This window comes from Macrobrachium rosenbergii, chromosome 42, assembly GCF_040412425.1.
Source record: "Macrobrachium rosenbergii isolate ZJJX-2024 chromosome 42, ASM4041242v1, whole genome shotgun sequence".
Classification (NCBI taxonomy): Eukaryota; Metazoa; Arthropoda; class Malacostraca; order Decapoda; family Palaemonidae; genus Macrobrachium; species Macrobrachium rosenbergii.
The window spans coordinates 55,910,009-55,982,097 of NC_089782.1; the positions used below are offsets into that span (position 1 = coordinate 55,910,009).

General features: G+C 41.4%; 1 protein-coding gene across 1 annotated transcript; it reads right to left on the reverse strand.

Moving 5' to 3' along the window:
• Nucleotides 1-13,144: 13,144 nt before the first annotated feature.
• Nucleotides 13,145-54,050, reverse strand: LOC136827841 (transforming growth factor-beta-induced protein ig-h3-like). Its single transcript, XM_067085301.1, has 13 exons — nt 53,307-54,050; nt 52,979-53,068; nt 52,412-52,476; nt 50,957-51,140; nt 50,082-50,269; nt 45,357-45,616; nt 43,898-44,062; nt 42,792-42,927; nt 37,015-37,227; nt 36,155-36,292; nt 16,572-16,729; nt 14,999-15,304; nt 13,145-13,884 (listed from the first exon to the last, which is right to left on the reverse strand). The coding sequence occupies exons 1-13, from the start codon at nt 53,444-53,446 to the stop codon at nt 13,657-13,659; spliced, it is 2,271 nt and encodes a 756-aa protein (XP_066941402.1). The 5' UTR covers nt 53,447-54,050; the 3' UTR covers nt 13,145-13,656.
• Nucleotides 54,051-72,089: the final 18,039 nt, after the last annotated feature.

Here is a 72,089-nt window from a genome sequence, read left to right on the forward strand (position 1 = left end):
TCTGAGTCCCAAGCTCCATTTCTTTGTTTAATCAAAGCTGATTCTACCATCTGGCTTTTGAACGGACAATTGCTGTTATGAATCATATGTGACAAATTCCAGTTTATTCTGTGATTATGGTTATTTATGTGGTTAAAAATAGCTGAGCTCTGTTGCCCATACCTAACTGAACATTTATGTTGTATTAATCTCTAGGGGAGGGATTTACCTGTAAAACCGATATGAGATTGGTCACAGTCAAGGCAAGGGATTTCGTACGCTCCTGTGTCTTTGGGGACTGGCTTTTTTTGGACGTTAATCAGGGATTTGGCTAAGGTATTTAAGTAAGTAAAAGCGAAAGGGTTAGAGTTTCCAAGTATCTGTGTCAACATCTTAATCCTGTCCAGGTGTGGGATTTTTATTTTATTGTTTGGCATCTCTCTAGTCTTGTTTTGAGGGTGACAGTAGAAGATTGTGTTAGCTTTTTGGATCGCTTTCTCAATTATATGGTCAGGGTACTTTAAAGATGACAGCTGCTTACGGAATAGTTCAATTTCCTATTCCAGGAAATCTGGGGAGCAAATCCATAAGGCTCTTAGGAATAAATTTCTGGCTACGCCAATCTTGATAGAAATGTCATGATAACTAAAATAGTGAATGTATGAAAATGAAAATGTTGGTTTTCTGTATATGGTAAATTTGTATTCTGTCGTGTCTCTAATTATGAAAACATCAAGAAAAGGAATTTTGTTGTTTGTTTCCCATTCAACTTTAAATTTGATGCTAGGCACTAATGCATTTAATTTTGAAAGAAATTTGATGAAATTGCACGTCTATTCCCCCAAAATGTTAGGATATCATCTACATATCTCATCCACAGCATGTCTTTAGGGTTTTATTGCATTTGTTACTATAGTTCCAAAATATTCCATGTACAGATTGGCTAAAACAGGACTTAAAGGGCTGCCCATGCTGCACCCAAATTCTTGTTTACAGAATGACTCCCCGAATGAAAAGACGTTATTTGATACACATAATTCAACTAACTTTATTATTTTATCTAGGGCTAGAGGGAAATGATCTGAATAAGGGGTTAATTTTTCTCTCAAAAACTGTAGAACATCCTGTACTGGTACTTTTGTGAATAGGGAATCTAAATCTAAGCTTAAAAGTTTTATTTTGTGAAGTGGTATATGTGTTTCTTTGAATTTATGACAGAAATCCTCAGAATGTTTAATGTGACTGGGAGAAAATGTGCCTAAGAATGGGGATAGGAGGCTGGCTAACCACTTAGAAATTTTATAATTGAAAGCTCCGGCACATGAGATGATAGGTCTGGATGGAAGATTATCTTTATGAGTTTTGGGAAGGCCACAAAAGTAAGGTAGTTTTGGGTTAATGACTTTATATTTCTCCAGTAGTTCAATGCTATTTTTGTCTTTGCTAATTAATCTTACTTTTCTCAAAAATTCTGCGGGGACGTTTTGGAGGGGATTTTTCGTTAATTTTCCTTAAGTGTTTGTGTCACTAAGGAGTTGGTTGATTCTGCCGAGGTAAAAGTCTTTGTCCATGATAACGATTTTGCCGTCTATGTCGGATCTACTTATTACATCTAATTATTGTAGCGAGCGGGTGGCTCTTATAAATCTACGGGGGACAGGATATTTCTTATTAGGGTCAGCTATTGCATTTAGTAAGATGCCTTTTAAACATATCTCCTCTCGGAGGTAATTTTTATCAGATATGAATTTGTCAAAAGCAACATTGAAATCTAGGTTACTTTTCCGGTCTGGCATGAGGGCAAAGGATAAACCAAGGTTTAAAACTCAGTGTTAGTTTATGATAAGGGAGGTGTTGGATAAATCTAAAATTTTATCTTGTTGCTCAAGATTGTTCCAAGTGCTATTATTTATTAAGATATTTAACTTATGGGAAAGTCTATTGGAATGAGTTGCGCTATTATAGGCAGCAATGCCAGAACAAAATGAAACTAGATACTGTACATTTGGTCCGTTGTGAGGAGATGAAGGTTAGACTGGGTTCCATGTATCTATCAATCTGCATAAAGATCTCGCACTTCGCATTTTCAATTCTTTCCTCCAGGAATATCTTGTGTGCGAGAGGGAAGGGGTCCCATTGCAGAGTCCATCTCGTGAATCCGTACATTTTCGGAAGGACTTGTTCCTTGAGACATTCTTCTAAGAAGTATTTTTGATCTTTCAGCCAGTGTAGTCTGATCAGTTCTTATTCACACTTGCAAAAAACGGGCTTGACTTCTGGATGTGAGCAAAAAAACGTAGAAAGACGTTTGAATTCCATAATGGGTCAAAATAACTGTTAAATATTTTCTGTTAAAACAGAATTCCATCTAATAAAACGAGCCCATAAAAATGCCAAAATGTAGAAAGTTAATGCTACATTTCAGAGACCAGCTGTCTCTCTCTTCTGTAACTCTTCTCATTCATTACCTGCCTGAAGAGAGAGACAATTGGTCTCTGAAATATGGTATTAACTTTCTACATTTTGGCATTTTTATGGGCTTCTTGTATTAGGTGGAATTCTGTATTAACAGAAAATATTTTACAGTTATATATATATATATATATATATATATATATATATATATATATATATATATATATATATATATATACATATACATATATATATAATATATATATATATATATATATATATATATATATATATATATATATATATATATATATATATATATATATATATCACTAAGTCACACATCAGAGGTTGAGTGAAAACCGGGACCATGAACAAGTACTTTCGTAGTTTATTCTACATTTTCAAGTTCGCACTTGAAAATGGAGAATAAACTTTTACAATAATGTTCAAAGTCCCAGTTTTCCACTCACCTTCCAATGGGACTTTGATATTCTCAAGCACATTCCTTCGTGCTGCATTGAGATATATATATATATATATATATATATATATATATATATATATATATATACATATATATATATATATATATACATACAGTATGTATGTATATATATATATATATATATATATATATATAATATATATATATATATATATATATATATATAATATATATATATATGTATATATATATATATATATATATATATATATATATATATATATATACATACAGTATGTATGTATGTATATATATATATATATAATATATATATATATGTATATATATATATATATATATATATATATATATATATATGTATATATATATATATATATATATATAATATATATATATATATATATATATATATATATATATATATATATATAATATATATATATATATATGTATATATATATATATATATATATATATATATATATATATATATATATATATATAATGTGTGTGTGCGTGTATTGTAGGGAATTTTACCACCTCATTTAGTTGTTTTATTTGCTGGGACGATTGGAACGGTTGTTTTCCGGTTGTTTCCCAGTGAAGGTCGTTCCACCTCTTGTTTTTGTTTTAAGTTGTGCAGGCGAGGTGACGAATGACGGCCCGAGTCTGATTTCAGCAGTAGCAGTCAGTATTGGTATGGAGACCTGATAAGTCCTTAGCAGTATTGGGGACTTGCCTGAGTCAGTCAGTAAAGGTATGGCTTACTGACAAGTCACAAATCAGTATTGGGATGGAGACCTGAGTAGTCCTAAGCAGCATGGGGGAACATCTCGAGTCGAGTCACTATTGGGGTGGAGACACGAGAGTCCTAAGCAGCAAGGGGAACTTTAATCAAGTCAGCGAGAGAGTGGAGACCTGGTCGGTATTTGGTGGCGTGGAGGACGTTTGTACCTGACTCGGGATTCCATAATGGCATTGTGTCTTGGGACTCAGGACCTGCAGGGTGGAGTACGAGCTTGAGGGAAGCAGCTTCGTCTGCTTCAAGAGAATCACGGCTCCTGATTGGCAGCTTTGGCTGTGTTGCAGCTTCGTCTGCGGTGGCGTATACTGTATAACTCCGGCTAGGTATGTATTTGCAGGAGGTGATCTCATTTGTATTTCTGGTGTGTGACACGTTGTCACCGAGTACCTGGAGTGTCCTGCACTTTTTGTTGCAGTGGGTTTTTGAACCTAAGGTTTTCTTTCAGTTATTTTTGTGTTAATGTTTATTATACTGGGGAGAATTATGACTGTGTCTTTGTGGCATTTTGGTTGTTGTTAACCATGTTTTGATTATGGGTATTGTAGTATATGGTCCTGTTATGTCCATGTGTCATGTTTTTTTGACAGGTTTCTTGTAGTTGTAAACTGTTTATCGTATTGCCTGCTGTTATTATTATTGTTATTTTGTATAATATTTACTTTGTTTTGAGGTCTCTGTAATATGCAAACAATTTACGTTAACTGTTAATTTTTGTGATTATCTTTCGATTTACTGACTGAATACTAATTCTTGTTTTTTTTTTGCTGCTGCCTCAGGGAATCTATTCTACCTTGATTAATGTACCGACTTTGAAATGCTGCTTCTTCTGAAACCACCGGTATCTTGTAAGCTCACTTTGGTTTTATCAGATGATTCACATGATATCCACGACTTGAATAATCTTGTTTAAGGTACGGACTCATTTGTAAAGATGTATATAAACACTGTGAATTTTGTGAATAAATTAGTATTAAGGTCTCAGCTTTTATATTGTTTAGTCCCTTCCTCCTTCCTCTGCCTCAGTTGCTACCAAATTTTCTGTCCTGATTTTTTAATTTTTGTTTTTATATAAAGAGCCTGTCCCAGACTCAATAGCAATATATATATATATATATATATATATATATATATATATATATATATATATATATATATATATATATATATATATATATTCGTTAAAAGCAACTGCCTTAGTGGCATCAGTAAGTTTCTTGCAGGTATCTTCATGCCGTCTGAGTTTTTTTTCGATTCTCGTTCGTCAATTTCTGGTGAAAAATACGCAGGCTTACAGTGCGGCCTTTCGACCTTTTATATCATCGTGTGGGGAGAATGACCTTGAGGTCTGGGTACTGGTGGTCAAGGGATTAACAGCTTAACCATTTCAGGGCGTTGTTTTGGGTACAAAGAACATGTACGACAACAAAAGTGAAAGCTTAAACGTGTGGTTAAATAAATATTCAAAATATAATACCATGTGTGCTTAAAACTTAATAGTCTTAAATGTTTGTTTACAGATACAGAAAATAAGGTACAAAAATAAATAAAATTTTCTATAACATATGTAAACAGTACAAATAAACAAAACTCTGTTTGTACATAAATGTGTAAAAAATTCAATTTGCGTGCATGTGTGCATTCTGCATTGATTAACGGCTGGAAGTTCGTGATGGGCGGGCCTCAGCGACTTGAGCAAGCATGTTACTTGGCTTTCGCTGGACACTCTTGTGTCCCCCAAGGGGTGCAATGTGTCCGGTGGTTGGGGGCTTGCTGTTTGGTCACTGCTGGCTCGCTCATTCCTTCTCCTGCTGGAGGGGAGTATATGATCTGACTCTTGTTGAACATTCAGGGTCGGTTTCTGGACAGCGATGCTTACTGCTTTGGCTATTAAGAGGCGACCATAGTTATCCTGTCTGTGTACAACCCGGGTGCCTTCTATCAGCTCTTGCAGAGATGGCTTCCTGTCGTGAACATCTATGCAACGTTGATGAATGGCCCCTTGATTTCTATGAGACAGCATACGCCTCCGAATGGCTGTTGTAGTGTTCCCGATGTAGTTTTGGTTGTGAGATTTACACATCTCCTCTGGACAAATAAATTTGTGAACTATGTTCGTGCACATCTCCTTCGGTCCCCCTGGAGTGGTGCTGTTCTTCATTATTAGGGCTGCTACAAGGTTAGGCTTACTGTATATTCTGAGGCTTATTTTGTGGTCAGAGGCTTTTGGAGCTACGCCTCTGTTTACTATCCCATGTAGTGCGAGGGATTCTTCCTTGTATGCAGACCCATAATGTAGACTATGATATATAACCAGACTCTCCTCCTTTTTCGTTGTCGTGTTGGGTTGGTGAAATTCATCCATTTGCTTTTTTATTGCAGTTTCAATGATTTGATCTGCATATCCATTGTTTGTTAACAATTGGCGAATTCTGTCAAGTTCGTTGTGTGTCTCTTCACGATGTGCTGTGTGTGAAGCATCTAATGACTTAAGCACTCACGACAGACTTTTTATATGCGTCCGGGTATTCTCCTCGTGCGTTCAAGCAACAGCCAGCATTCGATGCTTTTGTATACACAGTCGTTTTAAACTGTCCTTCTTGTTGTTTCACCAGGACGTCAAGAAACGGTAAAGTCTTCTGCTGGCTGTACTCTGTGGTGAAGTTGAGCACCGAGTTTCTTTTAGGAGCATCTGCTAATTTTCTGGCATCGCCGGTTTCTTTTATTGTGACGAATAAGTCGTCGATGTACCGCCCATAAATCTTAGGTTTTTGATGCTCTCGGAAGGTCCTTTCTTTGACGGTGGCCATGTACATATTTGTAAAAAGGACCCCTAGTGGGGATCCCACGGCAACTCCGTCTACTTGCCGAAATAATTCCCCATTGAGAGAGGAAAGGGGCCTCCGTAGTGCTGGCCTTCATCATATCTCAGAGGACATCTTCAGAAATAGGCAGCGGGCTCTTGACGAAACTGTATACATGATCAAGGATGATGCTGATCGTTTCTTCGACGGGAACATTCGTTAATAAACTTTCAACGTCAAGTGAAGCGATGTCGTCTTCTGGTCCTTTTCATGCAGGAGGTCAATGAACTCCACCATTGATTTCAGGGAATATGCACCCGGTATGTAAGGTACCAGAAAATCATTCAGGGCCTTTGCTATCCTACAGTTTGGGGATGTCACCTGAGAGATGATGGGCCTTAGGCAGTTGCCTGTCTTAAGGGTTTTCACTGTCCCGTAGCAGTAACCGGGCGCATAATCTCCTTTCACTTTAGCGAATTTTACGATGTCTTGTTGATTGTTGGCCACAGTCACAAGCCTTGACATTTTCTTTCTGAGGTCCTCGGTGGGGTCCTTTGCTAAATGTTGGAATTTGGAAGTGTCCAGGAGGACCCTGCCCATCTTTTCAAAATAATCACTTTTCTTCATCAGTGTAGACAGATGATTTGTCACCTTTCTGTATGATGATGTCTGGGTCGACGCGTAGTTCTTTAGCAGCTTCTCTCATCTCCTTAGTGATTAACTGGCTTCGGAAATGTCCTCTCTTCCGTCCTGCTTCTCCAACAAGTTCATCAATGACAGTTGTAAAAGTCGATCTACAAGGACCTCTGTTTCCTTTCTCTTGGCTTCAGAGTGTGGTTTCCTGGCACTGTAGAGCCAGGTTCAGGAGGGACCTTTGAGGGGGGATAAGGTCAATTCCAGCCAGGATGATGAAGCCATCTTTATGTTGCTCGCTTCTCACAGGGCCTCCATAAAGAATGAATAGCTTCTTGTTGTGCCTCGTTGTTCCCACCTGAATGTATTTCCTCTCCTCTAGCTCAAGGAGGTCACATGCCTTTGTTGGACATTTAATGGGCTATTAGTGCAGAAATCTTCCCAACGTCTTCTCTTCTCAATTTCAAGTTGCTGTATTCTTCCTGCAGAATCTGCATACAAGGAGGAATGCCATGCACTACATGGGATAGTAAACTGAGGTGTAACCCCAAAAGCCCCTTACCAAAAAAAAAGCCTCAGAATATGTAGTAAGCCTAACTTTGTAGCAGCCCTAATAATGAAGAACAGCACCACTCCAGGGGGAACAAAGGAGATGTGCACGAACATAGTTCACAAATTTATTTGCCCAGAGGAGATGTGTAAATCTCACAACCAAAACTACATCGGGAACACTACAACAGCCATTCGGAGACGTATGCTGTCTCATAGAAATCAAGGGGCCATTCATCAACACTGTATAGACAGGAAGCCATCTCTACAAGAGCTGATAGAAGGCATCCGGGTCGTACACAGAGAGGATAACTATGGTCGCCTCTTAACAGCCAAAGCCGTAAGCATCGCTGTCCAGAAACCGACCCTGAATGTTCAACAAGAGTCAGATCATATACTCCCCTCCAGCAGGAGAAGGAATGCGCGAGCCAGCAGTGACCAGACAGCAAGCCCCCAACCACCGGACACATTGCACACCTTAGGGGACACAAGAGTGTCCAGCGAAAGCCAAGTAACATGCTTGCTCAAGTCGCTGAGGCCTGCCCATCACGAACTTCCAGCCGTTAATCAATGCAGAATGCACACATGCATGCAAATTGAATTTTTTACACATTTATGTACAAACAGAGTTTTGTTTATTTGTACTGTTTACATATGTTATAGAAAATTTTATTTATTTTTGTACCTTATTTTCTGTATCTGTAAACAAACATTTAAGACTATTAAGTTTTAAGCACACATGGTATTATATTTTGAATATTTATTAACCACACGTTTAAACTTTCACTTTTGTTGTCGTACATGTTCTTTGTACCCAAAACAACGCCCTGAAATGGTTAAGCTGTTAATCCCTTGACCACCAGTACCCAGACCTCAAGGTCATTCTCCCCACACGATGATATAAAAGGTCGAAAGGCCGCACTGTAAGTCAGTAGTTGCCTGATAATGCCATAAAGGCGAAACAGCTGTCGCGACAAAAATCAATAAATGGAAGAAGGAAGCTGTGTATTTTTCACCAGAAATTTACGAACGGGAATCGGAAAAAACTCAGACAGCATGAAGATAACTGCAAGAAACTTATTGATGCCACTACGGCAATTGCTTTTAATGAAAATTGTATAAGATAAAAACTATGCCCTATATATATATATATATATATATATATATATATATATATATATATATATATATATATATATATATATATATATATATATCTATATATATATATATATATATATAAATATATATATATATATATATATATATATATATATATATCTATATATATATATATATATATATATATATATATATATATATATATATATATATATATATCTATATATATATATGTATATATATATCTATATATATATATATATATATATATATATCTATATATATATATCTATATATATATATCTATATATATATATCTATATATATATATCTATATATATATATATATATATATATATATATATATATATATATATATATATATATATATATATATATATATATATATATATGTACACAATCATGAAGTTACAAATATCGTTTAACATCAAATTCACGCCACTTCATAATAATAACCCCCGATGGGGAATTATCGCCGAAGGGGAATTTAGTACTGATCCATTTATCACTTATAAATTCCCCTTCGGTGATAATTCCCCATCGAGGGATATTCCGGAAGTACCGTGAATTTGATATTAAACGACATTTGTATCTTCATGATTGTATATAAATCACGGTGTGATAAAAATTTCATATATATATATATATATTTATATATATATATATATATATATATATATATATATATATATATATATATATATATATATATATATCACACATTACCACAGGTGAAAAATAAGAAACAGGGTGTAGGTCTGACCGGTTTCGACTTTATTTCAAGCCATTGACGAAGGACTGATACAGAGTATGAGAAGTCACAAATATATACTACAAGAACAGTACTGATGAACATACACAACCGTTAGAGACTACATATCCCCACTCAGGCCGGTGTCGAGGTAGGGTGGCCCTTAAAACTCATTTGGCTAAAATCACAATAGACTCTCAGGGGACATTGCTGATAAACAAACCATACGCCACCTCAGATCCACACCTGACAGGTGTCACAGAGGCGGAGTTTGGAAACTCATTAACATTACTACCATCGTACTGTGTTTACAAATATGATAATCCTATTTTCATACATCTCTACTGCCTACCTTAAAGTTTAAACAATTTACAAATTTCTTTTGATATTAAAGGATCAAGTTTATACATCCCTTGACTGATATTCATATTATGGTTGTAACTTTCTTTTATAAAGCTAGATTCAATGATATTCCTTTCCAGTGCATTATTAGAATATACAATCCTTTTTGCCCCTTCCCAGTTGATAGCATGATTGTTCTCACCAGCATGTACAAATATACCACTGTTCCCCTGTGCATATCTCACATTTCTTATGCTGTTCAATTCTTTTATCCAGTGCTTTCCCTGTTTGGCCAATATAAAAGTTGTCACAAGACTTACACGGAATTTTATATACACACCCTTTAGTATTGTCAGGAGTTCTTGATAAGTACATTTTCATTGTTTTATTGTTCTTAAATGCGACATTAACACAAAACTCTTAAGAAGATGAGGAGATATCTTTCATATTATTATTATAAGGCAAAACAAGCAAATTTTTGTGTTGTAAGGTTCTTTTGGTTTTGATACATAGTCTTTTTGCCGCTTCAAATGCACTGTTTAATACACTATCAGGATATTTCAATTTCTTGCCTGCATTCCTAATCTTATCTATTTCATCATCAATATATTCAGGGCTACATACCCGTAATGCTCTTAAAAACATAGATGAAAACACTGACTTTTAACCTTATTGCTTTGTCAGAATAGAAATGCACATAGGAAGAAATATTAGTGGATTTTCTATACACACTATATTTAAACCCACTACTATTTCTTCGTATGAGGACATCCAAAACAGTAGCACCAATCATTTTCCATTTCCATCGTGAATTTAATTGATGGTACTATTTGATTTAACTTGGCAAAAAAGTTATTTACATCTTGGTTCCCTGGCCATACACAAATTATGTCGTGAACATACCTAAACCATGTTACATTACGTGGGATTATGTTGTTTAATATCTTCTTTTCAAAAAATTCCAAATATAAGTTACTTAACACTGGGGATAGAGGTTTCCCATTGCCATACCAAAATTTTGTGAGTAAAATTTACCATTAAATTCAAATTTACAATCTTTTACATAATTTAATCAGTTCAATTAAAGTGCTTTTAGAAAATGGGATATCCAGCTGTGTGTTCTCTAACAATTCAGATAAAAACGTCATCAGATCATCTATTGGTACCTTTGTGAATAGTGATACTACATCAAAACTTACAAGCCTGGATTCACTATTAATCTCTACACTATTTAGTTTATTTATCAGGTCCACATCATTCGTGATATTTGCATTTGAGATGGTATCTACTAATGGGTTGAGGATATCTACTAAATACTTCGCTAGCGTGTATGATGCGGAACCAACTGAACTGATAATTGGCCTGGCAGGAAAGTTTGTTTTTATTGTACCATACAAACTTTCCTGCCAGGCCAATTATCAGTTCAGTTGGTTCCGCATCATACAAGCTAGCAAAGTACTTAGTAGATATCCTCAACCCATTAGTAGGTACCATCTCAAATGCAAATATCATGAATAATGTGGACCTGATAAATAAACTAAATAGTGTAGAGATTAATAGTGAATCCAGGCTTGTAAGTTTTGATGTAGTATCATTATTCACAAAGGTACCAATAGATGATCTGATGGCGTTTTTATCTGAATTGTTAGAGAACACACAGCTGGATATCCCATTTTCTAAAAGTACTTTAATTGAACTGATTAAATTATGTGTAAAAAAGATTGTAAATTTGAATTTAATGGTAAATTGTACTCACAAAATTTTGGTATGGCAATGGGAAACCCTCTATCCCCAGTGTTAAGTAACTTATATATGGAATTTTTTGAAAAGAAGATATTAAACAACATAATCCCACGTAATGTAACATGGTTTAGGTATGTTCACGACATAATTTGTGTATGGCCAAGGAACCAAGATGTAAATAACTTTTTTGCCAAGTTAAATCAAATAGTACCATCAATTAAATTCACGATGGAAATGGAAAATGATTGGTGCTTACCGTTTTTGGATGTCCTCATACGAAGAAATAGTAGTGGGTTTAAATATAGTGTGTATAGAAAACCCACTAATATTTCTTCCTATGTGCATTTCTATTCTGGACAAAGCAATAAGGTTAAAAAGTCAGTGTTTTCATCTATGTTTTTAAGAGCATTACGGGTATGTAGCCCTGAATATATTGATGATGAAATAGATAAGATTAGGAATGCAGGCAAGAAATTGAAATATCCTGATAGTGTATTAAACAGTGCATTTGAAGCGGCAAAAAGACTATGTATCAAAACCAAAAGAACCTTACAACACAAAAATTTGCTTGTTTTGCCTTATAATAATAATATGAAAGATATCCTCATCTTCTTAAGAGTTTTGGTGTTAATGTCGCATTTAAGAACAATAAAACAATGAAAAATGTACTTATCAAGAACTCCCTGACAATACTAAAGGGTGTGTATATAAAATTCCGTGTAAGTCTTGTGACAACTTTTATATTGGCCAAACCGGGAAAGCACTAGAAAAAGAATTGAACAGCATAAGAAATGTGTGAGATATGCACAGGGGAACAGTGGTATATTTGTACATGTTAGTGAGAACAATCATGCTATCAACTGGGAAGGGGCAAAAGGATTGTATATTCTAATAATGCACTGAAAAGGAATATCATTGAATCTAGCTTTATAAAAGAAAGTTACAACCATAATATGAATATCAGTCAAGGGATGTATAAACTTGATCCTTTAATATCAAAAGAAATTTGTAAATTGTTTAAACTTTAAGGTAGGCAGTAGAGATGTATGAAAATAGGATTATCATATTTGTAAACACAGTACGAGGGTAGTAATGTTAATGAGTTTCCAAACTCCGCCTCTGTGACACCTGTCAGGTGTGGATCTGAGGTGGCGTATGGTTTGTTTATCAGCAATGTCCCCTGAGAGTCTATTGTGATTTTTAGCCAAATGAGTTTTAAGGGCCACTCCTACCTCGACACCGGTCTGAGTGGGGATATGTAGTCTCTAACGGTTGTGTATGTTCGTCAGTACTGTTCTTGTAGTATATATATTTGTGACTTCTCATACTCTGTATCAGTCCTTCGTCAATGGCTTGGAAATAAAGTCGAAACCGGTCAGGACTTACACTCCGTTTCTTATTTTTCACCTGTGGTAATGTGTGATAAATGAATCACGTACAAAAGTGATAATCATATATATATATATATATATATATATACATACATACATACATACATACATACATACTATATATATATATCCTCAATTTCAATCTTAGGAAACATCGGTTACTTTGGATTAGAGATTCAATATCTTCCACGAATTTCTAAGAATTTCCACTGAGAAAGTGGAAGAATACTGATGACAGTGTAAAGGTGTGACACTGAGGATAGGATGAAATCTAAGCATTTGAGTAGATCACAGGCTTGATAGCTAGCAACACATGTTTGTTTGCGTCGAAATGAAATTCTGTTCCCTTACGATGCTGAACTTCTTGAACAACAGACGATAGAGGAAGACCGAAAAGGACCCAAATAACCAATTCCAATCTTTTTCATATGACTGTTCGACTACAAAGGATCCTCTTGACTGAGACCTCAAGTCCCCAAAAGGGCGTTTTCCTGCGCCTTATCATTCTTCCGTCAAACCTTCCATCAAAACACAATCACTGCAACTTAGGGAAAAATATTTTATACTGGCAACAGATTGTTAAAAGGCGGCACAAGACGCGCTCGTACGAAAATTCGGTCTAAAACAAAAGACGATCAAGGAAGGAGCAGCGTGTCGATGAAGAGGATGATGCCGTTGGTGCACAAGACGAAGTTCTTGCTGATGGAAGCGTGCCGGAGAGACAGACGCCCTTCAGAGACTGTAAGGCGCAGCGGATAGCCATGACGACCCGGTCGCTTTAACCGAGGGCGCAGGACGGAGTGGGAACCTTCCTCCAAAGCCCGCGGCATCACGAAGTCGTCCAGGATATGGGCGCTCAGGCTCTGCAAAGCATAGAGACCAGGGTAAGTTCCAACAAAGCTAAGAGTTCTGTGCCGGCTTATGTCTTCCCTCGCTCTCGTAAACTTCCTACATTAAAGAGAGAGGAGAGAAGGCAAAAGCTTTCCTTTCCCCACCCACTCTCCCAAACCCTTAGACTATATAATATCTTTATTGGCTCCTCTTCATTTCTATTATCCTTTTGAGAGATTTGTCACAGTATGGAAGGCCACTGCCTTACTGAAAACCATCTTCTATTTTATACAAATACACTGATTCTCTTCTCTTCAAAAATATAGCACGTAATGTTATCTCGCAAAACCAAGCACTGCAAACTTAGCATGCACGTGCAGTGACTATTTTGACAATTATTAACTTGGCTAAAAGTGCTGTAATCTTGGATAACCCAGTTACCTAACTCATTGAACGAATTAAGACGAAATAACAACCCGAACAGAAAATAAATCATATGCAAATGGTTATAAATATAACTGAAGAACGTCATTTCAAAAAGAGAATCAGGTTTGGGAAAGCCTACAGGGTTCATTTGTCAGGTTTAAATTAACATTTGTTTTGCTTTTGTTTTTTTTTCAGTGAAAACTTTGGCACGAATTTGAACCCGAATGAGTAAATGGAAAGTAAGAAACTGGGCGGTAACATTTTGCGCGAGAAAAATCTAGGGATAAAAGGTGACATTTTTAACTTATAAGAGACGATAAGCAGCATAAAGAGATATTCATGAACTGAAAATGCTGACAGGCCTTTTGATAGTGAAATCTTCAATATCTCCATTAACCTGATACGCAATATAAACTCATTCATAATAAAATGGCTTTGTGATTTTAACAAATGACTTAAAATAGTTATTAGGCAATTATGTGCGCTAGTCAATCATTGCCATGACAACTTATAAAATGACACACGAAGTTATTTGATGAAGAAGTAACCCCCGGAAACCCCCTATGAACCTTCCGAAGAGGTTTGTGCACTTCGCCCTGACAACTTCTGGGCTAGAGAGAGAGAGAGAGAGGCCACAGCCCTATTCCTGCACACCCTACAAGCTCTATCCCTTAAAATAACGTTCCAATACCCAGACCCAAACGTCTCTAAACCACATACCCTATTGAGAAGCCTCTCGTCATTGATTAGCCTGTAGTACGTGAAGAGATCCGACGCCCAGCGGTCCATGTCGTCGTCTGGGACAGCGAAGAGCGTGTAAGGTCCCTTCTCGAGGCTCAGCTCCCGCCACAGTGCTATGCCGGACTGCGTTACGAGAGACGTGAATCGCCGCAGATTCGGGTTTCTCGCCAGAACCCTGGCGATGGAGTACACGGGCGGGTGGAGTACTCTGTCGACCACGTGGACATAACCGTTGAAGGCTACGTGGTCACCGCTGGTTACGATTCCGTCCTCTGCGCTCATCACCTGTGGGAAGCACTTCTTAATTAATGAAGTCTGGAGAAGGTGATCGACATTTGAGCAACACTCACTTCCAAAAAGGATTTCTGGCAATATGTCATCCTCAAGTGACAAGGATAAGTGATGTATATATATATATATATATATATATATATATATATATATATATATATATATATATATATATATATATATATCTATATATATATCTATATACACACATATATATATATATATATATATATATCTATATACATATATATATATATATATATATATATATATATATATATATATATATATATATATATATATATATATATACTAGCTGAGCAACCCGGAACTGCCCAGGAAAACTCTGAATAACAACCAATAAACTCTCTCTCTCACACTCTTTCCCTCTTTCTCCTCCTAACACCTCTCTCTCTCTCTCTCTCTCTCTCTCTCTCTCTCTCTCTCTCTCTCTCTCTCTCTCTCTCTCTCTCTCATCCCTAACACCCCCTTCTACTCTCTCTCTCTTTCACTTCCTCTTCCTCTCACTCTCTCTTTCTTTCTCTCTCTCACTCTTTCCCTTTCCTGTTAAGAAAGTTGTTTCAGTTACAATGCACAACATTTTTGACATTTTATATTTGACCTTTTCTCAACCCCCATTCCTATCAGGGCTGAACTTGGACTTATAGGGCATAGGGAGTGTCACTATTTATCTCATCAACCTCAAAAACTATGGATTAGACACTAATATCCGTCATCTTTGGTTAGTTTTACATGTCATCCCCCTTCCCATCCCCGCCCCCTTTGGTGCCAGTGATGTCCTACCTACACAGAATTTTTTTCCAGATAGTAAGTCATGTATATACTGAAATGAGGTATGATAAACCTGTAGTGTTTATTTAGTTACTGAGTCTATGGGCAGAACCAGCCCCGTTTCAGGGAAGCCTTTCCCACCCCAAACCCCATTTGGTGCCCTTTGGTGCTAGTGATGTCTTACCACCCACAGTATTCTTTTCAAGATAGTAAATCATATGCATAACAAGCTTGGTTGAAATTGCTCAGTGCGTTTCAGTTATGCTGGAACATACACACACACATATTTGAGCCTTCTCTTGAGTGTATGGAAGCTCTATTATTGTGGCAGTTTAAGACACTGGGGATGTTCACCCACGATTCACGAGTTAGATAATGATGAAAGTGACAGAAACGGAGAAGTTAAAAGAAAAAGATGCAATCTTAAACAAAATAAGGTATGAAGAAAAGGAGAAGAAAGAATTCTAACCCTAGCATGGACCTTCAGTCTGAGGAAGGTGTCTTGGAGGAGGGTGGGGAGCACTTGGTTATCGAGTAGAGTGAAACTGGCGTGAGATCCCGCCACTAAGTGGTACATGACGAGGCTCCTCAGGGCATCCTTGTTGTTGAACAAGGAATCGTTGAGTTCTGAAAAAAGAACAAAAATGGAATTAAATTTACAATGAAGACATTTCTTTAAAAACGAGACAATTATATATATATATATATATATATATATATATATATATATATATATATATATATATATCTATATATATATATATATATATATACATTATATATATATATATATATATATATATATATATATATATATATATATATATATATATATATATATATATATATATATACATTATATATATATATATATATATATATATATATATATATATATATATATATCTATATATATATATATATATATATATATATATATATATATATATATATATATATATATATATATATATATATATATATATATATATATATATATATATATATACATTACTGTTAATCTTCTAGACACGAAGATATGTTTTTCAGTAACTTGTATTCCACATCCGAAAATGAAAGGTGTTTGTATGAGAAGACGCCCAACAGTTTCGTCCCACAATGGACCTCTTCTTGGAGCATTCATTCATTAAGGAGAGAGAAAAAGTTTCCAATGTATGTTGCCAAGAAAGGCCTAAAATCTTAAGCATATGAAAGACCGTTACCAGAAAGTAGCAGTCTGAACTAAAAGCATTCGGCAGTAAAATAATACAATAAAAGAAGAACAGTAGTTGAGCAAATGAAAAATAGCAAAATACAAAGAGGTAACACGTCCATTTGAAACAGCATATCACTAAGTACATAGTAACAAACGTGTTTTATATGATAGTTAATGGATAACATTGTCCAGTTTGTACTGACATCTCATGACATGTAAAATAAAAGGATCTAATTTATATAAACCAGGCGATAAATTAAAGTTTTTTCCCTTGCTGTGAACAATGCAAGCTGTCTATCAAATTTCTTTTAATTAAACCTGTGCTCTTAAATAAAATCTTTGACCTGAGCCAGTCAATTGGTAAATTACACATACTTCTGTGAACACAAAACGCATTACTTATATTATTTGTTCTTATGTTATATTTATGATTTGAAATGCGTTTTTCGAGTGTCTTCCCAGATTGTCCTATACAAAAACTACCGCACTTGCATGGTACGTAATAAATAACCCCTTCAGTGCTTTCCGGACTATTACGAATTACATTTTTACCAATGGTGCTAGGAAATGAAATAGGTGCCCGAAAACCAAGTAACCTTTTGGGGGTGGACTATAGACTCTAATGTGGGATGGTATGGGAAAGATATAAAATTCAGTTTTCTGTTGTCCTCATGTGAGTAAAATGTTGTTCTTGCTAACGTTAGATTGTAGTCAGTATCTTCTAATTTAAAGTTACTTTGAATACCAACTTGGTATATATAAATTCTAATTCCTCACTGATAAATTCTGGACTGCAAATATTAAGTGCTCTAAGATGCACTGATCTTAATGCTGAGTGCAGTACGTCTGTTTTGTGGGAGTAATTGTTAATTATAAGATTGTTATGTGTAGTTTTTTTTTGTATTTTATTATAGCTAGAACTTACAACTGACCTAACAACTGTAACATCCAAAACTGAAATAACACCATTGTCTTCTTGGTCAACCGTAAAAGTTATGGCGGGAACTAAATTATTGAGATCTCTCGAGATTTCCTGAACGTCAATTTAAGTTTTCAGTACAGTAAATACATCGTCAACATATCTCACCCAGAAAATAATATCTGCCATAATAGAATTAGCTATTCTACACTCACACAATTCCACGTAAATCTTTGATAATACTGGGGATAAGCAATGACCCATCTGCATTCCAAATTTTTGTCGGTAAAATTTTCCATGAAAAATAAAACAAGTGTCAACCACACACAGTCTGATTAATTCTAAAATGACATGGTTAGCAGAGATATGACATGCTTATTTAGGTCACTGTTTAAAAAATCTAAGAAGTCGTTGACAGGTACACCAAGTGAACAGGCTTTTAACATCAAAGCTTACCATTATCTCATCATTTTTGGGGGTTTTCATGATCAGTCTCTTTGCAAAATCTAGATTATTTTCAACATGAGAATCAGATATTGTACTTACACGTGGCTGCAATAATGTGACTAGGAACTTACAGTTTATAAGACACTGAACCAATAGTACTAATTATAGGACGTACCGGCTGTCCTTCCCTATGGGTTTTAGCAGTACCATACAAATAGGGAAGTCTAGCATTTACAGTAGTAAGCATGTTTACCATGTCCTGATTATTCTCAAATATCTCTCTCAGTCGTTTAGAAAATTGTGCATTTACACGCTCACGTGGATTAGAAATCAATTATTCATATGTATCTTGGTCATTTAACAGAACGTTCATTTTATCAACATAGTCTACTCGATCCAAAATAACAATAACATTAGCTTTAGCTGCCATGGTTATGTAAATATCTTCGTCTTTTCTGAGTGAGTCCAAAGCCTTATTCAGACTTTTGGAAAGAAATTAAAGGTACAATGTACTGAATGCATTAACTCTGGCAAAAGGTGTGGTGTATGGGGCTTACTCAGGAGCCTACATTGTAGCCTACCTTTGGTATTTTTCATTTGCTCAACTACTCTTCGTATTTTATTGTATTATTTTACTGTTGAATGCTATTTGTTTAAACTGCTAGTTTCCGGTCAATGGTATTTCATTTGTTTCAGATTTTAGGCATTTCTTGGCTACATGCAGTACATTGTAAACTTTTTCTCTTTCCTTAATACACGCTCCAAGAAGAGGTCCACTGGAGGACGAAACTGTTGGGCATATTCTGAATATATATATATATATATATATATATATATATATATATATATATATATATATATATATATATATATATATATATATATATATATATATATTATAAAACTTAAATCTGTAAAGGCTGATGATTTTATGATGAGAAGAGGTGAGTCACAGACTAAGCAAAACAAGGAAGGCTGGAAGGTGAGAATATATGAAGGAATTGTTAAGTCAGCTCCCCTTTATGGAAGCGAAGCGCCAATGAAAGGATGAAAGCTGGAGCTGGTGAAAGGAACGTTTTTTGTACAATATTCACAGCTTATTAGGAAGTGAGGAGATTAGCATAGGGTTAGCATAGGGAAAAGGCTGGGTCAGGTGTCTTAAGATTTTTCAATCAGCTAAATTGATAAAAAGTCTGACTTGGAAATGTTCGGAGGAATGAGGAAAGGAAGGCCTACAGCGCCTGATAGATGGTGGAAATTTTGTGTAGGTGTATAAAACTGTCAGTCTTTTGGACATTTTCTGCTCAAGGAAATTACTCTTGATTCAGTAATTGAAGCATGGTTGTGTCAGGGGCTATTGGATGATGTTTCCTCTGGAGTCATCCTCTATTGTGGATGATGATATAGGCTACCGTTAAAACATGATTGGAGATACAGTTAAGTACGAATATACATTATGAATTATATGCGTATTCGAATCAGTGTGAATCCCAGAGCACTGAATTTCTTACAAAGTACTTAATTTTTCGAAAGCAATTTTATGAACAGTCTTTCTTCAACCAATTCGCGTTTCCTTTCTTTCCATCTCATTATCCTTAGAAACTGGTCTCTTTACATAGCTGGAAACGAAACAGTATTCTCATTCCAATATTTGGAATGCGGGGAATGAAATATCAGTCGTTCTTTCTACGAAATAAGGCAACGTTTTAAAATAGAGTTGAGTATAGTTCCTGTGGAATAACCTCATATCATAGGCGATGCATTAAATCATTATCTTTTTTTAAAGATCAAGAATTCCTCTTTTAAGTAATATGTTGTGTTCAACTGCATGCGGGGTATTTTTCTCTTGCCTTAGGTCGTCTGGTGCACATTTAAACAATGATACCAGGCCTTCCTTGGCTTGATAGCATTGTTTATGCTTGCTTGCAGAAAATCTCAAGCACACATTTATCCATTCTTTAGTCTCGGTTTTTATCTGTTTTATTTACTTATTTGCCATAGATATATATGCATAAATATATATACATATATATATATATATATATATATATATATATATATACAATATATATATATATATATATATATATATATATATATATATATATATATATATATATATATATATATATATATATACACAATATATATATATATATATATATATATATATATATATATATATATATATATATATATATATATATATACATACAGTATATACATATATATATGTATATATACATATACATACATATGTATATGTATATATATAAATATATATATATATATATATATATATATATTATATATATATATATATATATATATATATATATATATATATATATATATATATATATATATATATATATATATATATATATATATATATACTCATATATATATATATATATATATATATATATATATATATATATATATATATATATATATATGTATAACACACACATATATATACTGTATATATATATATATATATATATATATATATATATATATATATATATATATATATATATATATATATAAGATTTTTACCTGGGGAAAAATCTTATATATATATATGGAACTTACCATGGGGTTTCAAATTCTGACTGCAGGCGTAGATTCAGGTAAACATCATAAGAGAAAATTAAAATGAAGACTTTACTTCAACAGGGAAAGTTCAGATAAACACTTGGGTTCACTTAAAATCACTTATCGTAACATTTAACAAACTAAGAAGAATGGGGAAATTTGCAAAAACAGAAAGGTGAAACAGATTCCTGTTGAATAACTAAATTTACAGTAATTTACACAGTGACGGGAAAGAGAGGAAAATCCACTTCATAGAACACCGTTGGGTGAGGGTCAGTGGTTATAACCACAGCACAAGCACAGGGGTGAACAGATGATTCCACAGCTAGCAACTTCGTCTGCAAACGAGAATGCATCGGTTGCTTAAACAGACAATAGGTAGCGGAATTAAGGAATCGAGGGGGTTGCACATAAGGTGCCAAAGCAACTTTATTCTAGGCATTAGTATACACGTGAACTTTGAATATTTACTAAATGCACTAAACAGAAAGGGAAACAGATTCAGTAGAAGAATAATTTATTCGCGACTCGTTAAAACCTTGCTTCAGGTACTTTCCTTCCCGTCAAAGACAGGAGACCTTGTGAGAGGTGCGAAATAATGAGCAGGAAGACAAGTACTGCTGGTTTATTGATGAAGCGACCCGATTATAAAGCGGCGTGCGAACGTCGACGTATACGCAGAGACCGTGGGTACAAAAATTTACAAGTGGCCTGAGTTCAAACTATTTCTTTACACAAAACAGAACAGGTACATACGGAAAACATGATGATTAACAATAGCTGGTTGGACATAAAGTACTCTGACACATATATGCGGTACAAGGGCAAATGAACAGGTAATAAATATACAATTCACAATAATGATAATAAGATTGTGTTCGTCTGACCTTAGGTCGCATGTGAAGGCACCGCAGAAAACGGGATGTTCATCATAGAGCACCCATTGAGCGGGAACTTTACAATACCTCCCCCCTAAGACGTAGGTAACGTCTGATCAAAGCAGGTATCTGCTGGGCGGCAGAGGGGGCCCTGCCTTCTCGATGCCAGCTGGGGGTGGTGTTCGTCTTCTTCGGTGCCCTGTGGATGGGTGTGTTGGGTTGCCCTCCTGCCTGGTCCTGGGGCCTTCTGGGGGCGCCCACGAGGTTTTCTTGCGGAGGGGGAGGGCTGTGGGAGCGTCACCTCCTGCAGGGGGCTTTGGGAAGTGCCCCCGACGTCTTCCTCAAGAAATACGGGCTTGTGGTGGTCTATAGATACCAAGTCTTCCTTCCTGTGGATGGCCACCCGGAATGCCTTCTTGTTCCTCTCAAGTACGAGGAAAGGCCCCTGTAGGGCGTGGTTAAGGGTGGACGTACGGCATTGTCCCTGACGAAGGCGTGGGTGGTGGAGGACAGGCCAGGAGGCATGAAGGGGGACGTCCTGTCGGTATATGTCCACCGGCAGGGGGCGAACTTCCCAACCCTGTCGTGGAGCCTCTGCGTTGTGAAGTCGTCCTGGTCCTCTGTGATGAGTTCCCCCGGGACTACCAGGGTCTCCCCGAAGACCTTTTCTGCTGCAGACGGGTCGCCGTTGGCTCTGGGGGCGGTCCTCAGCCCGAGGAGGACCCAGGGCAGCTGGTACTTCCAATTCTCGGAGGTGCAACGAGCCATGAGGGACGCCTTCAGGGACCTGTGGAACCTTTCCACCATTCCATTGGATGCAGGGTTGTAGGCGGTGGTGCTGTGGTGAGTGGTCCCCAGCAGGCATGCCAGGGCGGTCCACAGCTCGGACAAGAAGCCTGTCCGTAGTTACATGGTCTGGGATATCAAACCGGCTGATCCAGCTGGAGAGGAGGGCCTCTGCGCATGCACTGGAGGTGGCTTCTTCCATGGGCATAGCTTCGGGCCACCTGGTGGAGCGATCAACGACTGTTAGAAGGTATCTTGCTCCTCCTGATGGGGGAAGAGGACCCACTACGTCGTCGTGGATGTGCCTGAAACGTCTCCCCGGCTGGGGAAAGTCGCCCACCCCTGATTCAGTGTGCCGCCCTACTTTGCTGGCCTTGCACTGTATGCACTGCCTTGTCCAGGCTGTCGCATCCTTCCATATGCCATGCCAGACGAACTTCTCTGCCAGCAGCCTGGCCGTCGTTCTGCCGGAGGGGTGGGACAGTCCGTGGATGACGTCGAAGACCAGCCGACGATGGGAGGCGGGCACCAGTGGGCGGGGGTGGCCAGTGCTTACATCGCTCAGCAGTGTTGGCCCTCCAGGGCCGAGGGGCACGTCCTTCCACTTCAGCGATGTGATGGCGGTGCGGTAAGCTGGAGTCTCTGGGTCGGCAGTTGTTCACGGGTGAAGTCCTTGTAGTCGATCCCAAGCTGCACTTTGTCGATTTTGATCCTTGACAGGGTGTCGGCTACTGGGTTCTTCTTGCCGGGGAGGTACTTGATGGTGCAGGTGAACTCCGCGATGGCCGCGAGGTGCCGCTGCTGCCTGGAGGATCATGCATCCCCCAGCTTCGTGAAGGCGTGGACCAGCGGCTGGTGGTCCGTCCAAACTGTGAAGGGGTGTACCCTACAGGAGGAATTTGAAGTGGCGTACTGCCTGGTACACTGCGAAGAGTTCCCTGCCGAAGGTGCTGTAGCAGGACTCAGTGGGGCTGAGTTTTATGCTGAAGAAGGCAATGGGCTGAGGGGCTCCATTGACGACTTGCTCCAGGACGACCCCACAGGCGTCGTTGCTGGTGTCCGTTGTCAGCTGGAGGGGAGTGCTGGGGTCCTGGTGGGCCAAAGCCGTTGCCTTGGCGAGGGCAGCCTTCGTCAGGGAGAAGGCCCTTTGCTGGTTGGGGCCCAACCCTAAGGTCTTCAGAATGCCCTTGAGGATCTCCGTCAAGGGGGCCATGGTGTGCGAGATCCCTGGGATGAATCTCCTGTAGTAGTTGACCATTCCGAGGAATTCTTGTATGGCCCTGACGGAGGTAGGGGTGGGGAACCTGACAACGGCCTCGACCTTTGATGAAACTGGGCGGACGCCTCCTGGGGATATCTCATGGCCTAGGAATTCCACCTTATCGACACCGAAGGTGCACTTGTTGAACCTGACGACGAGGCCACTCTCCTGCAGGTGCTGGAGGACCTTCCAGATGTGCCGTAGGTTTTCCCTGTGGGATCTGGAAAAAATTAGGATATCATTGACGTAGCAGACGCAGAAGTTTCAGGTCCGCCAGGATGCTGTCTATCAGTCTCTAAAAGGTCGCCCCTGCGTTCTTCAGGCCGAAGGTGGAGAAGGCAAAGACGCAGTAGGACCCGAAAGGCGTGACGATGGCAGTTTTGGGGATGTCCTCTGGAGCTACTGGTAGTCTCGGTATTATGCTGTATGCGCCGCGGCCCATGAAACTTTAACCACGGCCCGTTGGTGGCATGTCCAATATCGTTCTCAGATGCACGAGTAGTAAGCTTGACTCGTCGTCAAAGCGTCGAAAAGCTTCGGGGAGCCGCAAAAGTGAATCTTGCAAGGCCCTGGAGGGTCGTGGGCGCTCAAGTTCGTGTAGTGTCCTGAAAATATGATTTCAAGAGATCTAACTTTGAGAATATTTTGGCCCCGTGGAAGGAGGCCGTTAGGTCCTGCATGTTTGGCAGAGGGTAGTGGTCGGGTTCTGTAGTGAGGTTGAGGCCCCTGTAGTCGCCGCAGGGTCTCCAGGTGCCGTCCGCTTTCTGTACCATGTGAAGGGGGGAGGCCCATGGGCTGGGAGCCTTCTTGCATTATGCCCATCCGTTCCATCTCGGCAAAGGCCTTCTTGGCTTCCTGAAGGTGCTGTTGGGAAAACCTCTGGAACTTTATGTGCGTCGTGGTCCCCTTGTCTTGATGTGATGATTATCCCGTGTTTGGCAGGAGCCACGGGCACCTGACAAAGCTCGGGTTTGAACACCTCTGGGAATTCCTCCAGGAGGGAGCCGTACTGGTGGGGAGCGACAGAACAGACTGTGGGCTCCCTGGGGTCCGGCGACAAGGGCAGGGACTGGCAGTACTCGGTGTCCAGCAGGTGCTTGCGGCTGACGTCGACTGCCAGTCCGAAGTGGGCGAGGAAGTCCGTGCCCAGGAGCAGGGTCCTAATGTCTGCGACGATGAAGTTCCACTTGTACCTCCGGCCAAGGATGGAGAACGACAGGAGCCTGGTGCTGTAGGAGAGGATGGGGGACCTGTTGGCAGCCATCAGGGAGGCAGCCAGATCCGGCGGACGTCTGCAGTCCTCTCTGGAAGGCAGGAACACTGACCGCATAGCTCCAGTGTCGATCACCATCATCCTGCTGGAGATAGTGTCGCGGACGTAGAAGCCTACTGGGTGTTTTGGACGCTGCTGCCATGGCGGCCTGTGAGGGTGGGTGCCGCTTCCCTGTTTTTTGGAGGGGAGAAAAGGCAGGGCTTCACAATTTTGGGCAGCTTTGCCGAACCTCTAGTGGTAATAGCAAAGCCCCAGCCTTTCCTTCTTCTGCTGGAGGGGTGGCCTCCTGTCGACGGCATTGATGCCCTCTGTGATGGGGTCCTTCGGCTGGAGGCAGTTGATGGGGTGTGCAGGCATGGACGCCTGCTTCGCTGCCCTCGTGGAGCCCGTCAGCTGCTGCGCCACTTTGATCAGGTCATTGGCCGGCAGGGTGTATGGTTCTGTGATATGTCCACGGACCTCTGGGAGTAGCTGCCGCAGGAGGATCTCCCTCGACAGGCAAGTCTCTTTGCACCTGCTGCTGCTGTCAGTCTCGTGGAGGAGGAGGAGGTCCTGGAGGGCATGCCTCGTCTCCAAGAGGGTTGATGGCGAGGTCGTGGGCGCGGGCGGTTCTCTCAGAGACCAGCAGGGAGCAGGTTTCGATGAGAGTGGTCTTTAACCTCCTAGAAGGTGGCAGGGCTTGTCGTTGTCATCACCCACGGGCAACCTTCTTGTATATCTCCTCCAGTAGGGCGTTAATGGAGATGTCCGCCTTCAACACCTCGTCGGTCAGGCCTGCCACCCTGCATTGCCCCTCGACCCTGTAGAGCCAGGACGCTGGGTTCTGATGGGTGAATGGCAGCAGCTTTATGCTGATGGCTGCCCTTGGTTGGTAGGGCGTTAGGGGCGTGGGTTGGTTCATCGGGCCAAGACTAAGTCGCCGTTTTGGTCTGTTAATGGCTCCGGGAACCGCTCCGGGAACCACTCCGGGGGTCACACTGTGAGAGGTGCGAAATAATGAGCAGGAAGACAAGTACTGCTGGTTTATTGATGAAGCAACCCACTTATAAACCAGTGTGTGGATGTCGGCGTATATGCAGAGACCGCGGGTACAAAAATTTACAAGTGACCTGAGGTTAAACTATTTCTCTACACAAAACAGGACAGGTACATACGGAAAACATGATGATTAACAATAGCTGGCTGGACATAAAATACTCTGACACATAAACGTGGTACAAGGGCAAATGAACAGGTAATAAATATACAATTCACAATAGTGATAATAAGATTGTGTTCATCCGACCTTAGGTCGCATGTGAAGGCACCACAGAAAATGGGATGTTCATCATAGAGAACTCATTGAGTGGGGATTTTACAACCTTGTCTTCAGCGTCAGTAGGGAGGGCTTGAATTAGGGCTTTCACCACAAAGAAAGACTCAGGCTCAAAGCAGCCACATGGGAAGAATCAGGGCTCTGATGAAGCAGATGAGACAAGGGACAACTGTCTGGATGCTGGGGCCAGGTATTTTGGATGAGCGCCGCTCGGCCGTCGTCTTTTAAGACCTTGGCAGATTACGATTCCTCTCCTCCCAGATGGCAGTGCCTGCTCGCCTCGTGGTCTGTTTTCTATGCTTTCCATGCTTTCACCATGCGGTATGCCCTGGCCATGTGGTGATTTTGTTGTTAAAGCCCGGGCACTTCCTATTTTGGAATTAATCCCCTTCGCCGGCTTGTCTGTGCCTCCAGTGGAGATTTGGCTTTCCAGATGGTAGTACTGGAAGAGAGGCTCGAGCAGTCACTAGGTCAAGGAGGAGGATTAAGAAATTATTTTCAACTGATTAGGAATGAGAGATTCTTCCAGGAAGGGGCAATGTTTTCCCATAACTTGTCTTTGTTAGTCAGAGGTGTTATTAACACGACTAGCTTTATTTTAATAGAAAACATGAATTATGTTAACCTTGTGCATCATTGCACTCTTCCTTTTCCTCTCTCTCCTTTTTTGCAGCATTAGCCCTCTCTAGGACCCAATTCTGCAGATCTTTCCCAATCGGTCCCAACCTCTTGCTAATGCTTGAGAACTGTTTGAAGCCCTCAGCTTGCATGGTGCCGAAATCCTGGGGCTCCGTTTAGAAAAGGGCTTGGCTTGGATGTGGCCCTTTGCTTCAAGGGTGGTTCCATAGAACTCAGGCTTGCTCATGATGAGTGTGTCAGGGTTTATTCTGTAGAACTAAGGGTTTGTGCATAATGCACTACTTTTATTCTGTTCTGAAGAACTAGAGGTTTGGATGTAATAAACACTTTTAATTTTTTTCCAAAGAACTCAAAGTTGATTTTATTTTGTTCCAGAGAATGTAAGGCTGTGCGTGTTGAATGCTGTTACTTTGTTCCGAAGAACTTAAGGCTGTGTGTGTTGAATGCTGTTATATTGTTCCAAAGAACTTAAGACTGTGTGTGTTGAACACTGTTATATTGTCCCAAAGAACTTAAGGGTGTGCATGTTATTTTGGGTTCCAAAGAACTTGGGATTTGTGCTTGTTGAACACAGTTATATTGGTTCTGAAGAACTTAAGGTTGTGCATGTTGAATGCAGTTATTTGGGTTCTGAAGAACTTAGGGTTTGTGTGTGTTGAGCACAGTTATTTGGGTTCCAAAGGACGTAAGGTTTGTGCGTGTTGAACGCAGTTGTTTGGGTTCTGAAGAACTTAGGGTTGTGCGTGTTGAACACAGTTATTTGAGTTCCGAAGAACTTATGATTTGTGCATGTTGAACGCTTTTATTTGGGTTCCAAAGAAGTTAGGGTTTGTGCATGCTGAATGTGGTTATTTGGGTTCCAAAGAACTTAGGGTTGTGCATGTTGAACGCTTTTATTTGGGTTCTGAGGAACTTAGGGTTTGTGCGTTGAGCGCGGTTACTTGGGTTCCAAAGAACTTAGGTTTGTGCGTGTGGAAAGCTTTTATTTGGGTTCTGAAGAACTTAGGGTTTGTGTTTGTTGAACGCGGTTATTTGGGTTCCGAAGAACTTAAGGTTGTGCGTGTTGAATGCTTTTATTTGGGTTCCGAAGAATTTAGTGTTTGTGCGTGTTGAACACTTTTATTTGGGTTCCGAAGAAATTATGGTTTGTGCATGTTGAACGTGGTTATTTGGGTTCCGAAGAACTTAGGGTTGTGCGACATGCATGATGTAGTAAAATATAAAAGAAATGTTTAGCTTACGCCTTAGGAGAGGGTTTGGTTTGATGAGAAATGTTTGGCCCCTGGTGCAGGGAATAGATGGCTTATGCTGAACTTTATTACATGAGTTTGCCCTTTAGGTAAATGGGAAGCACATAGCTTCAGAATTTACACAATTAGATGCGTGATGAAATAAATTTAGCTGGCTTCTTCAGCAAAGGATAATTGTGTAGAATGTGACAAGGAAAATGTGCTTAATTCGAAGTATGTGGGATTAAATGCGGCAGAATATGATAAGTACAAAATCTTAAATCTACCATGCATGGGCAAAGTCTATTTGCCTAGATCACCTGCGCAAAAGAATCTACCATTACTCTACAGGGACCTGACTAACGTGATCACGAGGGTCGTGTTTACTCTACTTGTAGTCTCGTGACTACGACCATTGTTTTGATTGGCTTGCCACGTGCGAAATCACGTGACCATCTCAACAAAAAGGATGTGCAGGATCTTATGAGACGGCTGAACAATTTTGGGAATTTGTTCTCCCTGTGCCTTGATAAGTGAAGGACTTCGCTTGGTCTCATAAACTTTTAGGACATGTGCTAAAGGGAATGAATTTGACACGTGTGCTTCGCTTGCGCTTTGCTTGCGCTTGTGGTAGTAACAATTTAAGAAAGTAATTCTTTTATGTACAAGATTTCTGGGCTCAGCTGGTCCTGGATAAAATGAGGTATGGGAATGTCAAAATTTTTCTCAAAAAATGATTTCAGGAATCATGGAATCTTATTTTAAATTCTTGCACGATCGCTAAGGCTATCAGGAGAGAGAGAGAGAGAGAGAGAGAGAGAGAGAGAGAGAGAGAGAGAGAGAGAGAGAGAGAGAGAGAGAGAGAGGTCAGCGAGCAAAATTTGCTGGTTGGGCATGAATTCACGGCCCAGCTAGCCATGTTTCCTAGCTAAAATGACAGACTGCAAGTTGTCAGGAACATGTGGGAGAGGAAATAATGCGCTATTTCCTTAGATATCGCTTGATATATCACTTCACTGCCTAACTATCCTAGCATTGAAAACATGCAGGCTAACACACAATAGCAACAAAAGCTTCTGTTGGATGGCTAACACTCTCTCTTCTCTGCGAGCTATTCATGGAGCATGCATGTGGCCTAACTGATCTCTAACAGCTTCTACAGTCACGATTTTGGTTTGTGCCTAACACATAAAATAAAATAACTTTGTACTTAAGCTGTGGAAACCTGTTCACTTGTGCTTGTAATGGTGGATTTACGATAAAAAGGTTCGTTTCTACGTCTTGTATCCAGCTTTAGCAAAGCTAGTAGCTGATAGCTGTGAAAGGTTGCAGGCATGCAATAATCCTGTGCCTTGCAAGGCTACAAGATCCTGGCAAGGTCACCAATATTAGATTTTTACCTGGGGAATAATATGGAACTTACCAAGGGGTTTCAAATTCTGACTACAGGTTTGGATTCAGGTAAACATCATAAGAGAAAATCAAGCTGAAGGCTTTACTTTAACAGAGAAAGTTCAGATAAATACTTGGGTTCACTTAAAATTAGAAGAATGGGGAAATTTGCAAAACCAGGAAGGAGAAACAAATTCCTATTGAATAACTAAATTTACAGTAATTTACACAATGACAGAAAAGGGGGAAAATCCATTTCATAGAACACTGTTGGGTGAGGGACAGTGGTTATAACCACAGCACAAGCACAGGGGTGAACAGATGATTCCACAGCTAGCAACTCCGTCTGCAAATGAGAATGCATCGGTTACTTACACAGACAATAGGTAGAGTATTTAGGGAATTGAGGGGGTTGCTCATAAGGTGCCAAATCAACTTGATTCTAGGCGCTAGTATACACGTGAACTTTGAATATTTACTCACTTTTTTCGTGAAAAGAGTGCACTTCAGAAGGGAAAATAAATTCAATAGAAGAATAATAGATTCGTGACTGGTTAAAACCTTGAGGGTGAGACAAGGGACAAGTGTCTGGATTCTGGGGCCAGGCGTTTCTGACAAGCACCACCCCCGCCCGTCGTCTTTTAAGACCTTGGCAGATTACGATTCCTCTCCTTCCAGATGGCAGAGCCTGCTCGCCTCGCAGTCCATTTTCTATGCTTTCCATGCTTTCACCATGCAGTATGCCCTGGCCACATGGTGATTCTGTTGTTAAGGCCTGGCCGATTTCTATTTTGGAATTAATCCCTTTCGCCGGCTTGTCTGTGCCACGGGCGGGGATTTGGCTTTCCAGAATGCAGTACCTAGAAGAGAGGTTCAAGCAGTTACTAGGTCAAGGAGGAGTATTAAGAGATTATTTTTATGGGGTTAGGAATGAGAGATTCTTCTAGGAAGGGGCAATGTTTTCCCATAACCTACCTTTGTTAGTCAGCAGTGTTATTAACGTAACTAACTTTACTTTAATAGAATACGTGATTACGTTAACCTGGTGCATCATGGTACTTTTGTGACAATATATAAATGTATATATATATATATAAATGTATATGTACATACACACATATATATAATGTATGTATATATATATATATATATATATATATATATATATATATATATATATATATATATATATATATATATATATATATATATATATATATATATATATATATATATATATATATATATATATATATATATATATATACTGGTCACTTTTTTTACCTGATACATATGCGTGTAATTGTAATCCGAGAGAGTTAAGAGGGCATTGTGGCTATTACAATTAAATATTATATATGTATAATTTTATCACACCGTGATTTATTAACAACCATGAAGCTACAAATGTCATTCAGTATCTTGGTGGCTCAATGGTTTGACTGTCAAATGGAGTCGTTGGAAGGTACTGTGTCGAGGGACCGAGACCCGTCAGTACTGATCCATTTATCACTTATAAAATTCCCCTCCAGTGATAATGTGAGAGGGTGCAAAAGAGAGAACAGGTAGACATTGACTGCTAGTTATTAAGGGAGCAGGTCGCTTTTAAAGTGGCGTGCAGACATCAGTACAAAGACATACAAAGACACACAGGTGACCCGAGGCCAATTGTTCTCAGTGTGAAACAGGACAGGTAAATACAGATAACATGACAAATAAAATTAACAGATTAGGCACAACAGTGCTCTGACACATGTACAATACAAAAGGGCACTAATGAGTAAGTAATAAATGCACATTTACATAAAATAAAACATGGCTAGGTACCCCGACCTAAGGTCAGGAGAAAAAGGCACCGTAGAAAACGAGAGGTTCACTAAAGAAAACCCGTTGAGCAGGAACTTTACAATACTCCCCCCACCCCAAGATGTAGGTAATGTCTGATTAAAGCAAGTATCTGCTGGGGCGCTGGAGAGGGCCGCAGCTCCGCGATGTCAGCTGGGGGGTGCGTTGCATGCGGGAGTGGTTGGCTGCAGTGCTGCCAAGGTCCGGGGCCTTACGGGGGCGGCCATGCGACTCTTGTGGGCAGGTTGGGCTGCGGGGGCGACGTCTCCTGCGGAGGGTGTTGAGGGGTGTCGCCGACGTCCTCCTCCAACAGTGCGGGCTTGAGGCGGTCTACTGACACCCAGTCAATCTTCCCGTGGATGGCTGGAATGCCTTTTTGTTTCTCTCCAGCACAAGGAAGGGTCCCCTGTAGGGCCTGGTTAAGGGCAGGAGGACAGTGTCGTTCCTGACGAAGACGTGGGTGGTGGAAGACAGACCGGGAGGCATGAAGGGGGTTGTCCTGTCGGTATATGTCCGCTGGCAGGGGGCGAACTTTCCGACCGTGTTACGGAGCCTCTGGACCGTCAGGTTGTGGTGATCTCCCGTGATGAGTTCGCCCGGGACTACAAGAGACTCCACGTTGACTTTTTCTGTTGTGGACGGGTCGCCATTGGGTCTGGGGGGCGGTCCTCAGCCCTAGGAGGACCCAGGGTGGATGGTACTTCCAATTCCCGGTGGTGCAACAGGCCATGAGGGCCGCCTTCAGGGACCTGTGGAACCTTTCCACCAATCCGTTGGCCGCAGGGTTGTAGGTGGTGGTGCTGTGGTGAGTGGTCCCCAGCAGGCATGCCAGGGCGGTCCACAGCTCGGACAGGAAGGCTGGGCCCCTGCCCGTTGTTATATGGTCCAGGACACTGAACCGGCTGATCCAGCTGCAGAGGAGGGCCACGGCGCATGAACTGGTGGTGGCTTCTTCCATGGGTGTCGCTTCGGGCCACCTGGTGGAGCGGTCGACAACTGTCATAAGATACCTGGCCCCACCTGATGGGGGAAGGGGGCCTACCACATCAACATGGATGTGTCCGAAATGCCTTCCTGGCTGGGGGAAGTCGCCCACCGCCAACTTCGGAGTGGCGCCCAACTTTGCTGGTCTGACACCGGATGCACTGCCTCGCCCAGGTCGTCGCGTCCTTCCATATGCCGTGCCAGACGAACTTCTCTGCCAGCATCTTGGCCGTCGTCCTGCCGGAGGGGTGGGACAGCCTGTGGATGATGTCAAAAACCAGACGGTGGCGGGAGGTGGGTACCAGCAGGTGGGGGTGGCCGGTGCTTACGTTGTAAAGTCCCCGCTCAACGGGTTTTCTCTAGTGAACCTCCCGTTTTCTACTGTGACTTTTCCCGTGACCTTAGGTCGGGGTACCTAGTCATGTTTTATTTATGTAAATGTGCATTTATTACTTAGTCATTTGTGCCCTTTTGTATTGTACATATGTCAGAGCATTATTGTGTCTAATCTGTTAATTTTATTCTTCACGTTATCTGTTCTCACCTGTCCTGTTTCACATTGAGAACAATTGACCCCAGGTCACCTGTATGTCCTTGTATGTCTTTGTACTGACGTCCGCACGCCGCTTTATAAGTGGCCTGCTCCCTTAATAAACTAGCAGTCAATGTCTACCTGCTCTCTCTTTTGCACCCTCTCACAGTGGTGATCCTGGAGTGGTTCCCGGAGCCATTAACGGACCCAAACGCCGACTTAGTCTTGGCCCAATGAACTACCCCATTCCCCTAACGGACTAACTACCGCGCTTTAACAAAGCGTTCGGGTGTACTGACCCTCATCGGCAGATCACCTTCATCATTAGTGGACCCACATGGCATGCTCCCAAGTGTGTATTGATGCGAGTGTAACTCACACTCCGAGTGAGAGTGCAGAAGCAAGCATGGATGCAGACATTCCCTCCCACATACAAATAACCGCGAACTTCACGGAGTCTGATATCTCCCTCAGCAAAACCAAGATAAAAATGGACATAAGTTAAGTTGTTGGTTGGTTTCCTATAAATACTGAATTTGCATTGAAGTGGTTCTCTATGTATTAAAACATCTAAGAAAGGGAGGCATTATCTTTTTCTAATTCTAAAGTAAAGATAATGGATGGTACCTGGTTATTCAAATTAGAGAGTAAATCATTTACATTAATACCAGTAGACAAAACAGCCAAAATATCGTCAACATATCTATACCACTTTAATGCTATATTCATTCACTTAAGTGAAAACTCTCACAGGATAAATTGGACTGAAAGTTCAATGATTATCAGATCGAAAGATTTCTCTTCAAGAAATCTTTTGGAATCTGCTATTATACAGCTTACTTCCAGCTGTAATTTTAACCTTAGCCCTGGCATGTATTATTTGGACCCCTGTATTAGAAAAATGTTCAAGGATAACCTAAAAGATAAAATCACTGACTTAATTACAAATTAGTTACCTTATACATATTTTCTATGTATTCATATGTTGAAATAATTTTTCATTTGTAAAAATGTTCATCTTGCAAAAATTGTTATTGTTTACAAAAAAAAAAGAGAATTATTGAGTTGTACTTTTTCAATTGCCCTGTCCCTGCTTCTGAACGATTGATCCTAATCCTTTGTAAGACCTCTTAAATATTTAACCCTATTTTGGTGGTTCTACTAATTCTTCAGTTGTGTTAGATTCCAGTTACATATTTTGTCCTTTGTAATCCCCATCTGTCATTTATATGAGCTTTCTTTGTAAACTTATTTCTATAAGTTGAAAGGCCTTGCAGCACACCATTGTTTCTCTTTCCTTCGTGGATTTTGTCTTTATATATATACAGTATATATATAAATATATATATATATATATATATATATATATATATATATATATATATATATATATATATATATATATATATATATATATATATATATATGCATATGTATGTATATCAGGTCCACAATAATATTCAATGGTATTCTTGTTGATTTTATAAAAAAGTTACAAAAGCTTTCGAACCCTGTCCTGGGTTCATCTTTAGTCTAACTAAAAATTATTGACACAATAAGTAAATATGTTAGCTCCAGTTTTTTAAGTGTGGAACAGTGGACAACCTCAACGATGTGTTTTTTCCACGGACGAGGCGACAAGCAGGACGGTCAACTATCCAACTAGGTGATTGCTTCTACTCTTCTTATATTCCACATGGCTATCCTTCTTGATCTCCTCACCTGTTGTTGTTGTTGTTCCGCATGCAGTTCATTGAATGCTTAGGTAACTATTTACCCACGCATTCAATAACGATCATAGACCGGACTGGAATAGAGCCAGCATCATTCACAAAAGTAACAACGTCAACATAAGAAGATTAGTCGAGGGTGCCGCCATAAATATAAGAGAATCATTTAAGGGAAACAAGTCGTTCGTTAATGAGGACCTGCTAGTTAAATTTCATGTAATCAAAACATTTATTAAAGGTTTTAATGTTAGGACAGGCTCCGTCTTTCTTTCGTCTGATGCTGCCGTTATCTCTGACTTCACCCTGCAGACACCTTATAACAGCCGGGATTCTGAGGATGTCACCGCTAACAATGAATTACATGCAGAACAACAACAGGTGAGGAAATCAAGAAGGATAACCATGCAGAATATAAGAAGATGAGAAGCAATCACCTAGTTGGATAGTTGACTGTCCTGCTTGTCGCCTCGTCCGTGGAAAAACACATTGTTGAGGTCGTCCACTGGTTCCACACTTAAAACTGGAGCTAACATATTTACTTATTGTGTCAATAATTTTTAGTTAGACTGAAGATGAACCCAGGACAGGGTTCAAAAGCTTTTGTAACTTTTTTATAAAATCAACAAGAATACCATTGAATATTATTGTGGACCTGATATACAGCATATCCCGTTCTCGATCTAGAGGAGAAAGACCTACCTATATATATGTATATATGTATGTATATATATATATATATATATATATATATATATATATATATATATATATATATATATATATATATATATATATATATATATATATATATATATATCATATGGATATGCATGTGCATGTGTGTGTGTATATGTGTGTAAAACAACAGTCATCTCCACATTCATTCACTAAGTGCCAAGTCAATGATAGGCCCTTCTTGCAGGAAACTTCCGTGTCAGCCACTTCAAAGATGAAGAATACTTCTAGTACCAGTGACTGCAAAACTACTTAATCATTTGAACTTACTCTTGAAGGCTCCGTTGGAGGGAGCAAAGATGGTGTAAGGACCGAAGGACACCAAGTCGTCAAAGAGACCCACCTCCTTCACCAGTTCAATGAATTTTGTGGCACCTGCTCGCCTCGTCACTTGGACAAGGCTCATAGCTAGAAGAGGGATACAGGAATTCAATCATAAGTTACTGTGTCTGGGAGTCAAATGGACTAGTATTAAGTTATGTTTTGAATAAAATTAAGACTGCATTGAACTGAATGCATATGCTTTTAAGTGGCATACACAGATAGGTATAAGTACTGGACGTTAAATAATTGTCAGAAAGTTATCTTTAGTTACTTAGCACAGCTGTTGATCTGATTCAAGGAAATTAGCTCTAAACCCAACCACTGGGGCACTTTTAGCTAATTAGCGATTATGACAGTGAAAGGAGGGTTTTGGAGTAAGTATGATGGTAAAATGAAAGAAAGGCATGGAGGTCAACTAAAAGGCTAAAGTGTGGGTGCAACTTGGGGCCAAAGGGATGCTGCTAACAACCTTTAGTAATGCCTATAATACCCCATATGAGGTGCACTGATGGCACTACCCCTCAACAAAGTTAGCACTGTAGTTCCCATGTCTTTCATTAATATTATTGAACATGAGACCTTTCATGGGGTGATTGCCACGACTAGCTTTATCATGCTTTAAAGAGTGAAACTGATGTTGATTTTTTTATTCAGTGAATATCATCAACAATATTGGAAAGTACACGATGGCTAAGCTTCAAGAAGGTGAAATTATATAACATGAATGATCAAAGTAGTGATTTCTGTGCACCATTTCATCTGAAAATTAATAGTCAACAAAGTGACATGTGGTTCTCTCTTTTTACCTCTTGGAGGAATCATAACTTTGTCGATGTAGTGAAGAACTCCATTGGAAGTCACAACATCAGGCCTGGTGACGAAGGCTGAGTTCAAACTTAGGTTGAAAGAAGAGGAGCAGGTAACAGGGAGAGTGATGCCCTCCAGTGTCTTCACCCTCACCTTTGCCCGAAGACCAAGGGAGCACTCGATACCCTCCATCAGATGGTTGCGTGAGAGAGCTGTTGACAAAACAAAGCTGAAATCCAGGTTAAAGCTGCTCATGTGTGGCCTTTTAGGTGAGAAAAATTATGCTCATCCTTGAACCTGGCCCAACAACCTCCCCACTAACATAAAATGTGAATTATCTTGCGAATCAACATTAGATTAGAATCACCCCCCACCATATACCAAATTTTAAAAGTAATTTGTATATTTCCTAGGATACCAACCTACACTTCTGTAAATGGAGTATTCAGTGCAAGGTGATCTGCAGCTGTCACCGACTTAATGAGAAAAACAAAAGCCTATCAGGTAGGTCTATGAGCCACCTGTGACCAGAGCTGGGTTAGCTCTTCCATTTTGTGAATCAGCCTGCTTTGGGGCCCTATTAACTTTCATGATTGAAAGAGATTGGAACCACAATGGGGTAGTAGAGGAAGGTAAACTTCCCTATGAAAGCATAGGTTTGTATCCTAGGAAAAATACAAATTACTTTTTGAAATTTGGTGCTTGTTCCAACAACAATACAAACCTACACTTTCATAAATGGAGCCTCACCAAAAGGCGGGAGGCTGATCTACCCAGAGTGGCAGGCAGGCATGCCTTGCATGCCTGTGCCATACTTCTCAGTGTCTCTGGATCTACTTCCCATAGATCAGGTCAACAACAAACAGAACTAGCCCTTCCTGTACTCACCACACCATCATGGGGGATGATGCACGATGCCTCCGGTCTCCTGTTGGGCTGGGCCTTCCCTCAGAGCCTCTCTGGTGAGCTGCCCCAACTGGACCCAGGGTGAAGGTGTCCAAAGATTGGTGGACCAAGTCCTGCAGTTAGAAGGGTGTGAAGGTCAATTGTCTTTTCCACAATCCCTCCTTTAGGGCCTGTAGGATGGAATGATTCTCTTAACCAGAATGAGACTGCATTCCTGGAGACGTCTCGTTTCTCACATTCAGTACTTGTAAAGAGTCTCCTGTAGGCAGGTCTGAGAGGGGCCATATGCTTCAAGTACTGCCCAAAGCTCTGGCTGGGCATAAAAATATCTTGTCCTTATTTCTTTTGACAAAATCTTCAGTGATGGGATGAAGAAATGTTCGAATTTTAGGTCCGGTATTGCAGGGTTCTGGGTCTTGGCCACAAAGTCTGGGATGAATTCCAAAGAGACTGAGGACAACCCTACGGCATGTGTAATGTATGAGAGGGTATGCAGTTCCCCCACTCTCTTGGTCAATGTGAGAGAGAGGAGGAAGATGGTCTTCAACGTTATGCCTCTATCTGATGCTTTCTCGGGGGTTTGTAGGGACATCTCAGGAAGGCGAGGACTTTGATAATGCCTCATTCTGGAAGTCTTAACTCTCCCAGTGGACACTTCATTTCCTAGTGTCCGATGATAGCAGACAGTCCCCAGGCATTTCAAAGGTCTATTTCCCTTGGCCTGAGGATGTGGGCCAAGGCAGCTCTGTAACCTTTGAGTGCTGTGATAGAGGGGGCATTCTCCTCACATCATGCTGGTGCACCAGGAAGAAACTACTTCCCTCACAATGATCTTGGGTGGATTGTAGTCTCTCTTATGGCACCAGTTGCAGAAGACCATCCATTTCCCTTGGTACACCCCAGCGAATGATGGCCTGAGGGTGTCAGCAATCACCTCTGCAAACCACTCTGAAAATCCTTTCTTTCACATGAGCTGCTTGATTGTCTCCAACCATGAAGCAGGAAGGAGCCTACTGCTTGATAGTTCCCCTTGTTGTGTTTCTGAAACAGAAGGTTGGGAGCCTTTGGAAGCTCCCTTGGGGCATCTACTAGGAGGTGGAGGGGGTCTCCATACCAATCTGCCAGCAGCCACAGGGGTACTACTAATGTCATTCTCAGCCCTTGGGACATGAAGACCCTGTTGATCACCTTCCTCAGCTGACTGGATGGAGGGAAGGTGTACACATCCATGTTGTCCCATGGGTGCTGGAAGGCACCCTGAAGCACTGCCCTTTGGTTGGGGACCAGAGGACAGTACAGGGGGAGCTTGGTATTTCTCACTGGGGCAAACAAATCAGTCGTTGGACCCTGCCACAGTGCTGCAAAATTGTTAGCTACTCTCTGATTTAGAAACCACTCAGTGCCTACTACCTGGTTCACTCTGCTTAGTTGGCTGACAATGATGTTTTTCATGCCTGAGACGTACCTGGCTATCAGGTCCAGGCCCTGGGACTCTGACCATTCATGCATTTCTACTGCTCTTGGGAGATGGTGCCCCCTTGCTACCACTGTGGTATTGTTGCTCATGGTGATTGCTGAATTTTCTGCCAGTTGCTCCTGAAAGTGCTGGAGGGCCAGCCAAACTGCTTATGTCTCCAATAGGGTGATATGCTCTGTCTTCTCCTTGGGGCCCCACATCCCTGAAACGCACACGCCATTAAGATGTGTGCCACACTCTCCATGGGATGCTTCTGAGAATACCAGCATCTCTGGTGGTGGCTGGCGGAGTGGTTCATCAAGTCTCTCCACCACCGCAGGTGCGTTCGTAAGCAAGATTTTGATCCTGACTTCAACTTGACACACATAATTATCACTGCACTTGTCTTTGAAAGATACAAGTAACCGGGAATGAAATGATTTATAATTAAGTGTTCTTACGAATGTCCTCTCTGTGATGGGGTTTTGTACAGTTTGTACAGTTTTTTCCAGGACATCCTAAACTGCCACTGGAAGGATATAATGTGTGCTCTTCCTTTGGGGATCAACTTCTCCAGAGAGACAAAGTGTCTGAGTAGGACTTGCCACTGCTTTGCTGGCTGTTGGGGTAACATGGGGAATGGTTTTGAGATCCTCAGAATGTTGGTAATCCTCCCCTTTGAAGGATACACTTTCCCTGCTACACTGTTGATCCTCATTCCCAGGTGCTTGATCGCCTGTTCTGCGGAGAGATCAGACATGGGGAGATTCACAGTCACCACCAGGCCTTTGCACAGTGCCAGGATCTCAGTCCTCTGTTGTTCTGCCTTGTCAACTGGGGATGCCAGGATCAGCCAGTTGTCCGGGTACCGTCAAAGTTGGATCCCCTTTGCATGTACCCAAGCCATCACCTGTTGGAAGACTCAGGTGAAGACTTGAGCAGCCATTGCCAGCCTGAAGCAGAGAGCCCTGAACTGGTAGACTATCCCTCGGGACACAGACCTGAGGTACTTCCTGAGGCCTTGTGCAGTGGGGTGTGCAAGTATGCGTCCTGTAAATCTATCGACACCATGTAGTATTACTCCCTGGTAGATGCCAGGACTGACTGGGGCATCTCCATGGTGAAGGGCATTTGCTGTAGGTAGAGGTCCAGGGTTGACAGGCCTATCACCTGGCACCAACACCCCCGATGCCTTCTCCACCAAGAACAGGCAGCTGTAGAATCCCAGTGGGTTGCTGTCCACTCCACTGCTCTCTTCAGTCCTCCCTCATGATGTCAATGGCTTCATGTACTAGGTCTGGCGGGAAGTAGTAAGGTGAGTTGAGCATGGGGCTGTTCCTGAGACTCAACTCTCCAAGGAAATTGTTTCTGTATGGCCACCAGGAAGGACTCTCTCCTTTTAAGGATAAAGTTGGCCCAAGCATGTCCTACCTGCCTGATGGCATAGTAGAGAGAGCCCTCCCCAAAAGCCCTTTCTCCTTTTCTAGAACCTCCAGCTGTGAAGGATCTTCAGTCCCATTTCTTTCCTGACTGTCCTTTGCTGCCTCTGCTCTGGTTTTCCTTCTGAAGGAGGTCACTGAACTAGTTGTCAAGAAGGCATTGCTGGAAACTCCCACTACTGTAGCTTCTCTTCTTGCTCTTGTCTGTGGGGTGTTTTACTGGCAGGACCCACCCTGGAGTAGTCTGGTCCCATCTGTCGTTGCTCTGCTTTGGGGGAGCAGCAACTGGAGGAGCAGAATGGGGTGAGACTCTACTTCCTGTCTCGGGAAGTGCTCCATCCTGTCTGATCTGCTATGGGATTGGGATGGGGGTCTCTTGCTGCTGGAAAGTTGGGTGGAGCTGCTGCTTCTCTGCTGACAGCGGGGTGGCAGGACGTGACTGCTAACCCTAGATCTACTCCTCCACCTTGAGCTGCTCAGTTGCGCTGTCCTACTGCTGCTGCAGAACAAATAACTCCTCCTCCTCATCCTAGACACTGACCTGTTCCTTCGATAATGGGACAAAGTAAGGCAAGATACCGATGAGACAGGGGAGAAGCAATGGAGGTGACTGAGGGTGAACATCTGCTCATCCTAATGTCTCTTGGCGATTGTGACCTCTCCAACCTCTTGCACATTACTGGTGGGAAGGGCCTACCAACTCTGCCCTTGAGTTATTATTTGATGTTTCCTTGTCACCTCTGTTAGATTTTCAGGAAGATGATGGCAGACATGATGACTGCGAGGATCCTTTGTCCTTCTTGGATTCCATGTGGTGGAAGACATAGATGGAGGGCCACTGAAGGTTGCCTACTGCTGTCTGCTGAATGAATTGGCCCCCTTTTACCCAGAAATCTGTCACCTTCTTTAGGATATACTCTGCCTTAAGGCCTCCCTCTGATGCTGTCACTGATGGAAGGGATGATGATCCTGCTGGAGGAGTCGCTTGGTGAAGGTGGGAACATTGGAGGGCATGGAGAAGGGCTAAGAGTTGGTTTCCTAAAGGAACTGCCTTCTTACGCCATCTCTTCTCTGAGAGAGACCATTAGGGTGATAGCCACCCCACACATTCATCTCACATGGTGTCTCTTGTGCACTATCATCCACGACATGAAATACATGCAGGATGTAGCCTAGGTCCACCACAATCGGGGACTTAAATTCACTACAGGGCATGCCCTTGCCCATACAACGATGGAAATCAGGTTATGTGTCCTCCACTGTATCCATAAGAAACACATCAAAGGGGGTTACAACATTACACACCGAGCAAGCTAGGTCACACAAAGGAGGTGACCCAAGTAGCTGGGTCACATACAGGAAGAAGCACAGATGTGCCTCCCTTTCACACAAGAAACTACACACAGTACAGGATAACACTGCACTACTGAAAAAGGACAAGGCAGTGGAAGGTCAAGGTTCTGCAGCATAACACCACAAGAGCATAGACATGTGATAATGAACCGAGCATTAAGACAGCTGAGACAAAATGGAAGATCTAACCCAGCTCAGAACATGGGTAATTCATAGGCCTATGTGATAGGCTTTTGTTTTTCTAGTTAAGTCTGTGACAGCTGCAGCAAGCCTTGCGCTGAGTATTCCATTTATGAAAGCAGAAGTTCATATTCCCATCAGAACAAATCAACAACGTTGTTCAATTTCTTACAAAATTCTATGAATGTCAAGTAAAAAAAAGATATAATTTTTAAGTCACTGTAACACTTATAACAAAGCTGAATAATTTTTGCTGAAGGGACTTATTTTGCCATATTCACAATGACATTATTAAAGTTCTGTTTACAATAAAACAAAAGAAGAAATCACATGATAATACTTAATACAAAATGCTATCGAACTGTCAAAAGAAGAGAGAAAGTAAAAACTCAGTTAGTGAAAAAAGAAATGGCAAAATGGCATCATTTGCCAAACGTCTCACCTTGCAGGGCGGTGAAATACTTAACATCGTAAGTGATGGAATCCAAAAACCGCAGAGGAAGCCTCTTGAAAGCAGCGTTCGTCGGAGCCATCACTGTAATAGAATCTACTGACCTCAGCCACCCCAAGAGGTCTGCCTGAATAGAAATAAAAAGAGGGAAAAAGTCAGATGTTTTATTCTTTTCTTGTTGGTTCATTTTCGAACTTTCTAGTTTTATTTAAAAACATGCATATTTCTATGGAACAGTAGCACTGGTTTTGTTTTATTACAACTTGCCAGATAATCTCTCTATGACCTGTAAAAGTGTTGTAAATAAAAACACCCTTTGTCAAAAGTATTTTGTCATTCAAGGGATACTGCACCAACTGATAAGCCTTCGCCTTACTTTAGATCACTGAAAAAAAAAACGCTTATAGAATCTGTAAGAATCTCCGACACGTTCAAAAGCATCAATGTGCCTCTTTTACACTATGGTGAAATCCGATTAGTAACCATACATTAACGTTACTTGAATGGGACAAAATAGCATATTTCGAGGATTGCCGACTTTGCCGTGTCAGGATGGAACAGCAGTTGCTAAGTGAAAGGACAGTGAGGGCGTTGCTCATGAACATAAATCACTGGAATGTTACAGCAAAATCCCTGCTTCCAAAAATGCTCTTGGCTTGGTTCCATTCATGAAACTTTCTCTTCCAAGCCAAGCACTGGTTAGGCACTTTCGGCCGTTCTGCTCTTTAGACAGTGAAGAGGGGAGTTGGAGTGGTTGGACAGCAAGATTGAAGACCGGACACAGGAGTGGAGGTAAAGTAAATGGCCAATAAGTGGGTGCAACTAGGGGCAGAGGGGACACTGCAAACACCTTTTATTAATGCCCTTAGTGCACCTACTGACGGCACTGCCCTTCAGCGGGCCAGAAATGTCCTGCCTGCAAACATTTCGCAAGAATCCCGTAGAGTAAGTCAATGGCCATCGGTGCATTAATCACCTAAACTTAATAATTCATTATTCACGACTATTCCCGTCCTAGCGGACATCACACATAACCTAAGGGAAGCTATGTCACTATAAGAAGCAAGACGCTATAACGAAAGAGACCACAAACATACATAACCAAGTAGAGTGAAAAACATGGTGAGGTCCGGGTCCATGGAGATAAGGTCCACCAGAGACACGACGTAGGAGGGGGGGAGAGGCCTCTGCAGCACATGCAGCACTCCGTCTCTTGCGTGGACGTCCACGCGGTGCACAGGGACGCAGTTGAACAACACCATCTGTCGGTGGCAGATTGGGCGTATCTTAATGAATGGAGTGAAGGTGGCTACGGCGCTTGTTTCCATTTCGCTTGTTGAATTCTTTTAGCTCTGTTCCGATTCATCTTCTGCTTTGCTTCCATTGCACCTGTGACTTCAGTCACATTTCCTGGCTGTTATTTTATTTCTTCTTCTTTTGGTTCGTCGTATTTAAATAACAAATGGATTAAATATTAATATATTCACTTGTGGTTGACGGGACGCTGTCTTCAACAGAATATTATCTCAATTAATAAAAGGCAAGTCCTGGATTTTGTATATATTCCCAAAACACTAACCAAACGAAAATCTGTGACAAGAATATTTCCAAGAATAAAAAACCATTACTGGGAATTGCTAAAATTGTTAATGCGTGCAAACGCTTATGACTTCTGTCCAGTAAAATAATGTATTCAAATTCTTTAAGTAAACCATCTAGAAGAAAATTAGAGCAATAATTTATTTAATAAAGAATCTTGTTGACAAGCCAGGACAAAAGGTATAAATGAACTGTTTCTTATTGTTCGACCATATGTGTCTAATAATAATAATAATAATAATAATAATAATAATAATAATAATAATAATAATAATAATTTTATTATTATTATTATTATTATTATTATTATTATTATTATTGTTGTTATTATTATTATTATTATTATTATTTATTATTATTGTTATTATTATTATTATTATTAATAATGGACATCTCATATCACAAACAAATGACATTTCAGTTGAATTCGTATCTCCCATCAGTAATTAATTACAGGTAAAGATATCTTTCAGTTACATCAGATGCAAAGGAACGACAGAGAAATTCTGAGAGAGTTGCGGAACGATTTGTTTACGTGAGAATAAAGAAAAACGTGATACAAAATTTTGTAGAAGAGAGAGAGAGAGAGAGAGAGAGAGAGAGAGAGAGAGAGAGAGAGAGAGAGAGAGAGAGAGAGAGAGAGAGATTTACTTTCTTACATCAGAATCAAGGATACCATATGGCGTAAAATTTTGTAAGTGAGAGAGAGAGAGAGAGAGAGAGAGAGAGAGAGAGAGGGGGGAGAGGGGGACTGTTTACTTTTTTACATAAGGATAAAGAGATACATGTGATATAAAATTTCAAAAGAGAGAGAGAGAGAGAGAGAGAGAGAGAGAGAGAGAGAGAGAGAGAGAGAGAGAGAGAGAGAGAGAGAGAGAGAGAGAGAATCTCAAAACAAAAACGGCAACCGTCCCATACTCCTCCCCTGGAAAAAAAAAAGCTGAAAATATCTCTCACCTTATTACTGAGTTTGGTCACTGTGACACTGGTGTCCTGATAGAGGGTCCTCAACTGCTGATTGTCGTACAGGTGGCGTAGGTACCATCTGCGGGGCAGCATGTGGTACAGCAGAAGGGGGGACGTGTGCCCTCGGAAAATCTCAACCACTCGACCCAGTTCCGATGCGGTGAAGTTGTCGGCCTCTCTGAAACCCTTTGTTAATATGAGTGTTGAAGGAGGAAAGTACTTTTTGCTTTTTTGAAAACGGCTGAGGTTCTCTTAGATGCCCACGTGCCCAAAGCAAATTAGGGTATGATGGAACAGTGTAGAATGTTTGTTTAATTTAGAAAATGCATGTTTCTCCTGTACCCACGGGGTCCCCTGTTGTCATGTAGAATTTTTAGTTCAGGAAAAGCCTGTTTCAACTATACCCACGTGCCCAGGGCTAATTTAGGCAAAAAATGGTCATGAAAAAGCTCTATCTCTTAGAGGTATATGTTTCGGTCCGTTACCCAAGTGCTTCATGCAATTCAGGCCATTAAATGCAATAGAGAATAACCATATCTTCGTTTGTGTGAGCGTGTTCCACTATGAGAAACATTTTTGTTTAGCACAAAGCTAATTCTCCTTTCTTATTTCTCTTGTCATTTTTCTGTTTTAAAGTTGCACGCTCGTCCCTCCACCCAGCTATGGAGATGCAGAATATTATACCCGAGTCCTGCTTCTTAATTTGGAAAGGAAAGGGGGGGAGGGTGGTGCAGGGGTATATTTGTTAATCACTATGCTTTCTATATCCAAAATCCATGGCGATACTTAGCCCACGTCTCCCCTGCAAGAATTCACGAAGGCCAGCTTTGCCAAGGCCATGGCCAGTCTGTTACATCAGTGCCCTTTAAATATGCCTGCAGACCGTATATACTGTAGCTGGGGCTGAGTCTTGGGATGGTACCTACCGTTCCATCTCGACCCTTTCTCATATAATAATTTTTTATGGTAGAATGTTGGTAGTCTGGTAACTGACCTTGGATAAGCATGGTTTCATCATATTTCTCTTTAACTTTCGAGTTCTGGAAAAGAATACTAAGTAGTGCACTATTGATTCTGGAGGTCGGTAGAGAGGTACACTTTCCAACTAATGCTCTGTCCCCTTGATGCATCTACATGAAGTGCTCTTTTACTTTTTTGCAGAGGTGGAAGGAATGGGCAATAAAAAAAAAGTCGTGGATGTAAGTCCCAGTAAGGTAGGATTTTAAGATACAATATTTACAGGTATGGAATTATACCTGTCCTTACCACTGCTATACTGAACTTCATAATTTTAAAAAGTACGGAATTCAAATGAGCAAAATGCAAGACCCTCCTTTCCCACAGTCACTCCACCCACCAAAAAGATTTTATATATTCTCTTGCCCAGTACGAGCTTATATTCTCTGGCCCAGTCTCGCACTCTTCCTTCAGAGGTTATATTCCCTCGCCCAGTCTCGCACTCTTCCTTCCAAGGTTATATTCTCTGGCCCAGTCTCTGGCCCAGTCGCATTTCTTCCTTCTTCCTTCTGAGGTTAGATTCTCTGGCCCAGTCTCGCACTCTTACTTCCAAGGTTATATTCTCTTGCCCAGTCTCGCACTCTTCCTTCCAAGGTTATATTCTCTGGCCCAGTCTCGCACTCTTCCTTCCGAGGTAATATTCTCTGGCCCAGTCTCGCACTCTTCTTTCCGAGGTTATATTCTCTCGCCCAGTCTCGCACTCTTCCTTCTGAGGTTATATTCTCTGGCCTAGTCTCACACTCTTCCTTCCAAGGTTATATTCTCTGGCCCAGTCTTGCACTCTTCCTTCCGAGGTTATATTCTCTGGCCCAGTCTCGCATTCTTCCTTCCGAGGTTATATTCTCTGGCCCAGTCTTGCACTCTTCCTTCCGAGGTTATATTCTCTGGCCCAGTCTCTCACTCTCCCTTCCGAGGTTATATTCTCTGGCCCAGTCTTGCACTCTTCCTTCCAAGGTTATATTCTCTGGCCCAGTCTCGCATCCTTCCTTCAGAGGTTATATTCTCTGGCCCAGTCTCGCAATCTTCCTTCCGAGGTTATATTCTCTCGCCCAGTTGAGCACTCTTCCTTCCAAGGTTATATTCTCTTGCCCAGTCTCGCACCCTTCCTTCCGAGGTTATATTCTCTGGCCCAGTCTCGCACTCTTACTTCCATGGTTATATTCTCTCTCCCAGTCTTGTACTCTTCCTTCCGAGGTTATATTCTCTGGCCCAGTCTCGCACTCTTCCTTCCAAGGTCATAATCTCTGGCCCAGTCCCGCACTCTTCCTTCTGAGGTTATATTCTCTCGCCCAGTCTCGCACTCTTCCTTCCGAGGTTATATTCTCTGGCCCAGTCTCGCACTCTTCCTTCCGAGGTTATATTCTCTGGCCCAGTCTCGCACTCTTCCTTCCGGGGTTATATTCTCTGGCCCAGTCTTGCACCCTTCCTTCCGAGCTTATATTCTCTGGCCCAGTCTCGCACTCTTCCTTCTGAGGTTATATTCATTCGAACAGTCTTGCACCCTTCCTTCCAAGGTTATATTCTCTTGCCCAGTCTCACACTCTTCCCTCCGAGGCTATAATCTCTCGCCCAGTCTCGAACTCTTCCTTCTGAGGTTATATTCTCTTGCCCAGTTTCGCACTCTTCCTTCCGAGGTTATATTCTCTGGCCCAGTCTCACACTCTTCCTTCCAAGGTTATATTCTCTGGCCCAGTCTCGCACTCTTCCTTCCAAGGTTATATTCTCTCACCCAGTTTCACACTCTTCTTTCCAAGGTTATATTCTCTGGCCCAGTCTCGCACTCTTCCTTCCAAGGTTATATTCCCTTGCCCAGTCTTGCACTCTTCCTTCAGAGGTTATAATCTCTGGCCCAGTCTTGCACTCTTCCTTCCGAGCTAATATTCTCTCGCCCAATCTCGCACTCTTACTTCCAAGGTTATATTCTCTGGCCCAGTCTCGCACTCTTCCTTCCGAGGTTATATTCTCTGGCCCAGTCTCGCACTCTTCTTTCCAAGGTTATATTCTCTGGCCCAGTCTCGCACTCTTCCTTCCGAGGTTATATTCTCTCGCCCAGCCTCGCACTCTTCCTTCCGAGGTTATATTCTCTCGCCCAGTCTCGCACCCTTTCTTCTGAGGTTATATTCTGTGGCCCAGTCTTGCACTCTTCCTTCCGAGGTTATATTCTCTGGCCCAGTCTTGCACCCTTCCTTCCGAGGTTATATTCTCTTGCCCAGTCTCGCACTCTTCTTCTGAGGTTATATTCACTCGAACAGTCTCGCACCCTTCCTTCCAAGGTTATATTCTCTTGCCCAGTCTCGCACTCTTCCTTCCAAGGCTATATTCTCTCGCCCAGCCTCGCACTCTTACTTCCGAGGTTATACTCTCTTACCCAGTCTCGCACTCTTCCTTCCAAGGTTATATTCTCTTGCCCAGTCTCGCACTCTTCCTTCCAAGGCTATATTCTCTGGCCCAGTCTCGCACTCTTCCTTCTGAGGTTATATTCTCTGGCCCAGTCTTGCAGTCTTCCTTCCGAGGTTATATTCTCTTGCCCAGTCTTGCACTCTTCCTTCCGAGGTTATATTCGCTTGCCCAGTCTCTCGCACTCTTCTTTCCGAGGTTATATTCTCTGGCCCAGTCTCGCACTCTTCCTTCTGAGGTTATATTCTCTCGTGCAGTCTCGCACTCTTCTTTCCGAGGCTATATTCTCTGGCCCAGTCTCGCACTCTTCCTTCCGAGGTTGTATTCTCTGGCCCAGTCTCGCACTCTTCCTTCCGAGGTTATATTCTCTCGCTCAGTCTCGCACTCTTCCTTCTGAGGTTATATTCTCTCACCCAGTCTCGCACTCTTCCTTCCAAGGTTATACCCTTCCGAGATTATATTATCTCACCCAATCTCGCACTCTTCCTTCCTCTGGCCCAGTCTCGCACTCTTCTTCTGAGGTTATATTCTCTGGCCCAGTCTCGCACTCTTTCTTCTGAGGTTATATTCTCTGGCCCAGTTTCTCGCAGCCTCCTCACTCTTCCTTCCCGCTATATTATCTTTCCTTCCGAGGTTATATTCTCTGGCCCAGTCTCGCACTCTTCCTTCCGAGGTTATATTCTCTGACCCAGTCTCGCACTCTTCCTTCCGAGGTTATATTCTCTGGCCCAGTCTCGCACTCTTCCTTCCGAGGCTATATTATCTCGCCCAGCCTCGCACTCTTCCTTCCGAGGTTATATTCTCTGGCCCAGTCTCGCACTCTTCCTTCTGAGGTTATATTCTCTTGCCCAGTCTCGCACTCTTCCTTCTGAGGTTATATTCTCTTGCCCAGTCTTGCACTCTTCCTTCCGAGGTTATATTCTCTTGCCCAGTCTTGCACTCGTCCTTCCGAGGTTATATTCTCTCGCCCAGTCTCGCACTCTTCTTTCCGAGGTTATATTTTCTGGCCCAGTCTTGCACTCTTCCTTCCTAGGCTCTCTGGAAACGCCCCATTTCCGGCGTCATACCTTTGCCCTTACAAACAGAAAGTGAAAGTCAAGTCCATCCATCTGACCAAGCAGCCTTTCTCGAGAGAAACAAATGGATTTATGGGATAGATAAAGAATGCGATTAAAGAGACGGTGAGAAGAGAGTCAATTTGGGACGCTTGGTGTGATCATTTAAGGCTGAAATAGTTAAACACGGGAGATCAGCCTACAAGGCACTTGTCACTTCAGGGGTCAAATTGCACTACGAACGTACTGACGAATAGCATATGCAATTTTGTCAGTGGTTGAGTAAGTTCCTTATTATATTCTCCTACCATGACGTTCTGCCAAATGTTTTGTCCACACATTGAACGACAGGAAACAGATTGTACAACACAATTCTCATATGGGTTCAATAAATCTTCATTTATCATACCCATCCTTAAGCTTATAGCTGCTATACTTAAATATGACTTCACAAGTGGAAACAACTTAAAAAATATCGAAAAAAAACTAATAACGAGTCCTCATTGAAGTCCTTGTCGCAACTGCGAAATAGCACTGAAATAATAAAATTCTCTTCATTTCACAATTTCATTACGTAAACTCTTACTGACATTAGTTAATTGACGTATAATAAAAACGACGTTTTTCTTTTTTTTAAAGACAACTATAAATAATTTATTGCTGTTTTGAGAAAGTACTGCTGCTGTCAGTGTCAGGATTTGCTTGAAATGGTGATTCTGTCTTTTCTAGGAAAATTAAGCTAGTGTTTGCTAAAAGTCTTGTTTACTGCAACTTCATATTTCGATCTTTTTAAGATTCTTTCATGAGTGTGCTTTTGAATAATAATAATAATAATAATAATAATAATAATAATAAGAAGAAGAAGAAGAAGAAGAAGAAGAAGAAGAAGAAGAAGAAGAAGAAGAAGAAGAAGAAGAAGAAGAAGAAGAAGAAGAAGACTTAAACTTAACATTGGGAATTATATGACAAAATGAACTGGTACTCCAACCCCATCTCTCTCTCCCCCCCCATCCACCTACATGAAAAAAAATCCTAGTCTAACAATCGTTCCTACTCTCTCTCCCTCCATACAGCCCCTCGAAAGAATTCCAGAAGTCTTCCACTCGTCACACAGGACAAAGCTATAGCAACAACAACCGTTGTCTTACCTCATCCAGGGGCACAAGGAGAGTGAGGGCATCTGGCGGCGTCTCGAAGAAGCGGCCCAAGTGCTTCCGGTCCATGGAATGAAGATTCATTAGTTGGGAGAACTTTTGAGCTTTTGGGATCCTTCTCATGGCGGTCATGACGTCTACCACTTTTTCCACTGGGGAACATAACAATTAGTTCATTGAGCTACGGCTACCGAACTGGCGTTGCCGAAAGGCTGTTTGGGCAGTGAAATGATAGGCCTACATGATTTAAAAAAAATGAGTGATCTTATTCTGAGCTTTAATCAAATTACGGAAAGTGAAAAATGATTGATAGATTTAGTGCTGCCATCTAGCGTGAACACCGTGGTGAAAAATTACCTCATGCAGCAATATTTAATTCACACAGTTTTGAGTAAAAATAACAAAAAATAGTAAAAATCAAGTGCTTACAGAGCCAAAATGTTAAGAAAATAGCTCATTTGTTTAATCACTTCAGTTGAATCTAAAATTAAATCATTGAGGAAGCTATAATCATTTACGCTTTAAAAGTCCTCAAAAACTGTCTGGAAGCCTCGTGGCAAACGTGGAAGTTCTGCAGTGCAGTAGGCTACTGTGCAGCACTGAACTGCTGAACTTGGTCGAATTTTGTTTCTATTAATGGTTGGTGTATGGAAGGAAATCCTGATGTACTGTTATCGCAAACTACTCAGATATTATTATTATAATAATAATAATAATAATAATAATAATAATAATAATAATAATAATAATAATAATAATAATAATAATAAAATGAAATAACTTAATACTTGAACTTGAGAAAAAGACCTACAGATATCAAAGAATGTTGGGAACACTCCATGAATTTGGCAGTTATCAGCAACTGCTTAAAAGATGAAAGTTTGGAATGTGAAACGTACGGTACTTCAAAAGAATTATCGCAACCCGTAAGTATGGTAATGTACAACTACTCAGACATGAGTATGGGAGTAAATGAAATTCATTAACATTATCAAGGACACAAAAATAGACATAACTGACATTCAGAATTACATAGGACTGTACACAGGAGACAACCCAAGGTTTAAAAAAAGAAATAAAAACTTCCTTATAAAGTGTCTTTTCTCCGAGTCTTGGGCGTGACAACTGGAGCGGGTTTAGAAAAAAATGAATGACAAAAAACTGTTCCCTATCACGGGTCTTTTCTTTGGGTCTTGGCCGTATCAATGCGCGGGTATGATTCAAAACAAGTTTTCTTCACATCTAGCCATAATATTCTGAAAACGCCATCATGGGAACTTTGAGTCTGGCCTCAAATGTCAGTATGTAATGTCTTTGTACTTTTCATCATCTTAATAATAATAATAATAATAATAATAATAATAATAATAATAATAATAATAATAATAATAATTCCACACATGATGGTATTCTACCTACCTACCTACAGGACATCCGAACTCTAGGGCAGATGATCCAAAGCCTTCGCAGCACTGACGCTGCAGATACCTGTAGAAGAGAAGCTGCTGGCGTCAGAATGCAGATAATACCTGGATTTACAGGTGACTCAAGATGTGAGGCGCTGAAGTTATACGCTTCCATTACTAATTAAGAACTAAGATAACTGGAACGTGTAGAAATTAAAAATGCGAGAGTGATGAAGATGCTGATATGACGAGAGAGTCTAGACTGGGATGGTTTGGACATGTGGTAGGAACAGTGAGGAGGAAGGAGTGATGAGGGCTTGGATGGAACTTGTTAGGGGTAGAAGGTCGAGAGGGATGCAACAGATCAGATGGCGTGACAAAGTGAGGGAGGATTTGGAGAAGAAGGGTTTATCAGAGGACGATGTTGTCTGTCCACAGAAACAGCCCGAGAAGAGCATCAAGGCAACCGAGCCCTTAGCTTAGGAATAACGGTGGGGACAATCAAGAAGTTAAAATCACAGAAATGTGACAAGAAATGTGCTTCAAAGCGAGGGTTGCAAAATAAAAGCGATAATTATTCTCACGTCTTATGAGAGCAGAAAGTGCCGTGGGTCCAGGGCAGCGGGAAAGTCATATTGAGGGCAGGAACTTCTTCCACCATGCAAACGTCTCGTCTGTTGAATCGAAAGCATAATTACACATACAACCACATCATTCAATTGATTGTTCATTCATTCTACGAACGAATTAATTTCATCGTTTCAGTCAAACTCATTCTTATAAAAGTGTTGGATATATAGCTTGAGGAGTTCACCATCACATACCAGGATACAATCGCTTCATAGTGAATCTTAATGAAGTATCACATTCAACACATGCCAGTTCAAATGCGCCCCGCGTGTCCGTACCTACCCAGGGACATAAAAATGGCTGGGGTTATTGATGAAGCGATAGCCGCCGCTGGGAGGCAGCTGGTATATTCTTGGGTCCACAGCCAACTGCGACCTGGCGAGAGGTGCAGCCAGGTACAAAACGAGGGTTATGAGGACCATCCTCGCTGACGAACTGAATTGCAAGGGCAAGGGACGGACAGCAGTGTAGGCCTAATGATTATTTATTTCATGGTTCCTCTTGTGTCGGGGGAAGGACCTCTGGATTTCTGAAATGCCACGACGGGGAGAGATTTTATAGGAATAGCTTTGTGTCATCGTCTCACCTTTTATTGTTTACTGAAATTATTTTTTTTAACAGAAATCAATTCTTTTCCAGTTATAAAAAAAATCTTGTCCAAAAATCAGGCAAGAACTTTAATGATTTTACGAACCTCTGTCAAACATTTAATCAAGATGTTTGATATTCCTAACAGTCAAGGCTAAGGTGCCTGTCTCTCAGTTCAGTACTACAATTCAAATTTCCAGTGATTGGAAATTTGAGATTTTATTTTTTTTTTTTTATTTTTTTTTTGAGCAAATATCAACACTGACAATTCTTTGGTTTACGATAGGAACAAATGTCCGATATTGGGCTTTCAGAAATATCCTCTTTTATAGTTGCAGACCCGATTTCCAGAGAAGCAAGACAACACCGACTTCGTCACGGAAATATAAACGGTCACAAATACTACGGCTTGGAAAAAATATCTCCTCCTTTGCGGGAGTCCTGAAAAAGTTACGATAGAGAACAGAACTAAAAGGGGAAGAGCAGTGCCAGTCAAGACACGGAAAAAAATGTGAGTAGGTTGTTAAGTGCTGCTTATAAAAATGAGAGAAAACTAAGAGTAATATATATATACTATATAGATATAATGTGTGTATACATATACAGAGTAAGATAATATATGTATATATTATCTTACTCTGAGTTTTCTCTAATTTTTATAAGAAGCAGTTAACCTACTCACACATTTTTTCCTTGTCTTAACTCGCACTGCTCTTCCCCTTTTACTTCTGTTCGCTATCTCAGTTTTATTCAACTATCCTGCAATAGGAGGATATATATATATATATATATATATATATATATATATATATATATATATATATATATATATATATATAGATAGATAGATAGATAGATAGATAGATAGATAGATAGATAGATAGGCGTCACAACTGAGCACCAAACAACAGCCCAAAGCTACAAACGTCTGAACTGCTACGGGAGGTGAACGTGCATTTGCCGGGAGCATCATTGTCGACCACTGGGACCGGCCGTCCGGAACCGTCGTTAGTCTAAGCTACCTTGGAAGCCAGATGGGAGCCTCGTTACACATCACACCAACTTGCATAGGATGGGCACCGCTACTGCTCATGGGCACGGGCATTGGTTGGGTATCGCTGGAGAGGGGAGGCGGAGAGGGGAGGCAGAGAGGAGGCACTCTTCGTTGAAGGCTGCCGGAGATGCATGAAGGGCCTCTTTTCTTTCTATTTCTTCCCTTATTATTATTATTATTATTATCATTATTATTATTATTATATCTTTTCATCTACTCTATCTAAATTTTGTGTATTATATGTACATTGTCTATCTCTGTATACGGTCCTGAGCTGCAATAAATTATTATTAATATTATTATTATTATTATTATTATTATTATTTTTATTATTATTATTATTATTATTATTATTATTCCAATGAGAGTTGTTTTTATTCCTGTCTCTGACTGATTTCAACAGAATGACACAAAATGCCACCGATGGGCTTTTGCGAGAACTGGTCCAAAGCTGGGCCTCGTCTTTAACTCTAAGTGCTTCGATTTTGGGAGAGATCGGGACTCCGTCGGTCTTGGTTGGGGCTTGTTTTTCTTCGCTGCTTTAGTTTATGTACTTGTTCCTCTACAGTGTTCAAATGGTTCGGTCAGGCAAAAGGAGACAAACAGACAAATGAAGCAATTTTTCAGCTTTATCTTTCTATTCCTTTTAAAGTAGCTTTTTTTGTGCTTTCCGTCAATTTTCTTGAATAATAATAATAATAATAATAATAATAATAATAAAATAATAATAATAATAATAATAATAATAATAATAATAATAAGAATAATAATAACTAAAATCAAATAATAATAATAATAATAATAATAATAATAATAATAATAATAATAATAATAATAATAATTGAAATCAAATCACGTGATAACAGCGTCAACAACATGAAACACGCAATAATAATAATAAGAAAAAAGCAACATCATTGATATTAATTTTCTGCAGCTTTGAAGCTATTGCCAGCAGCAGAAGCAACGCAACAAAAGCAGTAATTAGCAGATGTAACTGACACATACTATGATAAACTTGAAAGTCAAACGACCGAGGAAACGCCGATACAACTGATGATATGAGTAATGATATTCAAAACGCATCTAATGTGGATATGGATGCGATAACTTGTAAACGATTCGCGTTTTGTCTTCATTACACAGGTGTGAAGGGAATCCCAACTTAAAATTCACGTTTCGGTCGCACTGCGGGCCTTACACGATACGAGCCTCAATTCGCCGTATGGAATCTAGCACATCCGGAAATAAATGTACAGAGAGAGAGAGAGAGAGAGAGAGAGAGAGAGAGAGAGGTGGGGGGTAAAGGGGAACAAAATGAAAAAAAGGGGTAAGGAACAACATGGAACACATTTATGGCCAAACCAGCTATTACCACAAGATGTAAAGGGAACACGCAGCAACCGTCATGAGACAAACGTGGCCATATCAACATCCACATGTTATGATAGTTTCTTTACCACATCCCTCAATTTTATAACACCCCCAATCAAGTGCCATCCCCCCCCCTCTCATAAACTCAATGGGTTCATGTTGACAAGAGTAAGACATTAAGCACCAGATGATCAGACCTTTACAGTATGATGGATAAACATTCATGTGAGAATATATACAAATATACAGTATATATATATATATATATATATATATATATATATATATATATATATATATATATATATATATATATATATATATATATATATATATATATATATATATATATATATATATATATATATGTATGTATATATAATACATATGCAATATGTATATGTAAAATATATACATATATATATATATATATATATATATATATATATATATATATATATATATATATATATATATATATATATATATATATATATATATATATATATATATATATATTCTGGGGTCTGTTGGAGGGATGTAAGGGGATTTTTATCATGAACTGCCTTCAAGGGACAACAGAGAGCACCCAGAATGTAATAAAATGGATGGGAAAGAGGTGTGACTTACCTTAATCATCAGCAATTAATCAGGGGGTGGAACGTCGCCATCGGAAATGAGTCACAAGTTGCGTAAAATGACTTTAATTACAAATGAAGCAATCAAGAAATTAATCTGAAAAGGCTGATGATACAGCAAGCAATCACATATAATGTGAAGCAATCTTAGACAATGAATAGTAAATCTCTGAATAGAAAGCAGTTAATACTGGTTGAAAGAGTTGCAATGATCAGGTGCTTGTGCACAATGGGGGGCTGGGGGACTGGTTAGTCCCCCGGACTATCAGGACTTTCTTGCTTATCAGGAATGGCAGAACTTCTAAGTGGAATTGATGCACAAGGCTGGGCTCTACCGCTGGGGAGCAGAGTAGCAGGATTTCTGATTGCATCTGTGGCTGGACTCGCTTGTGGAGAATGCCCATCGGCCGCAGAAGTTCACAACACCAGTGTACAAAGGAATGGGGACTGCACGAACTTGTGTCTGCCCCCTTTGGTGGAGTATAGCGGAGTGTGGTGTGTGGGCGCAAAGCATCTCCGAGGTTGTTGTCGGTCGTTGGCACAAGACACAGGTCGACCTGAAATGCAATTTCCACCAGTACAAAGTTCGAAGGGAAAGAGACCTTATGGCTAAGACTCTTATAGGTAAGGAGAGCAGCCCACTTACATCCCTAAGTCGCCCTTTTAGGCCTAACGGCTACCTACCCCCCAAAAAACATCCGAGGATGGGGCGAAGGAATGGTATTGTTCTACCCCCTAAATTGGGTGACCTGGGGGGAGTTTTTAGACCTACACGAGTTCAAATCTGTGAAATCGCCTCTTTCCGGCCGCCACCTACGCCTAGCGGACAACTGAGAAGCGAATTTTTTCGTTAATTTTGATTCTCTATCTAGCAGGCTAAAGGGACGAATGAAAATATGTGAGATATATATATATATATATATATATATATATATATATATATATATATATATATATATATATATATATATATATATTAGCTAAAGTCCGCTGGGAAAACTCAAAATGAAACGACAGAGTGCCAAGTACTCTCATGTATTTCTAACACAAAAGTACTTGGCACCCTGTAGTTTAATTTTGAACTTTCCCAGTGGCTTCAGCTAATAAACAAATCACGCGCAAACTAACGTTAAAAAAAAAAAAAAAAAAACCTTTGTGATTTCTTAGTATATAAAGTCCCCGCTCAATATGTTCTCTGTAATGAACATCCCGTTTTCTGCGGTGCCTTCACGTTCGACCTAGGGTCGGAGGAACACAATATTTTATCATTATGAATTGTATATTTATTATCTGTTCAATTGACCATGCAATATGCACAGAGTGTTTCGAAATTAGAGGGCCCCCCACCTCTACAGCATAAACTAAAGTTGATATGGACAAAAACAAAAGTAATGACAGAGCAGGTATTTATGTAAGTTTCTCTCTGAGTATTTAATATTTTGTGTGGCCTCCATCTGCCTGTACCACAGCCTGCATTCTTGAGGGGTATGATTTCAGCAAATCGCAAAAAAGCTGAGACTCAAACTCCATTTCCCCGAGCACTTCAGTCACCTCTCTTCGCAGGTCGTTGAGGCTTGGTATACCATCATAGTTCACTGTGCGCGCTTCAACACGATCCTTCAAGATACTACCAATATTTTCACACACATTAAGGTCAGGGGAGCTACCTGGAAATTCACTTGACGAGAAGAAATCGATACCACTGTTCCGAAGCAGCTCCTGTGTCTGAAGAGCCTTGAAACATGGTACCTTATCATGCAAAAATGTGACTTCTTCAACAGATAACACATTTTCAGGATCTTTGTGGAAAGGAAATACTCCACCAGTAAGCACAGTTTCTCTGCAGTATTCGCCATTCCATGACTGTCCTTTTTCTTTGTGATCCATATTAACCATTTGGCTGTGAAACAGAAAAATTCCCAAACATTCAGGAAATTTCACAACTTGGCGATAGCGCACATCATCGCTGATATCATCCAACTTTGCAGCCCAAATGGTGTCGTTTTTATGGTTTGGCTTCCTGACTGTGTAAATGAAGAATTCATCTGATGCAGCAACATGGAGAAAGTCAGCTTCATCCCAGTCTTTAAGAAATGAACCACAAAACCATGCACGGTCTTCTCTCTGTTGCTGGGTGATGTTGGGCTTGCTGATAACATGAAATGGCTCGATACCAGATTTTTCAATTCACGATATACAGCACTATAACTTCTCTTCTTTCCCCTTTTTGTTTCTAGTTCAAGTGCCAATTTACGTAAAGACTTTCTTGGTCTACCCACTGCCTCAGCTATAATGTCTTTTGACCTCTGAGAAAGGGCTTCAGGCTTTCCAAGATTCTCACTCTTTTCGTGATGACAGTCATATGGATTTTCGTTACAGTTTCTTTTAACAAAGGATTAATCTCTTTTAAAGTATTTAGCTATCCACGAACGTGAAATGAAGGATGCGCCAGCATCCATGGCCTCTCTGAAGGTTATAGCCCGGATTTGGTCAGTCCATCTGATTTCCTCCCATTCATTAGCCATGGCTGCTATCTTACTCCGTCACTGTCTGAAAATACAAGAAATGTAAAATGAAAAATAGCTTAATAGAAACTTAAAATAATGGACTTGGAGATAGGCTATAGCAGAAAACTTCATAACTTTCCATTTGTTCTGTGGAGGGGGTGGGGGGGCCTCTAATTTTGAAATGCCCGGTATATGCAACAGAGTATTTTTATGTCTAACCAGACATTGTTAATCATTATGTTTTCTGTATGTACCTGTCCTGTTTTTTGTAGTGAAATAGTTTGACATCAGGTCACCTGTAAATAAGTAGGGTGGCACACTGAGTCTGGGGTGGGCGATTTTCCCCAGATGAGGAGACGTTTCGGGCACATCCACATCAACGTGGTGGGTCCTCTTCCCCTATCAGGAGGAGCAAGATATCTTCTAACAGTCGTCGACTGCTCCACCAGGTGGCCCAAAGCTATGCCCATGGAAGAAGCCACCTCCAGTGTGTGCGCAGAGGCCCTCCTCTCCAGCTGGATCAGCTGGTTCAGTGTCCCGGACGAAATAACTATAGACAGGGGTCCCGCTTTCCTGTCCGAGCTTTGGACTGCCCTGGCACGCCTGCTGGGGACCACTCACCACAGCACCACCGCCTACAACCCCGCAGCCAATGGAAAGGTGGAGAGGTTCCACAGGTCCCTGAAGGCGTCCCTCATGGCTCGTTGCACCTCCGAGAGTTGGAAGTACCAGCTGCCCTGGGTCCTAGTCAGATTGAGGACTGCTCCCAGAGCCAACGTCAACCCATCCGCAGCAGAAAAAGTCTATGGGGAGATCCTGGTAGTCCTGGGGGAATACATCGCAGAAGACAGGGACGACTTGGCAGTGCAGACACTCTGCGACAGGGTTGGGAAGTTCGCCCCCTGCCAGCGGACATACACTGACAGGACATCCCCCTTCATGCCTCCCGGTCTATCCTCCGCCACCCACGTCTTCGTCAGGGATGACGCCGTACAGCCACCCTTAACCAGGCCCTACAGGGGACCTTTCCTCGTGCTCGAGAAGAACAAAAAGGCATTCCGGGTAGCCGTCCACAGAAAGGAAGACTGGATATCGATAGACCGCCTCAAGCCTGCATTCCTGGAGGAGGACGTCGGAGGCGGTTCCCAAAGCCCCTGCAGGAAATAGCAACCCCTGGCCTGCCCCATGCACAGGAAAACGTCGTGGGCGTCCCTGGAAAACCCCAAAACCAGGCAGGAGGGCACCCCAACTCACCTCTCCAATGGGCGTCGAAGAAGATGACCACCCCCTCCAACTGGCATCGAGAAAGCAGGGCCCCCTCTGCCACCACAGCAGATACCTGCTTTGATCAGATGTTACCTACATCTTGTGGGGGGAAGTATTGTAAAGTCCCCACTCAAAGCGATCTCTGTAATGAACATCCCGTTTTCTGCAGTGCCTTCACGTTCGACCTAGGGTCGGACGAACACCATATTATTATCATTATTATGAACTGTATATTTATTATTTGTTCAATTGACCATGCACTATGTATATGCAACAGAGTAGTTTTATGTCTAACCAGACATTGTTAATCATTATGTTTTCTGTATGTACCTGTCCTGTTTTTTAGAGAAATAGTTTGACCTCAGGTCACCTGTAAATTTTTGTACCTGCGGTCCCTGTGTTATACGCAGACGTTCGCATGCCGCTTTATAAGCTGATCGCTTCATCGATAAACTAGCAGTACTTGTCTTCCTGCTCATTATTTCACACCTCTCTCACAGTACTTTCTCATTTTTTCAAACCAAAGGATAGATACAATCGTGTGAAAAAGTTACAAGAGAGAGAGAGAGAGAGAGAGAGAGAGAGAGAGAGAACAACTGAGGTATGTTTACATCGAAGTCTAAGCACAGTAACACACATCCTTTACTTTCTATTTATATTTTATGCTACAGTATTCTGTTTTATATTTTTACTGTATTTTCTCATTTTTAGTTTTCTGTGAAAGAAAACTACTGAGATGGCTTTGTCTGTCCGTCCGCCCTCAGATCTTAAAGACTACTTAGGCTAGAGGGGTACAAATTGGAATATTGATCATCCACCCTCCAATCATCAAACTTACCAAACTGCAGCCCTCTTGCCTCAGTAGTTTTTATTTTATTTAAGGTTAAAGTAAGCCATAATGGTGCGTCTGGCAACGGTATATGACAGGCCACCACCGGGCAGTGGTTAAAGTTTCATGGGCCGCGGCTCATGCAGCATTATATTGAGACCACCGAAAGATAGATATATTTTCGGTGGCCTTGAGTACACGTTGTACAGAAAACTAGACTCCGCCGAAAAAACTCTGGCGTATTTTTTACTTGTTTATTCTTGCAAACCAAAAAATAAAAGCAATCATGTGTGTAGGGTATAAGAGAGAGAGAGAGAGAGAGAGAGAGAGAGAGAGAACAGATGAGGTGAAATATCAACAGTGATAAAGTATTCTCTTGTGTACTGTTATGAAATATGTGATACGGTAAAAAAAAAAAAATGCGTCGAAGTTTCTTCAGTGCAATGAGTTTTCTGTACAGCTGCTACAGCCTACAATCAAGGGCACCGAAGATAGATCTACCTTTCGGTGGTCTCGGTGTAATGCTGTATGAGCCGCGGCCCATAAAACTATAACCAAAACCATTGGTGGCCTATCCTATATCGTTGCCAGAAGCACCATTATAGATAACTTTAATCTTAAATAAAATAAAAACTACTGAGGCTAGAGGACTGTAATTTGGCATGTTTGATGATTGGAGCGTGGATGATCAACATACCAATTTGCAGCCCTCCAGCCTCAGTAGTTTTTAAGATCTGAGGGCGGACAGAAAAAGTGTGGACGGACAGGCAAAGCCTGCACAATAGTTTTCTCTTACAGAAAACTAAAAATGGCCGCACTCGTTCCGTGGGTGAACTTGCTACGGCCTGTTTGGTGTTGTCTTGCCTACATAGAAAATTCTCGTTTTAAGTGTTTTTATGGTGATTAGAGATGAAATGTCAACATTAATAAAATATTCTCCTCTGTACTGTTATGATGTGTGATAATCATACTTGAGTCAAATAAACTTGTAAGGAAATATGGTACAGTAAATCAGGAAAAATAAAGAATGGCAACCCATAAGTACATGCACTCACTGGATGGCATCATGAACTTCCTAGAGTTTGATTGGTTTCATGATTTTATGTTTATGATACAATAATTCATATTTTATCAAAGGATATGTACAGGACTGAGATATAGTATATATACATATATATTCTCGAGAATTTTTCCCAAAAATAACTCAGTTAACACTGATTTCCACCCACTGTTCTGGGCAGGGATACTCAGTCAAAGGATAATGGCTTCGAACCAGCACAACAAGATGGTGGCTACACAAAACAAGTCCATTTTCCTAATTTTATTATTACAAAACACACCCACAGTATGTAATACTACATTAATATGACAAAATATATGCAAATTTACAATAATTTTACGTTAATTCAAATTATAGCTGGGTTTAGGCTACAATTAAGAACAAACTGACCAACGAACAAAAGATGAATTCTGGAACACGTGGGGGTGGCAATCAAGACGCAAGTTACATTAATTTTGTTACAAAATCACTTGCAGCCCAGCTGTGACCGGAGGCCTCACAGTTGCAACTGGCTCAAGGTACAAACATGGTGCTGGACACTATTGCATGCCTTACAGTGACATAACACAGTACATAAGAACAATGAGAGTGTGAATAAACCATACAATGGTTCTCCTCTCTCTTCGTAGCATGTAGAATAAACATCCTATCCTAACTATAAGGGTCCCTGGACTTTCTCACAGTTCCATCATTCCTTCTCAAGCAATAAATGTTTATTATACAACACTATAGTTTGCCCTTACGGAGTCACTGTTCCATTTTCTCTCATTGGGTAAGAGCCGCTTTTCTTTTGGGTCTACTCTGAGTTCTGTCTACATTCACTATATACTGTCTTTTGCTACAGTACTGTCTTAGCTTTAAGTATTCAGCTTGAATCTCCTTTCTTGTAAAGGTATCAGGCATACTTTCATTCAGGGCTGTGGCAGGTAGCAACCGGATGGTCCTACCTCATAGGAGATGCGATGGACTGAGAACCTCATCCACGTGAGTGTCAGCACAATAAGTGAGGGCAGTTGTTGACGATACACTCTACCTCTTTAACTAGTGTTCTTGCCTGTTCCTCGCTGAACAAGGCTCTATCGAGTGAGACTGCCAAGGCATATTTTGTCACCCCGATTGTCTCAAACATTCCAGCCTTCCAAGGTGACTGAGTCAAATCCTCATCACAGAGATTGGCTAACAAGTTGCTTGCTAACTTGAAGGTTGTGTGGTTATCTGAATAGATTGTGGGTGGGGCGCTGTGACAGTCAGCAAATCTAAAAAGGCAGAGGATAAAGTGTCAGCACTGAGGTTAGTCACCAGACCCAGGTGGACAGCATGAGTGCTGAGGAGCGTAATTAGCAGGATGTATGCATGATCCTCCTGGATGTTGAATGGGCCTGCATGGTCAAGTCCTACATTGTGAAATGGTGTCATCAGAGTCACATGACGGCTCGGTAGCCGGGGTTGAGGAGGTCATGACAATGGAGCTCTGAGCATCTGCTTACACTCTGAACACTGATTGATGAGATGATTCTTTTAACCAGCATTCTCACTGCTGGCATCCAACACTCTTGTCTGAAAACTGAGATGACTGCATTGACGCCACGGTGAAGATGAATTTGACAAGGATGTTTGAGATACAGCATTACAAGTTTGCCCTTCGGGACCAACAGGATCAAGTTGTTCATTGTGCTACTAGCGTTTTTCAAATAATATCTAGAATATATTACATTACTGATTAAAACTAAATTTAATTGTCTGGTAAAATTACCTATTTCATGAGAAGCTTCTCCACCTTTCTCCAAATACCTACATAAAGTGATCCAATGATGGCATTGTTCTACATATGCTAGCTCTCCCAAAAGTGAAGTAATGGAGCAGGAGGTGCTGGGTGAAGTTCATTCTGTAACTCTTGTATTGCAGACATTAGGCCTATTGATGAAGATGCATCGTCTTCGGAGTCATCAATTGCAACTACGGGACCCGGGTTATGTAACATGGCTGGGCCTCTTGCCCACAAGGATTGCTCATAAAGTTGCTTAACATCTGCCTTGCGGGACAGCACATCTGCAGGATTCTGCATGGCGGGAACACACTGCAAGTCAAATCCACACTCCTGTAGAACAAACAATATCTCCCATGCCCGGCTGGATGTGAATGTATGCTTGTTTTCAATTTTACTGCCCACCCATGCAATAGCTACTTTACTATCTCCCCAGATCGTTACTTTACTAAATTTAAAGGTTTGGCCTAGACACTTACCTAATCTGGCCCCGACGAGTAAAGCTATTGATTCTACTCGTGGGACTGTTAGTGTGTTTCTTTTGAGGGGCAATTCTAAGCTTTGCTGTTAATAGGTAAGTCCCCCCATTGATGTTTCTAGCATAAACTACTCCCCATAAGCTTTTGTGGAAGCATCACAAAAAACATGCAATTCTAAATTCTCTGAAACTTTTGAATTTTAATTTATCAATCTCCATAAAATCAGCAAGTATTTCTCCCGCTTCTGCTGCTCTCTCAGGAGTTAGCACATTGTCCCAACCCACTTTCTTGTTCCACAGAACTTGCAAAAAGGTTTTACTTTTGACAAAAGTTGGGGATACAAGGCCTAAAGGATAAAAAATGGACACAACTAAGGACAGGATCTTTCGTTTGGCAGGTACCCATTTCTGATTTGTCACTCCCTTTCCTTTGAACAATTTAAGTGAAAAAGCGTTGGACTCATGGTTCCAAACCATTCCAAGAATTGGAATTTCTACTGGCTCTTCATCATGAACTTCGAAATCAAATTGTGAATTGTTACTGGCCCATCCCCTGAGCAGCATGTGAGCACGTTCCAAAGTTGCTTTGACTTGAACTGAATCTTGCATCATTTTCTCGACTGAATCATACGTCTTAATAAAATTGTCGATGTAAAAGTGCTTTATGAGCTCATCTCTACCCTCTCTCTGCAGATGAGTTTGTAAAACTTGCTGCAAGAGGTAGGGGCTCGAGGCTACACCTAGTACGATTACTTTGAATTCAAAGGTGGTAATTTTGGATGGATTTTCACGCCACAGAAAATTAGCATATTTGGCATCTTTGGGGTCTAGGATAACGTGCTGAAATGCCTAAGAAATATCAGCGGTAACAGCATAAGGCTTGGACCTGAATCTTAATAACAAATCAAATAATACTTCTACTAAGTCAGGGCCAGCATATAGGCACTCGTTAAGTGACCGCCCACCACTATGCTTTGAGCTGCTAAGAGTGGTGTGGTTGAGCTTTCCTTAACTACCCCAAAGTGAGGCATATAATAGCCCTCGATGACTGGGCTTGGCACTTTTCGAATGAACCCAGTATCTACGTAAGTTTGGATCACATCGGAATGTTACTGATAGTACACAGGATCACGACTGAAACGAGCTTCTAATGATTTAATGTGAGCAATTGCAAGCTTATAGTCGGTTGTCAGCCTCTTGCAATCACGGAACTGCAGACTGACCTGGTAACCTCTCGAGGTTTGTTTAATGCTGCTCACAACACGTCGCTGGTGTGAACCAGTGAATTGCTCATTGGGCTGAATGCCCAGTGTGTCCAATCTCCACCTCTCATCAACATCACGCTCAGTCTCTTGAATTCTACACGTAATGTTCTTAAGCAGATGTCTAGCCCATCCTGGCAGTTCCCCACAGGGGGATACCCCATTAGGTGTGACAAGTAAGCTGATTCCATCACACTGTTCTAATCCATACACAAAATAATTGAAATAATCAGCACCAATTAAAATCTGCACATTTTCCAGCATGTCACTTTCAACCTGCTGATCAGTAAGTGTGCACCCTTTCTTCTCCAAATGCTCTCTTACATTCATCAGCCCTACGTGGTGAATGGGCATGTTTACCTTATCATGAACTAACAACCGTTGTGAGGTTCAAGAAATGTCAGGATGGAGAGAGTGATTCTTTATTATTCTTGACAGGTGTTTATAAGACAAAAAGCGGACGGAAAGGTAGCGGGCGACCTGAGGCTCCCCACTGTGTCCATACAGAATTTGTGTTTTCTGGTAAGCATAAAAATATGTACAATATTTGTTACATGTCATATAAAAGGTAGATATTCATATCGGCAGAAAGGCCGTACAATGATAGGGGAGAGCGGTGATGATTCGGACGGTGGGATGGTCCGGACAGTACATTTCCTGGAAAATGTAAGGGGCCTTCAGCTCTGAGAAATCGCGTGAAATCGCGAGAGTTTGTTTACCATTGACACATGGACTTTGGTTGCGAGTCCCCATGTACTTTAGTATTGAGGGTAATTTTTGTGGTTTTTCTCATTTCCTATGTAATTTTTTGCGTTTGAATCATAAGCTTTGGTATAGTGAATATGATAAGGGAGCTGATTATGAGTTTTGGGTATGAATTTGTACTATATGACGATGATGTTGTACCTATTACCTGCCTGTAATCTGCAAGGATTTTAAGTTGAGGGTGTCATCAAATGGTTATGATATGTGGGGGATGATTCGGACATTCTAGGGTTGGGATGATTCGGACGTGTCCGAATCATCCCTCCTAGCAAACCTTTACTAATTATGAATTCCAACAAAGAAACAAAAGATTTTCACTAACATTATTATAAGTTATATTTTGTGTATATGCATGCATTAGCCCCTCATTACCTTTACCTTATAAAGCACTTCATAAACCCATCATAGAACCCCCTAATTACAAATAAAATGTGAATATCAAATCTGGATTCCATTCCATTGGCATTCACCCATATTACACTGATGTTTTTCAAGAAAGTGACTTTGCCTGGGCTTTTGTGACTGATAGGCCAAAGCAACTACACCACCTAAAAGCACAACCACCTCACATGAAGTAACACCACAGCCACACCCTACACATCATCACAACAGCAGTTTTCTCGAGAATATTAGACCATTCCCAAAAGCTGGACAGAGGAAGGGGACGGCTAAAGGCAAAAAGCGGGGAAGATGCATGATTGCAACGGACACTTCAGAAAAGCTTGAACTTGAGCAGAAAGAACTGAAGAAAAAGCCGAAAAACACAGCCAAGAAGGAAATAAAGTTTGGGAATGATACCTCAAGAACATTAAAAAGCAAGAAAAATACAAAAAAGTTAGATACAGAGGGCCAGACCAGTGATGAAGACCTTCATCATCTTGAAGAACTCTTGACAGCCGATCTTAACAATAATTCTTCTGACATCTAAGAGGAGGAGATAGAAGGCACAGAAGTGGGTTTTAGTGATAAAGTCCCGAGGAGGGAAAAGTCCCAGAGGAGGGAGATTTTGTTCTTGTTGGGATAGATCCAGTAAAAGGTAGCAAAGTCTATTATGTAGGCAAATTAATCAGCAGTTTAGACGAGGATGATGAATTTCAGGTTTCTTATTTAAGAAAATCACAGAAATTTGCTGCTAATAGTTTAAATTTCCAGAAATTGAGGATGAAGCAGCTATTGGTAAAGAGACAGTAACTGGAGTGCTTCCAAACCCAGTTCAGTAGAGTATGAAAAGAAAGCAGGGGTATTTCAAATTTTGTTTTTCTTTTGCAGGATACAATATTCGTTAGGCCAACTTTAATATTTAGGCACAACAAATTTCAAGTATTTGAGTTACGATTTATGTTTGGTTTTTTTACTCATGGAGAGAATAATTTCAAGTAAATTTTGGTCATTTAAGAATTTGGTGGCAAGGATATTTCAAGTTTAGTTTTGGTTTTGAAGGTTACAATATTCTTTAAGCCTACTTTAACATTTATTCTCACCAAACATTGTAGATTTTCTGTCTGCCATTCACTAAGGGAGAGAATAATCTTTTAAGTTGATTATGATTATTTCAATAAAACACTTCATATGGTATTTCTGTTTCATTTATCATCTGACTTGAAGGTAAATGTCAATTATAATAATTGTCCGAATCATCCCATGCTCTTGTCCAAATCATCACCATGGGTAGGGATGATTCGGACATTTTAAAACTTGTACTTGAAGATAAATAGCTTCAAGTATAGTAAAATATATACTTACTACATTTACTGGTAAATGTAGGATGATGAGGCTACACATTGACATGCCAAGGATATCACTGCTCCTTAAACTCTGACTTCTAGAGAGAAATAAAAAAAAAAAATGTCCGAACCATCACCGTTCTCCCCTACATAACAAAATACTCCCCCCCTCAAGACAATAATTAGAGGAACAATTATTGGATGAAGCAATATTAATCATGGAGGTGCTAGGGCAGTCGGAGTGGGCCCCTGCTTCTGGAGAACTGTGGGTGCATGGTGGAGCTGACAACTGGGGTTGGCTGGATGCGTTTCCTGGCCCGCCCCGAGCTCCGCCTTGGTGGGGAAGAGGGTGCATCTGCAGTCTGGTATTGTGTGAGAACTCTGAGGCGCCTGCCTACTTCTTTGCAAACTTTGCCGTCCAACAGGAATGCGGGTTTCAGTCTGTCGATGGTGATCCAGTCCTCCCGCCCATGGATGTCGAGGAGGAATGCTTTGCTGGCCCACCTGATAACTTGGTGGGGCTCCCTGTAGGGCCTGGTTAAGAGTGGGCGGCGGGAGTCCACTCTGACGAAGACGTACGCGCAGGAGTCTAAGGCGGGTGGGCTGTAGGTGATGGTTCTGTTGGTGAAGGTCTTGTGGCAGGGAGCGAACTTTTGTGCGAGTTCCCTCAACCTTGGGAGGGGGGTGTTGGCACCATCGGCTGACAGCGGGAAGAATTCTCCAGGCATGGCAGTGTTTCCCCTTAGACTTTCTCAGCAGGGGAAGCATCGCCATTTGCTTTCGGTGCAGTGCGGAGACCCAGCAGGACCCAGGGCAGCTGTTCCTTTCACCTCTCGTTGGTGCAGCGTGCCATGAGAGCTGCTTTAAGAGAGTGGTGCGCCCTTTCAACCGTGCCGTTCGCTGCGGGTTTGTATGCCGTTGTGCTGTGTAGAGTTGTACCCATCAGGTGTGCCAAGGAGACCTAGAGCTCTGACAGGAAGGCAGGTCCCCTGTCCGTAGTGATGCTGTCTGGCACTCAGAAGTGGCTTACCCAACTGGAGAGGAGGGCCTCTGTGCATTATGTTGTTGATGCTTCACCTATGGGGGTTGCTTCAGGCCAGCGAGTGGAGTGGTCTATGATCATCAGGAGGTATCTGGCTCCCCCCGACTGTGGAAGGGGCCCAACGACGTCGCTGTGGATGCAGCCGAACCGCTGGGGAAAATCACCAATCCCGGACTCTGTGTGCTGGAATGTTTTGCTTGTCTGGCATGGGATGCAGCTCCTTGACCACAGGCGGACGTCCTTGTTGATGCTGTGCCAGATGAACTCGTCAGCCATGAGGCGTGCCATTGTGCGCCCTGATGGATGAAAGAGACTGTGGACTATGTTGAACACTTGTTTTCTCCTCGATGTGGGCACCAGGGGGCGTGGGCGGCTGTGCTGGTGTTGCAGAGGAGAGTTGTGTCCAAGCTTGCTAAGGGCACGTCTTCCCATTTGAGAGCCGTCACTGCTGTCCTGTAGTCTGCCGTCTCTGGGTCTGCTGCTTGTTCTCTCACGAGGGAATTCATCTCTATTCTTGACAGAGTGTCGGCCACTGGGTTTTTCTTGCCAAGGACGTAGTTGATGGCACAACCGAACTCGGGGATGGCAGTCAGGTGCCGCTGTTGCCTTGCAGACTAGGTGTCCCCCTGTTTTGCAAATGTGTGAGCGAAGGGTTTGTGGTCTGTTAGGACTGTGAATTCAGTTCCCTCCAGCAGGTAGCCTACTTGAAGTGCCTCACAGCCTAGTAACTAGCCAGCAGCTCTCTGTTGAGGGCGCTGTAGCGGGTCTCAGCTGGCGGAAACTAGCAGCTGAAGAAGGTCAAGGGCTGAGGCGTGCCTTTCACCAGTTGCTCGAGTACTGCACTGCAGGCAATGTTGCTGGCGTCTGTTGTCAACCTGAGGGCAGCGGTGGGGTTGTGGAGAGGGCCCTTTTCGTCTGAATGAATGCCTGCTGCTGCGGAGCTTCCCACGTTAGTGTTTTTGGTTTCCCCTTCAGGAATGACATCGGGGCACATGATGTGGGCAACATCTGGGATGAAGCGCCGGTAGTAGTTCATCATCCCTAGAAACTCCTGAAGGGCCTTGATGGTTGATGGTTCTGGGAAATTTTCTATACCTTTTACTTTAGAGGCCATAGGCTGCACTCCTGCTGGGGAAATCTTATGGCCAAGGAAGTCTACTTTTTCTTTCCTGAAAATGCACTTGTCGAACCTGACAACTGATCCACTGTCCTGCAGGTGTTTCACGATGGCACAGACGTAGAGAAGGTGTTCCTCTGAGGACCTGGAAAAAATGAGGATGTCTTTGACATAGTAGATGCAGAAGGTTGGGTCTCCCAAGATGGTATCATCAGGCACTGGAATGTGGCGCCTGCATTCTTGAGACCAAAAGTGGAATAGGAAAATGTGTAGCTCCTGAAGGGCATGATGATGGCGGTCTTTGGGACGTCGTCGGGATGTACAGGGACTTGGAAGTACGACTTCAGTAGGTCCATCTTGGAGAAAATTTTGGCTCCGTGGAGGGGGCCTGTCAGGTCTTGCATGTTAGGGAGGGGGTAGTGGTCTGGTGTTGTTACCAAATTCAGGCACTGATAGTCCCCGCAGGGCCTCTGTGAACCATCGGATTTCTTTACCATGTGGAGGGGGGACGCACACAGGCTTGATGCCTTTTTACAGACGCCAAGGCATTCCATTTCTGCGAAGGCTGTTTGGCGTCTTGTAACTTTTGGGGGGGACAGATGTCGGAACTTGGCATGGGTTGGTGGACCCGCCATGGTGATGTGGTGGAAGATGCCGTGCTCTGCTGAAGCCCCAGGTGCCTGGCGCAGTTCTGGTTTGAACACGTCCGGTAACTCCTGTAGGAGGGACGTGTAGCTGTTGGGGGTTGTGGAGCAGATGAAGGGCATCCCAGCTCTGGTAGAGAGCTGACGGGAATGGCACGTCCCTGCATCAAGGCGGCGTTGTCTGGCAATGTCGACTAGAAGTCCATGGTTCCCTAGGAAGTCCGCGCCCAGCAGAGGGAACTTAACATCCGCTATGACAAAAGGCCTGTGGTATCTGCACCCCAGGATTGAGATAGCCCTGGTCGTCGTGCCATAAGTGCAGATGGGAGTTCCGTTTGCTGCTATGAGAGCGGGTACTGAATCAGGTATTTTTTCCAAACCTTTCCTGGATGGCAGGAAAACCAACTGCATTGCCCCCGTCTCAACCAGCAGGAGGTGTTTGGAAATCTCATCAGTGATGAAAAACCCTGCTGGGCGGGGGAGTTGGGTTTCGCGTCCACAGCTGTTACTTGTGGCTGCCTTTGTCGTTTTTTGTGAAAGAACAGGGAGGCCTGCAGGTTCTGGCATTGGTCCCGAACTTTCTATGGTAGAAACACCACGCTGGGTTTGGCCATGTCTTGTGCTCTCTGGGTGGCGGTCTTTTCTTAAAAACGGTGTTGATGTCTCCGTCGTCGTCGCCGTCTTCCTCCGACATGTTGCAGGCTCCCAGAGCAGCGGTGGCATGTGTTGAGGCCTTGGTGGCCTCGTATAGTTTCTGGGCGTCGTTGACTAAGGCTTCCATGTCCAGGTTCCCTGTATCCCATATCTGGCACTGGACTTCCCGCTGGAAGCGCTGAAGGAAAATTGCTTTTGTTAGGTCTATTGTCCTTTTCCTCCTGTTTTCGTTGCGACCTGAGAGTGTTATCAACCCCCGCAGCTGGTCCCAGGCTTCCCAGGGTGATGCGTCTCCAAG

Excerpts from the sequence above, each read along its gene's own strand:
- LOC136827841 (XM_067085301.1), bottom strand. The coding sequence starts at position 53,446 with ATGGTCCTCATAACCCTCGTTTTGTACCTGGCTGCACCTCTCGCCAGG. Across the intron at positions 53,069-53,306 it reads AGCCATTTTTATGTCCCTGG|ACGAGACGTTTGCATGGTGG; the intron begins GTAGGTACGGAC and ends TCGATTCAACAG. Across the intron at positions 15,305-16,571 it reads GACTGAAGGTCCATGCTAGG|GTGATGAGCGCAGAGGACGG; the intron begins GTTAGAATTCTT and ends TGCTTCCCACAG.